This window comes from Myzus persicae, unplaced genomic scaffold (genome assembly GCF_001856785.1).
Source record: "Myzus persicae strain clone G006 unplaced genomic scaffold, MPER_G0061.0, whole genome shotgun sequence".
In the NCBI taxonomy this organism is placed as follows: Eukaryota; Metazoa; Arthropoda; class Insecta; order Hemiptera; family Aphididae; genus Myzus; species Myzus persicae.
In genome coordinates, this window is record NW_019104056.1 from 1 (window position 1) to 68,592 (window position 68,592).

Below are 68,592 nucleotides of genomic sequence, written 5' to 3' on the forward strand. Positions count from 1 at the left end.
ATTCCACAATAATTATGATCCAGATTTATTAAGATCCACAAAATAGTTGTTCCAAGCGATTTTGTTCCACAAAATATTTGTCCCGTCATACTTTTGTTCCGTAAAACACTTGTTCCAGTGGACTTTTGTTCCACAAATTCCTTATTCCACGTTTGGAAAAAGTATTTTGTGGAACAAAAGTCCACTGGAACAAGTGTTTTGTGGAACAATAATAAATGTCCCATTCAGAATCTGAAAGAACTTCTTATTTTACTTTTTTGGTGAAGTGGAATTTATCGGTTTATTATTGAATTTTAGTGAGGAGGGGAAATCCATTTTATTTAGGGAATAGTTCACTTATGCAGTCTTTTCATCATTGATTTTTATTTTCCAAATGTTGGCCCAAGAATCTATTTTATTTATATGTATTTGTTGATGTTGATTTTTGAGCCGCGTTATCAGAAATATTATTTGACGTGAGTATTGCTAGTCGTGTTGAGTATCGTCGGCAAATGCGACAAGAAGAGTTTACTAAATGTTTACAAAAAAAATTATTAAATTCATAAATCATAATATTATGTTAAAGTTCCCGATCACAGGGCTAACTGGCTGATGTATAGTTAAAATATAGCTGGCGAGGTAGATATTTTTAAATTTTTTTTGTTTTGCTTATTTGATATTGAAGCGGCTTTTATCACGTAAATTGCGTCTAGTGTGAAACCAGCTTTAAAGCTTTTCGTTTAAAACACAATAACACTGCGTAAGACCAAGACAGCGACCCCCTCCTGCCCTATTCGTGTTGAGTGTTCTGTGGTGAAATTGTTTGTTATGAATTGAATTGTTAATCGTACCAACGATTTAAAATAATATACCCATTTATTTTAAAATCAATGATCTACCTTAGACAATCCATAATATATCCACTGATTCAGTATATTATTTATATTTGTGGACATAATATCTTAAATCGCGACCGCACCACAGTCCACAGAATAGATTAAATTCCACTTATTCTGTGATCGTAGGTAGGTACTACGGATTATAGCAAGTTTTACTACAATATTACAGTTGTTGTTGTACACTTTTATGGATTACTTTTACATTTACATGCCTCTAGCCTCTATTACCTGCATACGTTGCAACTCGCCAGCCGGTTCAAGGTTATCATTTTAAAAGTGGTTACGGTATATAATATATATACCAGCCTATCTGTCATCATTATCTTTTACGGATTTACGGCCAAACCGACAATATTTACCTCGGTGATTGGTGATGATATATTATTTATATATCAGCTAGCGAGTGCCGAATAGTGTCTACTGTCTACTGTTTTATTTCGAGACGAGAGTTGGGATAACTCACTGAACGCAATACGAAGTGTTCCGTGTCCGACGTCCGGGTTTTTCAGCGAATAGACTGGCCGCCGGGTCTTAAACTGTAATTATTATTTTGACATACTTTTTTGATTTAACATATTTTTTTTTCAATTCAGTGATTTCGTTTAGTTTTACACTGGTATAATAAACTGTAAAGATTTAGTTTTATAAATAAGCAGGTTACGTCGAATAGCAGCCTAGTGTTTTGGTACTTAAATACAGTTAATAATACATTTTACTCACCCAATATATATTTAGCTTTGTGTTAGGTTTTAATTTTTGAAATCGCAAACTCTTCGTTTTTCTGAAGAACTTACCATCTTCATATCAAGTTATTAAGTATAACTTAGGTAGTTATTAGCTATTCTTTGTGTAGTTATTCAAAATAAATAAGGTTTATTAACAATAGTAGGTAAATGTGAAATTTATTTTATGAATATTTTCTTTTAACAGTGTTCTGATTTAAGTAATTTTATACCTACTATGAATAATTGTCTGTACTTTCCTTTTTTCAGTATCAATTTAATCCAAGATTTTAATATGGCGGCTCAACTTGATTCAGCTAAATCAGCCATCAAAGATTCATTATACGATGAATCCAAGCCTTGGTGTAAATTTTTCAGTTGGGCTGAAGCACAAACAGGAGTCAATAGACTGAACTTATTTATTGGTAAGAAATTCAAAATTAACAATAGTATGCTTTTTATTATGAGTTGATTAAATTAAAAAGTTGTGTTGTTGGTTATTAATTTGCCATCTATAGGTATAGTCCGGTTTAGACATATGGTGCCTATTGGCCGTGAATAATTTGTTGCTCCTATACTACCTCTTTATGAAATTATTTTTTTGATATTTGTTCTTACATGTTTCTTCTGTAACTTTAAATTGTACAATCAATTATTTGCAATATAATAATTAGATTAATTTTTTGTTTATATAATTTATCACTGTTTTGTATATTTAAGTTCTACCATTGCTTAATGTGCAAAAAGTTGCCTATTTAAGCTTTAGTAAATAAATAATAATATACAAAAACCCTTAATTATTCAATTTGAATAAATAATGAAATAATATTTTTAACTTATTGAACTTAACAAAAAGTAAAACAATAAATACAAAGTAATAAACATAATGTTAATTTTATTTTAAATACATAATTAATACCTATATTTAAAACTGTATTTCCCACTATAAGTTGGTAAACTGAAAACAATTTCAATTAAAACATATTTTGACACCTTCACAATTGTATGTATTGATACAATTAAACTATCAATATAAATGAACAATAAACTCTTCAACTCTTCAACAAATAATTTGTATTTTGTATCAATAAGAATATGCTGGATGGTGCTTGGAAATTTGTGGCCAATTAATTCAATTACCGTTTTTTTTACCGCTTCATTTATTATTACAAATAAAAATATTAAGCATTTATTGTACCTTTTACAAATACAATGTTTACCTACGTTCTATCCTTTGCTTAAATAAATAATTGTAGTATAATGTAGGTATTTACAAACATGTATGGCATTATAATTTGTTTAAGATGTCTAATCAAATACAAAGCAAGAAATATATATTAGTTTAATTTGAATATTGAATCATAATCTTTATTAAATAAAATAGGACCAAGTACAGATTTTGTTATTCAGTGAATATTAATCACTAATAATTTATTATATTGATGTTCATACTATTTAAAATTTAGATCATACTTATTTTTGCTGTATTGATAATAAATTATTTCTTAATTCAGGTATAGTCCAAATAGTTAAAATTATCTAATGTAAATAGTAATAACTAACCATAAGTAGGTAGTATACTTTAAACTTCTAATTTTTAAATTCATTCTTTCCACCAACTAATAATGTTCTAATAACCCCTCTTGTTTGACTCAGCGTTTTATGATACTAAACAATAATTATAGGTATATTAAGTCTCAGGTTACAAACCATATTATCTATCTGTTTATATATTGTATTTAAAATTATGCACATTTGCTCACAAAAATAAATTTTTTTTTGTTCATGCATAAACACTTGCTATTGGTTACAGGAATACAATGCTTAAAAAAAATTGGTACAAACTAGGCTACCCGCATTGCTGTGAGATTTTTTTAAATTAAGAAAATAATTTTGAATTTACTGTTCGTTATTCAAATGTATATCAAAAGCCAATGTATGTATGCTAGTAGCTGATAGATTCATAAATCACTCGACTGATTTCGACTAAAATGTCAAAGATTGTTTTAAGAAAAATCAGGAAAGGTTAAAGGGTAGTATGAACCTGTACATCCTATATACGTAGTGGTATATCTAATCTATTGATGTATGCAGATTCTAATCTTAGTCGAATTAGTTTACGAAGCGAGAATACAATACTAAGGTACACCAATGCTGATTTACCCATAAATTAAATTATACTAAAACACCAAAATACACCTATTTAGCAAAGTATAGTAAATTTGTTCATTCTTTTTGTGGGCAAAGTTTGGTTGTATAGCTAATTTTAAATAAATACAATAATTGATGCTTATATCTCTGAACTTAAAACAGTTTTCAAATGTACCTATTATAGTTAATTAGTCTTGATTTATGTGTAAAGTATTTCTTATATTCTATACTAATATTGAGTCATTCTCTATTTATATTTATGAAATATTAGGTAATGATTATATCACTGATTAATTTATTGATATGTGCATCATAGGTACTTAATATAATATTCTTTAGTTTTTTAAAGTCTGGTTGATGAAACCTTAATGTTTCATTAAATATGTTACATATTTTGTGGAATCTATTTAATTTTGACATAAAATATGTATGATGTTAAACTAAGTTTACATCAACTCAACAAACATTTCTTTTAAAAACTATTGAATATCCGTTAAAACTCTTCTATTTGTGTTTATTGGATGAAATAATAAAAAATACTTTTAAGTAGGTATAAGTGTTTAACTTTTTTATTTGTTGATAAATTGATAAACAATTAATTAATGTTTTTATAAATAATAATAGCAATTATATTAGCTATAAAGTAACATTTTGCAACATTGCCATTTAAAATTGTAAATTAATAGATTTTTTAATTGCACAATATTATATTTATAAAATATTTAGCTATTCATCACAATTCATCATTTTTACTTTAAGTAATTTTAGGTTAGAAAATAAAACATTATAATATACTTGTTGGATGTTTGCTATTTTAAATGATTTAAATTAGACTCACTAAAAAATTTACTAAAAAGAGAAATGGTTATTTAATAAATTAATAAATTTTTCAAATGTATCTTTGTTTTTATTTAAAAAAAATTTAGGTTTGGCGGTGTTCCTTATATTTTACTTATTAATTGGATATGGAACCTTATTGTTAAGTAATTTGATCGGCTTTTTATACCCGGCATATGCATCAATTAAAGCGGTTGAATCTAGTGGAAAAGATGATGACACAAAATGGTTGACATATTGGGTGGTATTTTCATTTATTACACTTATTGAATTGCCAGCTGCAATTTTACTTAGCTGGATTCCATTTTACTCTTTAATCAAAGTAAGTTTTTGTAATTATAAATAAATATAGGTAATAAGAAATTTAAATTTATAATAATGCTTATTGTTATGAATGTATAGAATTCATTTTAATTTAATGTACAGTAGTACAGTACAATAATATGCATTCAACTGTATAAATTATTTACTATTGCTTCTTGAACATATTAATAGTTAGAAACAAAATAGGTTAAGTATATTATAATTGTGTGTAATTTTGTTTTCAGACAATCTTTTTTGTGTGGTGTTTTATACCAATCAGCAATAATGGTTCTGTGGTTGTGTACAATAGATTTATACGTCCATACTTTTTAAAACATCAAGGAGATATTGATCAAGCAGTAAATGATCTGTCCAAAAAAGGTAAAGAGACATGAGTTTACTAACACTTAAACAAAGTATTCAATAAATTGCTTAACCAATTTTAAATTACTTTTATTTTATTAATTTATACTATTTAAAAAATAATAATAGGTTATTATTTTATGAATTATATACTCATTTTTTCTAGTTAGTAACTTATTCAGCTTTTGATAAGCATAGTATATTTTTATTTTTATGCAAAATGTGCTTAAAATATTAATGAATTTTAAATTGTTAGGTAGGGTGACATCTAATATCCCCTTCAGTCTTAAGTTTATAATTATTTTTAGGATACCTCACCTACATGTATGCATTACATTATTGAATAACTTCTATAAAATATTCTTAAATAAATATGATATTATTTTTTTTTTTTTAAGCATTCAGAAATCTATAATTATATAATATGGCTTTATTTATTAAAATTACTTATTAATCTTACCTAATGCTCATATTATAACTCTTATATGGATTAGAATAGAACATACTTTAATGGTGAACCATTCTTTACCCCTATATGTATCTAATAAACATCATGGTAGAATACATCATTTTCATAGCTGTTAAGGAGTATTATCTACTCCATTTTTACTGAAAAACTAATTTATCATTATTATTTTACTATATTTCCATGTGTTTGATGAATGACATATTAAACAATATTCAATAATTTATTATTGCTTCATACTAAATTGAATTTTTTTTTTAGCTTCTGATGTTGCATTTGAGAAGTTAGTTACTGCAAAAGTCAATTAAATAATACAACTAGTTTTGGGGTAAATTTTGTTGAACATCCATTATACATGTTTTCATCAATAAAATTGAAAAGGGTAAGTTTCTGTAATAGAAAATATTAAAATAAAAAATATTTTGCTTTTAGTGGTAACTGATAAGTATTAAATAAGTTATTGGTGCTTAGTTTTTTAAGTATAAACCTATTTTATGTATTATGCCATAGTATTGGTATGTAGAATTTTTAATAGTCTGAATCACTTCAGAATATTGTATAATAGATGATAGTTTTGATTCACTTCAATCAAAATTGTTGATGTTTTTGTACTTAATGCATAGAGTTATGTAAGTATAGTTTAAGATTATTAGTTAATTAACATTTTTAAAAGTTAAAATGCTTGGACAAAATAATAATGTAATAATTAGAGAATTTTATACATCACTAAACTATTAATATAATTAGCAAAAGTAAATTACAATTTTTTTAAAAATAATATAAATATATGTGCATTTATATATATATTGGTACAATAGAACATTTTAAGTATTAATCTTCTGTATATTATGTATTGATGTATTGTGCATTGTCGCCATATTTGGACACAATGTTTGTATCTTTGCATTTTATTTTATTTTTTTATAATTTTAATTACATTTAATTAAAAATACATTTTTGATTGTACTATATACATAAAAAAAATCCTACATTTAATTAATACTTTTGACTTTACAATTTTTATTTTATTACTTTTTAAACAAATAAAATATTTATATGTTATTCTTTCATCACATTCTTACACCAACCAAAATAATATTAAAATAAGTGGAGCAAAATGTATCTTACGACAAACAGCCGTGATGGTTTTAGCTAAGTAGAATTTGAATGTTGTTAAAATGTCCATACTCAATTAAAATTAACTATTTTGTGTTGTAGTTAGTAATTGTTTTAACTTGTGATTAGTAAATTAGAATTTTTTCAATGTTTCGATTTCTAATTAATTTGATATTAATGAGAACTATTTATCCGAATGTCAGATATTGCTTACACTGTAGAGTGTAAACATTACATATTATGTTATGTGATTAATCATTAACACAATCCTATAATTTTTCTTTCCATTTGCCCTTTTAAAACACATTTTGAATAGTATACAATAAGTGTTCATTTAGAGGTACCACTAAGTATTTTTAGTTGGATAATCTTGGATTGAATTGAGTTTTTAAGAGGTGAAGGGGAGTAAAAAAAAACTAGTAGGGATGGCTGATACCATTTTTTACCCATACCAATAATCACATTTTAGTACCATTCATTATCCAACCATATTTATTGTATTATATCTATTTACATTATTATTGTATGCACAATTTAATCTCGTTATGTTAAAGGTACTATTGCTATCGTGCAAAATATTTATAAATTATTATGTAATATTGTTCGCATATATGTATGTCTTATGTAATTGTCAAGCTGTATTAGTCTAGTACTGGAAACTATATAAAAAATAACTATATACATTTTCAAAAATTAAATATTTATAAATTTATTTTGTTCTTAAAATTATTATAATTTGTTGAGTTATCTAACTAGTATCTTTTAAAATTTAAATAAAATTTTAAAACAACTGCATGAAGCAAATTTTTTTAACCAATTTTTGTATTTAAATTAATAAATAATCTGTTTTAAAATTTTAAACTTATTCATTATATCCCTAATGTTATTATTACTATTTGTACACGCTACAAAGTAAATAAACAAATATATTCATTTTTATAATTTTCATTACAATAAATTATTTTTTATCTTGCAAATATATATTGTTATCAAACAAATTATTAGATTATTCTTAAATTTTAAGTTACGCTAACATTGTCAATAGTTTTATAATAAGATAAAAAACTTAAAACATACTAATCATTCATTCAAATCTGAAAAAAAAAATGGTATTGATATTTAAAATAAAGTGAGTTGTATAGAGAATTCCAAAAGCGCATAAATGTTTTCACCTTCCAGAAACCCATTTATATTCAATATCATCTAGCAGAAATATCTAGTGGCACTCCTTAGTATAAACATACCCAGTGGTCGAAGGGGGGGGGGAGATATACAATAGGATGGCATCCCTCCACTTTTCATAATTCATATTTTCCATCCCTCCACTTATAGCCACTTCGACCATTCAACATACTATATAGTGTATATACTAATTATTAATTAACCTCTTGTTATGTTCAATCTAACATTACTTTTGTTGTTATTTAGAACTTTAATTTCATATCATTACAATAACAGTGAATAACATTGTTGTATATACTATGTCTCAATAATCAAATTATTTTTATTTTCAGGTACAAACAAGAACTAATATTGTTTTACAAGTAAATTTATTTTTCGGTATTTTATCGTCAGTTATTTATTAGAATATTACAACAAAAACTGTTTAAATCATCAATGAAAAGTGTATCATTATATTATATTTTAAATTTCATTAAGTTTTCTATTACTGTAAAATATAATTTTAAAGTGTTAATATAATATTTTTAAATCTTACATGTTTTTGTTTCTTTTTTTTAAGTAAAATGTATTATAATAAATATATTGGTTCATTGAATTTATTAGGTTTTTGGTGTCAAGATTAATTTAATGATTAATTTAAAATAAATAAATAAAAAAAAACAGGTAAGTGGATGTCGTTCTGCAGTACAGTTAGTTACAAGTAGGGCAATGTAATGGATGGAATTAAATTTGAATTCAATAATATAAAATCATTATATACGAAAAACAATTCTGAGCGAAGACAGTCTATCAGTCTATAGTATTACTCAGCAATTTAGTATATTTGATGATATTATTGTGATTAAAGTATGAGTAATTTATGTATAAGTAAGAATTAGTACTATGCAGTAGATTAAATTCATTTTTGTCAAAAAAAAAAAATACATTTGAAAAGTCATTACTTGTATAAAATATAATATACTTTAAATGTTTAAAATACCCACGAATAATATTTTTAATTTACGACAAAATAACATAAATAATTATTCTTGGTTATTTAAAGTGTAATTTCGTCCACATTTAAACAAAAAAAACTAAAAAAAATATAATTGTATATGTTTAGATTTTTTGGTTATAGAATAACATTCTTAGTTTTGTTTTAAATTTTCAACTCTTTCCTTTAAAAGTTGAAAATGTTAAACTAGGGCCCTGTAAAGAGGCCCTCTACAGTTCCTTAGTTAAACTATACAATTATTTGTACATTTTAAATGATATGAATATTATCAAAATTTGAACTTTAAATGCTAATAAAAAAAAACTGTGCCAATGTATTTTTGATGTTTTTCAACTGATATTGTAAATATATATCAGGAGTCTTGATTTACATTTTCAAGCTTTTGACCAAGAAAATAAAATTATAGAAAAGATTTAAAATTGAAAATTCCCGGAAAGAGCTCAAAACGAGTCAAAATATTTTGAAAATTTTATCAAGTATAAGAATTGATAATATAAACATAATGACAATTTCAAATATCTACAGTTATTCGTTTTTGAATTACAACGAAATAAGAAAATTGCTAATGAGATATGGAGTGAATATTCAATGTTGTAAAAATGTAAATTTCAAACTCTCATAAAAACTTAATTTGACTTCCAAGAAGAATTGTTTTTTTTTTTAATAAAGGTATACAAACTTATAAGAAATCTTGTATTAAATGTTTAAATCTTAGATATAGAAATAAAATATTTGTGAGTTTCTAATTTAAAATAATTTGCAAATTTAAGTGATTTTTAAAATGTGACTATAAAATATAATAATATATTAATATACTCTAGAAGGTTTGAGTAACCACTTATAATATTCCTAAGCTACAAAAAATTACAAAAATCGTTATTATTAGTTTTAATCATAGGTTTTAATATTATGTAGCTTTGTTCACATTGAAACTTAGAATCAAGATTTTCAAGAAGAAAGATTCGATACGTATCGATACACTCATAATAAAATCTTGAATGACTGTACAACAGAGAATATGCAATAGGGTTGTTTCTATGCACTATGAACAGGAATAAAAAAAAAATTGTGTCGATGAACCAAGGCGGATATTATATATGCCTTGCGATGAACATAAAACAAAATTTTGTTCAATGATAACTTATATAAAATATAAATTAAGAAAAGTGATAACATTATCATAAATTGTTAATCTTATTTTAAGGGTTATGTAATTATTATGTTGTGGTATTTAAATTTTAAGTTGATATTTCTTTTTGAAGTTTGAATTGTTTGTGATTTTTATATTTTATATTGGGTTTTTGAGTTTCATGCAGCATACATTCTTGTCTATGAGCATACACTCAAGTCATAAAATACTTATAATTCATAGATATTTAAATATATGGTTGAAAATAATTTTCAACTAATATTAAATTATTTAAATAAGAGTTTAAAATGTTCATATCGAGGTGTGGATTTCGAATAGTAAGTAAGTTGGGATATCGTACTAAAAGTTTAGTTGAAGGATCAAAATGCTCATCTTCATTAAAGCTGTGTGCACCGGTAACTAGTGCAAGTCGGTATTATTGTATTAAACCAGAAAATCCTTTGGATACATTAAATTACGAACCAAATACACCAAAACCCTTCGATGATATAGATTATGATTCAATTACTGGTGGTGATGAAGAAACATTGTCAAAATTAAAGCGTTTGATCTTGGAGATTGATTTACTGTATGAGAGTGGTGAACAAATACCAAGCCACCTCAGAGTAGATCAATGGCAAAGCTTATTACAACTAAGTAGCCGGTCATCGCGAATGAAACATTTAAGATATTTGTTTTTAATTGAAAAAAAAAAAGAAAATCGTGTTGTACGCAAATTAGAAAAAAGAGCTGAACGCATAGAACGATATGAAAATGAACCAAAAAATAATCACATTGAGTATGGATTAATGAGAAACAGTATGTTTCATAGAATTTATGAAAAGCAAATGAATTCTCTGTATAACTACCGTTTATGTGAAGCTATGTTGTATGGACAAGACATATTAATTGATTGTAGTTATGACGGACACATGTCTTTGAAAGAACAAACAAACTGTGCAAAACAATTATTGTTAATGTGGTCTTACAATCGTACCCACAAGGATCCTTTTAATATTATATTTTGTAATGTTGATAGAGAAGGTACAGTATTCAAAAGTTTATCAAAAACGATACCAACTATTGATGACCCAACATTCCCTTTAAATTATACAAAAAAAAATTACTTAGATCTTTATCCAAGAGAGAAGCTTGTGTATTTGTCCCCTCATTGTAATGTAGAACTTAAAGAATACAATCATGATGATGTATATATCATTGGTAAGGTTTACAACAATAAAGTTAATATTTTTATAAATAAATTATAATAATATAACTATGCCAATATTTTAAGGTGCAATGGTTGATAAGATGAAAGTTGAGCCTTTATCGTTAGCGAAGGGGAAACGAGATAAAATAAGAATGGCCAAATTACCACTTGATTTATATTTAGACTGGAAACAAGGAACTAAGAATTTAACCATTAATCAAGTATGTTAACTACTAACTATCTAACTATCCCATGTTAAGATTTATTAACTATAATTTTGAATGGTATTTAGACTTAGTGAAAGATTCAATAAAAATTCATCATTTGTCTATAAGCATTTAAATAATATCCATATTAATTTTAAAATATTAAATTTAAACCATGTAAAATGTTATTTATAGTACATATTTTGTTTTTGTCAGATAATTGAATACTTAGATTTTTATAATGTTATATTTATGAATATTTACTGTTCTTAGATGATTATGATTATGGCAGACTTAAAAGTTGATAATAATTGGGCAAACGCTTTAAGACATATACCAAGAAGAAAACTTCTAGAAGTTGATGCTTACCAAAGAGGACTTGTTGGAAGTAATCATAAAATATCAGCAAAGCGAATTAGAGAAGATTTCAGAAGAAATTCTGTGTACAATTTATTAATTAAAAAGTAGTTATACATAGTACATTTATAGATATGTTTTGAAATTATTAAATTAATATACAATGGATCAATTTAAAACCTGACCCACTCAATATTTGTTTGGAAAATACTGTATTTATGATTAAGAAATAAATTGATGATGGTACAATGATGTTATAATGTAGAATTGCAATGGTTACAATTTTTTCAAATACTCACTAAATTCAAGAAATAATTTGTGGTTAAAGACTTCTATAAATTTTAAAAAACATAGGTACTAACTAAGGTGGTTCATTAAAAATATTTATTGTAAATCTATTATTATTTTCTGTATTTATAAATCTAATTAACACAAATAAACTTAATCTGTCTTGAGTCTGTTATCCAAATAATCTAAGTGAAAATTAACCTTTTGGTTGTTATTTATTGTTTTAAAATATGTGATATAAGAACATATTGAAAATAAAAAATTTTAATTGTTATAATAAACACACTTTAATATTCCCATGCTTAAAAAGTATCATTATACAATGCAAGTTTCCAGAAAACTAATATTATCAATTAGATAAATCATGAACTACCTATAGTACATACCATTTTTACAATTTCACTATTTTGGATTGGGAGGATGTATCCAGTTCTAAATATATAATAAACAGTTAAATTTTAACAAATAAACATGTGTATTATAAACAAATACTTAAAATTTAAATACATAATACATTAACTAATATGGTATTACATAATAATTTCAGATGAGGTAACTGTATACAATATTTATGGTAACTAAAATAATAATATGACGAAAACATAACAAACAATTTAACAAATATTAATACACTGAGTAAAAAATACAACTATTACAGAATAGAATAAGATAAAGCTTTAGTTTTTAAATGTATAAAGAATAATTATGCATAGACGTATAGTTATGGGCAATTTTATCATTTGTTAAAAACATATTTGAAAGTAGGTATACAAAATTGTTATTACCGGGTAACTTAAGTTTTTCAAACTTTTTTTTTATGAATTACTTAATCTATATGAGTTGTATTATAGTTAATATTTATCTACGCAGAACTAAATTTTATTAAGAATTACATGTCACAGTTCAGGCAATTGTTCTAAAAGTAGGTTGCATTTAATAATTAAAAATAATCAATTATAGATTTAGAACCATTGCCCAAATATTGTACTATCTATTCAAATTTGTCACATTTTACTTTTTTTTATACTTTTCTCTTTGAAAATTAAGCTATTGAGCATTAATTGTTTTGTATAATTCTCAACCATCAATATAATATATAATATATTTATATTGCATGTAAGTGCTTAGGTTTTTATAAAAATTCATATTGAACTAATAAACAATGTTTAAAATAAAATGTAATGTGTTGAATTAATGTCATTTTAATATTATTTCTAGATTCAACTTGATGACTTTAAAATATATATAAAACAATTAAATAGTCTCTAGTTCAATTTAATCAGAGTTAAGATATTTCACTAATATATTCAGAACAATACACTGTTCAGTAATAATGACTAGATGTGTAAAGAAAGGCACTATAATTATGTGAGCTTAAACTAATTTTTATTTTGATTAAACAACAGCATTGATCACCGCTTTGAGTCTTTTAGTAATATGACCCTGGACATGTTTTTGTAAATGATCACGGCGGTAAAATGCTTTTCCACACTCTACACAGACATGTGCTTTTTCTCCAGAATGTACAATATAATGTCGAGCTAAATGTTCATTACGCTTGAAGGTCTTTGGACATGCAGCACAGGTATATGGTCTCTGGTCACTATGACTTAATTGATGTCTATCTAAGTGCTCTTTTCGTTTTAATCCAGCTCCACATTCCATACATATAAATCTACGCTCTACCTAAACTTAAAATAATAATTAAAACACATTAAAATGAAATTTGAAAAGTCTATTTTATCTTTATACCTTGTGGTTGGCTAAATGATGTTCCAAAACTGTTTTATCCGTATACGCCATTAAGCATTCAGAACAACAATATAGCCGAGATCCATCGGGTGATGTAACTATCCTAACATCACCCAATCCTTGTCTTCTTTTTCCTTCTTGTGGAGGAGATAACTATTAAAAATTATGAAAGCTTTGAATGAAATATCTGGCTTCTAAACAAGAGATTAAAATCTATTTATCTATATTACCTTAAGAAATTCTCTCAAACTAGTCAAGTATTCAGCAACTTTGTTTCCAGACTGTACAGCAGCAAAACCTTCCCATTGACCGAGCCTTTCTTGTTCTTCTAATGTTAAAGGATCGGTCATAGTAGATACATCTACTGATATTCTTGCTTTAACTTCAAGAACCTGTGAGCGGCTAGAATTTTTATAAGAATTTTGTTTTGAAGGTAACTGAGTTTCCACATATCTATAATTGTCATAGAACTCATTCTTGTCGTGATTTTTAAAAAAATCCACATTGCCATTGAAATGAGAATCTAATTTCAATGTGTTTTGTAGATCTAAATGTCTAGGGTCAAATATGTTACTTGATTGGTACCTACAATACAATGTAATATACTTTAATATGCAGAACATTCGTAGGCAAATATTAAGAATTCATTCATCATTACCTGACATCATTAACCATTTGTGGAAAAACAATACGGTCAACAATAGTTGGAGTTGTTTGGTGGTGAAAACGAGGTGAACAATTTTTATTTGTAGGATTAGAAAAATGATTTTGATGCATTGCGTTTAGTGAAGGGATTTTATATTGATTCAAATAATTCATAATTGTTAGGAGTCATTACGTTTTACAGATTAAGCTAATGTAAATTGTTAAAATTCACAAAAACATAAAACTAACGACTAAGGAAATGTTGATTCTAATTACGAATTTGTTTTTCATATCGTTATTATAAAAGCCTTAAGATATTAAACGATAAATAAATATCATTAAAAAGTAAAAACTAGTAGCAAAATACAGCAATTAAGAATTAACAATAACAAATCACAAATGATTGAAAACAAATCATAATATAATGATGTTAAGTAATTTTAGACACAATTTTATTATTTTTTATGTTATTATATTTAAAAATACAAATTATATTTATCTGGTAAAAATTATTAAAAACGATAATAGTTTAACACTGATGTTAGCAGTAATATATTGATAAGAGAACATCAGTAATGGCGGTAGATGGTGTGTGTTAAGTTACCGATATCATACCCCTCAACATGCAATGGTTTATGGTTTTTATTTTAAATTTGGAAGAAATTATTTTCCAAAATCAAAAATTGTGTAACTAGTAAACTACTAACCGTCTAATGTTTTGAAATTAGCAATAATTAACAATATACTATTGTTTTCAGTTCCATATTGAATTATAATATACGTTCGATAGTCACTTTCAACATGAATCTAATAGTTGTTGTTTTTTTATATATTTTTTTTTATGGCACTCGCTAATTTCAACAGATCCTTCTTTCTCACCCTTTTCGTTTTTTATAGGTGAAAAGTGTATTACACTAGTATTTTTTACCATTGTAATGCACCAACGCCAAACGAAAGGTTCACATAAGTGACAAGTGTTGGTAAACGGTAGGTGGTAGTAAATTGTGAAGCAATAACTATAAGTAATAACTAATAACTAACTTTTTCGTTTTTTGAAACTCCACAATCATTTCATCTATATTTATTTATTTCATTAGAGATCTCTCGGAAATGGTATAGCGACGAGGTGGAATTATTATTGCTAGATGTATATAGAAAATAAGTCGATTATAATATATTCTTATTCCACGGATCGATTACAAAGCATAATCAAATTTATAATATACCTAAAGTAGGTTTTGACATATAAACATAGCTCTGGTTTAAATATTTATAATCCTTTTCCAACATTCAGAATTTAAAATTTTGATTTTATTAGAAACCTTCGATAAACATTTAAACCTTTTCAAAAGTAATTTGCTTGTATAAAATATAATAATTTACTCTAAAAGTTTCAAGTATCTACCCACGGGCCACAAATAATATTTAAATTAAAAATAATTTGCAAATTTCCTTAAATTTGATGAATTTTTCTATTGAATTTTAACCTTTAAATGAGTATACCAAAACTGAGTACACGAATCTTTATTATTTTTAAATTGCAATTATAATAACAACGCATAAGAAAGTTTGTAGTTCAAAAAGAACCAAAAGATTTTGAAAATGTTATCATGTATAGAAAATTATAAAATAAACATTTGGTGAAAATGTTAAGTATTAACGGCTATTCGTTTTTGAACTCGACAAAATAAGACAATTTGAAGAGAAATGGTGAATTTACGACCTTACGGTTGAAAAAAACCATGCGGTACCTAATGTCATAAAAATTTGAACTTTAAACACTCATACAAAATTAATATTGATATGTCGCTCTTCGGTAATTTTTTTTTCATTTCATAAAGGTAGAACAATAACGAGAGTCGAGAAATATTGTAATTTGTAGGTATTGCCTAAATGTAAAAACCCTAGATATAAAAATATTTTTTTTACAATAATTTCTTACTAAAAATGATCTATACATTTTCGTGATATTGACGAGTATTGTCACCTTGAGACACTCATAAAAAGTAACAGTCGATTTACACTCATCGTTTTTATTAAGTTACACTAATAACAAGTGATAAAAAACCTTATACCTATTTGAATTTTTGTTTTTTGACTGAATGAAAAATTATTATCAACAATGATTTGCCTAATAAGAATCTAGGAAAAAAAGAACACGGAAAAAAAGAACAAGTAAAAAGAACACGGAAAAAAAGAACAAGTAAAAAAGAACACGGAAAAAAAGAACAAAGGAAAAAAAGAACATGGCAAAAAAGAACAATTTTTAGAAATTTTAAACAGTGTCCCACTAATCAATATTTTTTTTTTAAAAAATTTAATATAATGCAATTTTAATATATAGACACGTATTATGCTATATTTTTGGTATTATTTATCATAAAAAAAATACGAAACATAAATACAATAAAGGTTAGTATAATAATATAGAGTAAGATGCATTTTCATTACTGGAAAAGCCCTAAGTAATCCTAGTGCCCTTATAGTTGACTATAGGTGACCTTTTCATACTTTATCATAAAATATAACTATAGTGGTAAAATATAAAACAACATTTTATTACTGGATATTTCCCATGTAGACTTTTCATACTTTAGAGCTATAATTTGAGTGAACATATTTTAGTCTATTGACAGTCATTGAAGTGTTCAAGTGTTTTCATTACATTTTTATACTTCAATTTTTTAAATACATTTGAAATGGAAATTTTTAGATCTAATAAAGGAGGTGAAAAGTAGCTTTTGAAGAATATACTTATATCACAAAGCACAAAGGTAAAAACTATTTTACATGGAAATGTTCGACTAAAAATACGACAAATTGTGCTGGAATACTAAGGACTAGTATTTTGAAAACCTATCGTGACAATAGAACACAATCATCCTGTGAACCAATACGAAGTAAATGTTATGAAAGCAGACAGCAGTATCAAAAATGAAATTAATGGCTAAGACATCCTGTACAAATCCAGTCGAGATTTATGCTCGATGTGTCTCCGAGTTCGATGAACGTTCTAAATCAAAAATTTATGTTTCGTATTTTTTTGATAATAAATAATAATAATAATAATAAATAATACCAAAAATATAGCAGTGTCTATGCATTATATTACAATTTTTTTTTTTAAAATATTGATTAGTGGGACAATTTAAAATTTTTAAAAATTGTTCTTTTTTTCCGTGTTCTTTTTTATCGATTACCGCCTAATAAATATCCCCAGAAAAAATAACCCCGGAAAAAATAACCCCGAAAAAAAAAACCCCAAAAAATAACCCAGCGAAAAAATAACCACGGACAAATACAATGCAATTTCAATAATATAATAATAATTTAAAACAAATTTTCAATTTTTTCAGTCACGGTAAATAATAATATTAAAAAAAATATATAATATATATAATATTTATATCTATTTTATATTCATTTTCTCAAATTAAAGGATATTTTTTTCAAAAACATGTCTACTTCAATTTCGTTTGAATTTAACTGTTCACACAAGGTTTTTAATCTCTTTTGAGTGGTTTTTGATTTAGAACATTTAGTTTTGGACTCACCTACAGTTTGCAATGCAAGTTTTGCACGGTCAGCCGACAGTTCATTTTTTATTTTATTGATTAATGTCCAAATCGATGGATGTTTTACTCCGACTAAATGACTAAATCTATAGTTCCATGACTCGCAAACATTATTGGTACGTTGATTACTTTGTAGAGTTGTTTGGTGGACATTCCAAGTTTCCTAAGGAAATATTGCTGGAAAACGTCGAACGGTTAAACTTGAAACATTTTGTTTATTAACTCGACGTACGTTCCACTCACGTACGTTTCATCAAAGTAATTAAATAAATCTTCCACATCAAGAGGTATATTTAATTTTAAATAGTCAATACCTTCGTTTAATCTAGTTAGTGGCAAAAAAGCCAAACCATCTAACATACCACAAAAGTTATTAAATTATCATCATCTTGATACCTTTTTTTAACCCTAACTCCGCTAATTTCCTGTGAGTGCTCTGACAAAGATGCTAGAAACATCCATTTATTGTTAAATGTTCCCCTAATACATTTTTTGCAGCATTTATTAGTGCTTTTTCAAAATCAACTTTCAGGTATAGTCGTGGATCTGGAAAAAAATTGTTCTTTTCACAAACTGAAAGAATAGCATGGAACATTATTTCGTAAATGCTTTGAGTTTTTTTTCGAGTAGGCAGAAAAGAACCGTATAAAATTCATTATATTTTTCAATTCTTATAACGTATAATTGCAAAAAAAATTTCGGGCCCAATCCAAAGTTACCATCTGCATACCAGGTATTTGAACTTGCTAAGAGCTTCAAGTTACTTCTAGATCCAAAAATGATGACCCTTTCATATTCTTCACTATGGTTATCAAATAATAAAAACGTTTCATTTTCATAAATACTCCATTCACCTACAATACAATTATGATTATATTAATAATTAATATATTATGTTGATAATATAATTAAATTTTTTAATTATTTTTTTTATATTTTTATATTTTTAGTTTCTGAGCTGAGCGATTATTCGAAATTATTAATTGCAGTATCAATTATTTTTTAATATGTATTGATTTTCGTACACATATCAAATGTTAATACATTTTACTATATTATTATTATTATTATTGATAATTACTTATAATATAATAATAATATAATGGAACAGCGTGTTTTGTGCCTGTTAGACCGAGTTTTGCTCCGTATATTAATAATAAATAAATAAATAATATTGTATTAATTGTCAATATTCATAGTAAGTAGCTTCTATTTTTAAATCTGTTAGATTTTCAAGTACTATTGGAAAACTCTGAGTCCTTTGATTTTGAATTGTTTTTTTAATAGATTTTTCTTTCGGAAGTTCTTCAAGAATACTTTCCGAAACACCCGTCATAGTTTCTGAAAATAACTGTGCTGGCGTAGACTTCGTTATTTTAGACCGTGTTTTAATTTGCACTTTAATTTTTCAATCAATTTCATTTTGACATGAAAGATGATTATGTTCAAGATCAATTTTAATTAAACGTTTTTTATCCAGGGAAGTTTTTAAAATACATGGACATTTGTGGCTATTTTTTTTGCAGCATTTCCGCCTTATAAAATGTAAACACTCTTTGTGTACAACATACATATACTTTTTAAATGCCAACTTTTCTTTGCCCTTCTGGCTCTAGAAAATATCTAGAGTATCCATAACACTATTCGAATAGAAATTACAACAAAGCACAGAGAAACATACAATACACGAAAGCACACTATAGCCTGTAAGACACTGTAACACACTCAGGACTTGGCAAATTTTATAAATTACCACTTCTATCAGAACATTAAGGATAAAGGAACCTTTCTTATCCATTATAATATGTTCACATGGTCGCTGACTTACCTTGTTATTATATATCTGATCAATATGGCCGTGCTCTGAATCGTTTTTATCGTAGGTAATCAATAATTTATCATTGAATCTAAAATTAACGTTATTTGTTGGAATATAACAATTGTACGTAGGTAATAGGTATGTTATACATTTTGTCTCATAATCTCATATGGGGTTTTTTTCCCGTGGTTATTTTTTCACGGGGTTTTTTTTCGGGGTCTAAATTTTCGGGGTTATTTTTTCGCGGTACCGGAGTCCCGGTCCCGGTACCATCAACAATATATGGATAAAAAAATGAAAAAAATTCTCATGCTTGTAAATTAATGAAAAAAAAAAAATGAAAACATTTTGAATAGAAAATGTTCACAAAAACACTTGATGAAAATGTATTCAGTTATCTAGCATCTACGGTTATACGTTTTTGAGTAACTATAAACAAGTAAACATTAAATAAATAACATTTTGTCTTGTATAAATATTCCCACTATTTGTGATGCAATTTTTCCACCAATTTAATGAGCTGCAGCATGCAGGTAAATTTTCAAAGAAAGTTACTAATTAGAACAAGTAATGAACCAGCAGATGTCCAGATTCATTACACCTATACATTTTAAATTTATAACTCTAAATCTTACACACATTACATCTTTCTATTCATCAAATTATCAATACCTATATTGTTAGTTGTTAGAGTCAGACAAAAGTCAAAGTGAAATTTATTTGAATTTAACAGTACCTGCCTACAAAAAAAAAACATACAAACAATTTTTGAAAGAAACAAGAAAAATTAAAGTTTATGAAGCAAGCAAAGGTGGTTGGTTGATAGGTATTCGGATAAAAATAGAAAAAAATTAAATTAAAGTTATTAATTATTAGAGGGTAATATTATCAATAGGACCATAGTTTTGTGCCAAAAGAATGTAAATCGCAGTTTTTTTTATATATTATCTAATAAGTAGGTAGGTATACGAAGTTTTGAAAAAAAGTTTCGACAAATAATTACTATGGCAACCAACCATAAACAAATTATAGTCATGAATTATGATCTATGATTTATGAGTAGGTTTCCAAAAAAAGAATTAACGTAAATATCAATTTTTCAAACAAAATGTTTGTATTAGTTATTTTGTAAATTTTAAGATGGGTAGAAAGAGGCTTAAGTTAGCAGATGAACAGCGTGAGTCACAAAAAGAAGAACAATATCAAAAAAATAAGAAAAAAATCAGAAAAAAGGATAAACAAAAACGCAAAGTGTATGTTTGTATAATTTTTCATTTTATTTTTCATAAAAAATATTACGAATTTATTTAGGTAATTCGTTGTGAATGTAGATATTACTATAAGTAAACATTAATGACAATGGATCGAACAAGTAATAGATTCATCGCTTCTCTAAGAGCTCTAAATTATCTAAAATAATAATCACTAATGAATGTACCATCATAATATTATTATGCTATATTGCTATGATGTAATAATAAGCCAAATTACACTTTCTCAGTTTCTTATCAAAATATCAAATATCAATTATATGAATTATTTTTTTCCAAACTATAAAATGAACATAGTAACGATTTTAATAATAGTAAATAATAAATTTACCTTATCGCTCTTGATTCTCGATCTTGATCTTTCCATTGTGGCTTGTAGAATAAAAAAATATTGTAGATGATAATATGATTGACGAAATGACGTTTGTTTTTCCACCAGTTAATAAATAATAATATTGTAATATTGCATTAATTATTATATTCTTATAATTTACGAAATTTCTAAACAAAGTTTTTATAATATTGTTATTTGATGATGCTGTATGGTTATTTACATTGCTATATGAAAGTTATTATAAATTAAGTTTCTTAATACTTTGCGATTTTATACTTATAAACAGAGTAAGTGTATGTCAATACCTATTATTATTAATATCGTACAAGTTTATTAGGTCATTTACATAGTCAATTTAAACTTTCACTATATATTACTTGTAAATTATTTAAGTATTCATTTTATAATACAAGTAAAATTAATCAAAAAAATTGTATAAGTACTTATCTATTATTATTTTGATATTTGTTTATGTAAATGATCAATTTAAATTAATATATATAACTGTTCATTAAGTGTGAAAACCTAATTAGTTATATGTTTTAATTAAAGAGTGTTACTTTTTTAAGTATAAAAAAAATTCTCATTCAGTATTTTTTAAATATATAATTCTTAGGACGACAAATTTAAAAATTGATATCATGGAAAATAGTTTATTGGAAGCAATTAAGTCTGGCAATATGGGATGCCATTCAGAATTGACCATCATACCTATATCACAGAGCTCAAAATCCAACAGCCAGTATGCAGTGTCTTCTACTTCCCCACAAAGTACAGTATCATTATCATTAGTACCGAATACTAGCAGTGGAAAGTCAAAAAATAAGCACTCACTGCCGTCAAATGCTCAGGGAGGTGCACCCCGCAAGCGTGGGAAATCTAGTATGCCTCAATTAAACCAAATGGTGAATGATATGAATAGTTACAATCCACTCTTGGACCTGACAATGAATCGCAAACATCATAGCTATCCTAATTATAGTGCTCAATATGAACAACAATGGCCATTTAATTTGCCGTTTAACTATCCTGAATTACTGATGAATTTTAGTCAAGTTAATAAAAGGAAATCATATGCATATGAACAACCTAAAGAAAAGACTGCAGTGAATTACAACAAAGAAAACACACAAAACAAAACTAAACATTATAAACACGAACATATGCCTCCACCTTCTACTACTGCAGACCGAATATCTGGCCAATTAGAAAATGTTGAAAAAACTTTTGATATTGATTCTTTAAGTAGTGAGGATGGTTGGGCTAAATATAGAGAGTTGTTAACGGTTATTGAAGAAATGTCTGGGTCCATCAGACCAATTTATACAGGTTGTAAGAACTCTACTGAAAGATTGAAAAAGTCCATTCATAAAGCTAAAGCATTAGTAAGCGAATGTTTAAAAGAAGTCGAAAAAGTATCTAGACAACTTTAAGTAATATTATATTACTTGATAGAGAATTACTACGAATAATCAAATAGTTTAAAGCAATTATTGGTTTATTTCTTTTTATCTGAAGACAGTAGAAATTAAACTAATTATTTTCAAAATCAGTATAATAGATCAAAAAATTATACCTAACACTTATTTATTTTTAGTATCATTGGTTTTAGCTAACAAAATATAAATAGATATCATATAAGATAAATAATTTAAATATTTTTATAAGAAGAATTGTTTTTACTTTAGGGAATTTAGTTTTTTATTTTTCAAACTATAAATTAATTATTTTCCATTTATTTTATAGAAGAACACTAGAAAATTTTAAGTAATAGTATTTTCACCAAAATTGGAATATGTATACTTGCACCTAAAAAATATATTGAAAAACAATTTTATTTAACAAGATCTTATTAATTTAATGACTGACAGTAATAAAATAAAGGGTAGTAATACTAGTATTTTTCAAATTATGTTTTCAAAACATTTTATTGGTAAAAAAGTGATAATGGTGTTTTCTGAGGCCTTTAAATTTTAAATTGCATATTTATTTTACCAGGGTATCTATTCAATTTTCATTATTTTTGTTAGATTATCTATGTTTAAGAATCAAATGTTATACAAATATTTTTTAAGATTTTAGTTACTACATTGATTTGTATTATTTTTTTAAACTTTTATGCATATTTTACAAAATATTCTATTTAACTGTACATAAGTTCATACTAAACGGGTATTATATTAATTATTTTGTAATAATCATGCACTATTTTAATTATAGTTTTAGGTATACAACCGGTATTTTATTATTTTTTGATTTAATTGAGGGTAGGTTAAGTTCAACTTCTATTAGCTTAAGTTAACAGTATGAGTCTTGGATTATTTCATTTTTAACAAATTAAAACAAATGATAGTATACAATTTTTTTCAGTTGTAAAATTTACGATAAGTATTTATATTCAAACCTTATATTTAAAAAAAATTTTAACTGTGTACAATTTATTACTTACAAATTACAATATGATACAAGATTTAGTTGAATTCTTCAATAAATTAAGAATGTTATGTTTGAGTGTGGTAAATGTCTCTGCCTTAGCATAAAAATATGATGTTTGAAAATAGTATTTATAGTTTATTTAGATACTGTATATCACAGGGTTTACCATGCTTTAAATTTTAATAATATGTCAAAAGACAATTTTGAATTAAAACATAATCAATTAATTTTATAAATGTACTATAATTTGTTGTTTGTTGTATAAGAAATTTAAGTAAATAATATTTATAATCACTTGTTCCGTTTAGAACCAAAAAAAGAGTAACTAATGTACAAAATTAATTTTGTATTTTTCAGTATTAATTATTAATATTATATGACATACAATTATTTATAGCCAATATGTTTTTACACAATTAATTACAGGTATTAATTAATAAATAAATTATTTTCACTATATTTAATTTGTTAATCACTTAATTGTATTATATTAATATATGAACATGGTTTAAAATTCGGAGTTTACCCGGAAAACTATATTGACCTTATTTATATTGTTTTGTTTTCTTTAATTTTATATTTCCTCCTATATTCAATCCTTTGCAGAGTATAATTCTGCCTTATTCATATGCCTAATCAATAAATCAGTTTCATGTTAATGTAAAATATAAAAACAAGAAATTACGAAGTAACTTCTTATTATAATTAAAAAATTATCGATGTTTGGTATTTTGGTTTTTAAGAGGTTTAAACACAGATGTATGATAGTAGTTAATATATTAGGTACCTATCTGTGGATTAAGACATTTAAATAATATTTTTTTAAAACCCCTCGACATTGTGTAAATGTATAAATAAGGATTTTGATTTAAATAAAAGCAATTACTCTAATGTCCATTGTATTAGAAGTTAATTATATACCTATACCAATGATTAAATGTAACGTATATTTAAGCAATGTGTTTACTTTTAAATTATTTTAAAAGTATATATTTTTTTCGTTCTTTATACCTATTATAGGTAAAGAGCAGCAGTTTAATGTAATATATAATTATCATCAGTTAATCTATGTTTTTATTCAAAGTTAAAATTGCATTACTAAGACAGGAATGCATTGCTCTATTTCGAGTTTCTGAGCATGGAACTTAGTAGTTTGGTTCGTAATTTCAAATTTCGATATTTCATATCAAATATGTTAACAGTTCACAATAGATCAGTACTCACTACTCAGTAGTCACAAACTGATAAAATTTTTGCTGGTGTAAATGTGGACATGGTTAACTCGTTCGTATTTCAGTTAAAATTCAGTTTAATTTTTCAAGTGCATGACGTTATTAACAATCAACATTTTCATTGTTTGACATTTGAGTTATATGAAACCATTTGAATTTTTTAAATCATAATCCAGTTACATTTTAATCTGCAGGTAATGAGCCGATGAGATAATAAATTAATATTTTTAAATTTATATCACGTAGATAGGTTCTGTGTCTGTATTTCAGTCTTATAATATAAAAACCATGGACTGTGTCATTAAATTCGTCAATGGCAAGGGCCAATATAGATCTTAGTCCATAGTCAATGGTAAAATCGAGCGACGTATTTATTATGAAAACTAAAAAGTACAAGCTAAACGCAGTTTGAAAGATCGCAACCAACATCCATTTTGTCACGTATAATAATTTAAACATAACGAATTACGACACTTTTAAGTTGTACGTTACAATATACCCACATAGTATAGTACAATAGTACATCATAATACACAAAGTGCATTAGGTAAATACTGATTTGAGAGATTGCATTATGGTTATAACTTATGGTCTATAATAATTCATAGATATTTAAGTGAATTAGGATTTATAGTGATTGATCCTGTAATATTTGTAATTAGTTTGATTGACAACATTATCGTTAATTTGTAATTACTCTAAAAAATTTAGTTTTTCATTTTTCTATTATGATTTATTTATTTTTGTGTTTACTGTATACAAAATTACAAAACTCAGCCCACCTTGTCTACATAATCGGTAATAAAATGGTTTGATAAATGATTACTTGTTGCTAACTTCCAATCAAGTAATAATAACAATGTTTCCCGCCATTTACCATTAGGTACAACTATCAAGTGCTTTGTGTAGGAACTTAGGATATACTATATAGTAATAACTAATAGCCGACAGTCGCATTATACTGAATAGTGAATGGTATTCACTCTTCGGTGTTCTTACTTTTTTGCTAATGTTTGTACTCAATAGTCAATAGTGCATATACCATACTATTATTTTAAATTTCAGTTTGTCAGTGCTGTACTTAATATTTATTTTGACTATTTATCGTTTAAATTAATTTTTTTATTTCAATATTTTTTTACGGGGTAAATTGTGAAGTTTTTTTAAACATTTTATCGTGGTGTTATTAAAATTGTTGAAACATAATTAAAAAAATATGGAGGGTTTTGATACACCTGGTATATTTTTCTCTGATACATTCGGTGACGATGACAATTTGGCATCATCATTGATGAACGCAAGAACAACTAAAAAATCGTTCAAAGAATTCTTGAAAACATACAACGAAGAAAATTTTAATTATAAGTATAGAGATACATTAAAACGAAATTGTAACTTGGGTCAATTTTGTTTGGAAATAAATGTTGAGGATTTAGCTGGGTTTGATGAAAATCTTGCAGATAAGTTGTACAAACAGCCAGTGGAACATTTGCCGGCATTTGAAGAAGCTGCTACAGAGTTAGCAAAAGAATTGCTTGCTTCTGACAACTTAGAAGATATTGAGCATGTTCAAATATTACTGGCAACTAATTCATTGGCTTCTTCTTTGCGTTCTATTAAATCTGAGTCGGTTTCTCGACTTGTCAAAATTCCTGGTATTATAGTATCCGCTTCAAGTATTCGGGCTAAGGCTACACAGATAACATTGCAATGTCGATCTTGTCGAAATGTAGTGCCACATTTACCTGTGAAACCTGGTATGGACAGTTATATTTTGCCAAGAAAATGTACCACTGAACAAGCTGGCCGCCCACAATGCCCTTTGGATCCTTATTTTATTATACCGGACAAATGCAAATGCGTTGATTCCCAAATTTTAAAATTACAAGAATTAAGTGACTCGACACCTCAAGGAGAAATGCCACGACATGTACAATTATATTGTGATCGCTACTTGTGTGAACGTGTAGTTCCAGGGAACCGTGTAATGGTTGTTGGTGTTTATTCTATAAAAAAGGTAAACATTATTTAACAAATATGATTTGATTTTTGATATATTTTTTAGTTTGAAATTAATATGTTTTCAGGTTAAGACTGCAAAAAAACAAAAAATTACCGAAAATTCTCGTACTGTGGTTGGTGTGCGTGCTCCCTATTTAAGAGTTTTAGGATTCCAAATGGATGATCAGGTTGGAGGTTCTACTTTTACTATTCCCACTTCTGTTGAAGATGAGGAACTATTCAGAAAATTGTCATCATCTCCTGATATTTATGACCGTATTGCCAAGTCTATTGCACCTTCTATTTTTGGATTTAGTGATATAAAAAAAGCAATAGCTTGTCTGCTGTTTGGAGGTTCTCGAAAAAGACTTCCAGATGGTTTAACTCGGCGTGGAGACATAAATTTATTGCTTTTGGGAGATCCCGGTACAGCCAAATCACAACTTTTAAAGTTTGTGCAACAAGTTTCTCCAATTGGTGTGTACACATCTGGTAAAGGTTCTTCAGCTGCTGGACTCACAGCTTCCGTAACTCGTGATCCAACATCTCATAATTTTGTGGTGGAAGGTGGAGCAATGGTTTTGGCTGATAGTGGTGTCGTTTGTATTGATGAATTTGACAAGATGAGAGAAGGTGATAGAGTTGCGATTCATGAAGCTATGGAACAGCAAACTATATCAATAGCTAAGGCGGGCATAACAACTACTCTTAATAGCCGTTGTTCAGTGATGGCTGCTGCAAATTCGGTATTTGGTCGATGGGATGATAGTAAGGGAGAAGATAATATTGATTTCATGCCTACAATCTTATCTAGGTAATATACATTATAATATTATGTACATATTATTAGGTTTGAGAATTTAATGAAAAACAAATACATTTTTTTTCAGGTTTGATATGATATTTATTATTAAAGATGAACATGATCAAAACAGAGATATGACATTGGCGAAGCATATCATGAATGTACATTTAATGAATGGTCAAACCAAGCAAGAAGTTGAAGGTGAATTACCTTTGGCAACAATCAAAAAGTTAATAAATTACTGTCGTCAACGTTGTGGACCTCGATTATCTGAAGAAGCTGGAGAGAAGCTTAAAAGTCGTTATGTTATTATGAGGACTGGATGTCATGAATTGGAATCTGAGAAAAAACTTGCCATTCCTATTACTGTCAGACAACTAGAAGCTATCATTCGTATTGCAGAATCATTAGCTAAAATGCAATTGCAACCTTTTGCTACTGACAGCCATGTAGATGAAGCTTTAAGATTGTTTCAAGTATCTACTCTTAGTGCAGCTACATCAGGCTGTTTGTCCGGAGTAGAAGGTTTTTCAACTGAAGAAGATACAGAAACATTACAGAGAATTGAGAAGCAGTTGAAACGTCGATTTCCAATTGGATCTCAAGTGTCTGAATTCAGTATTATTCAAGATTTTTTGAGACAAAAATATCCACAAAGGGCCATAGACAAAGTTATATATTTGATGATCAGGAGAGGTGAAATACAACACATTATGCAACGTAAAATGTTAATTAGATTAAAATAATAATTAAAACATTACAAGTAATAAAATATTTTCATTTAAAATGTAATGTACCAATTAAAAATGTATTTCATATTATGTTCAAATTTATAAAAGATAATAGTAAATAATCTAACTTTTTTGTTAACCTTAGTTGTTTATTTTAATATAAATAATGAAATTAAAATGTAATATAATTAGCCTTTGAACTACAAACAAAGTACATATCTGTAAACTAATTGTCAGGGGCATAGAGGAAGGATTGTTTTAAAATTTTCATTGTTTTTATGTTTCTATAACTCCATTGACTTATTCCTATAATTAATATTATATTTTTATATTTTGTAATTTATTTTACCATAATTTGTAATATTATCATTTATCATATTGCTATAAATGTTTAAGCCATATTAAATATTGAAAACGATCCAACCTCCACCATCTATTATATTAAAATAATGTAATCAAATAATTTCTTGAGTCAATCCAGGAAGAAATTTAAAAATATTTTACTCATTTTTTCAAACTATAAACTTTTAATAAATCGACTTCTTAAACTGATGTTTTCTTTTTTTGTTATTTTATTTATTGAGTGAGTTTTGTTGCCTCTGGGCTGGATGGCAAATTCCAAAATATTTTGGTGCTGCCTGCAATAGTGTAAGGCAGCGGTTCTCAGCCTTTTTAAATTCGCGACCCCCTATAATGTCACTAAGATGTCCAACGACCCATTTATAATGTATGCATTAAAAAATTTAACCAACTGTTATTATTGTATTTATTTGTGTTTATACTTTACAAAAATAGGTATATTATGTACACTCCAATGAACGTTTTTATCGACTATCGGACTATCCAAAAAAAAATATATATATTATAACACTTACTATTAATTATAAGATTCTAAGTGAAACAATTTTTTTCCCATATGGATTGACAACCTTAAAATAATTGTAGGCGACGACCCCCCGGTTGGGAATCGCTGGTGTAAGGTACTCGGGAGGCTGAAGCACCCCTACCTCCATTGCAGTATTATTATTGAACAAAAAATTTACAGAAATTGAAGTTTCATTTACAATAATTTGTAATTTTAGTAAGAACTAAGAAGGCACTTTGTTTTTCAAGCCCTCTCTCCTATATAAAAATCCTACAACTGCAGTTGCATATGTTACATTTTTCTAGAGACCAGATACCAAACAACTCATGGGTGACATAGCTATGCCATAATTGATATTAATTAATAACCATTAATTAAATAACTTGTTTTAATCAATAGTTTTCCATTTTTTTTTGTTATACATAATTTATTACTTTTGCACTACTCACACATAATATAAAATTTTTTATTTTTTTCAAATTGTTGATTTTGTATTATTTTTTTAAAAACAAATTATTAAGTAGGTATAAGAGACTAGGAATTTGATTTTTCAACTAATAAATAATTAGTTTTATATAAAAACAACCACACAAATTTTAGATAAATATTAATATTATATTATAATGTAGCTCATAGTTTTTTTAAAAATTTTCTTATGGGTTTATAAAATTTAAAATTTATATTTTATTTTCCACCTTAACTCTAATACTTTCTCACAAATCTACAACTGCTCAGTACTTATTTAGAGGAAGGGGGGATAGTAAGTTATATTATATTAACGAAATATGACTTCTCATGGAAGCTCTCAGGCCTTGGATAATTGTTGTTTTTTTATTCCAAAGAAGAAGACTTACTTCAATGGACTCCAATTTTTTATTTTACTTCAAATGGTATACGATAATTTGAAAAAAAGCTTAAAATTGTCTTTAGTTTATAGACCTATTATAAAATTTGAGATTAAAATATTGTAAAACAAAGTTCAATCCAGGTTGTAGGATATTTCCCTCAATCTATTAAAAAAGTAATTAAATTTGGTTGATTCTACAGACCAGAATAATTATTTGTGACTCCTGTTGTATATTTTTGAAGAAAAAATTATGTTAGCATCAAATGCCTTAAGGAATTGTGTTATAAGTGTTATAACCACAGGCATGACTAGACCTCATCCCCAGCAGCAGCCTAGCTTATAACCGGGCCTACCTTAATAAACCAAAAAAAGCACTATGTACAAAGGTCGTATTTTTTTAAAGTCCTCCCATTCCTTCTGGCTTACCGATGAAATATATATATATATAATTTAAAAAAAATTCTGAATTATCTATTTACAATTAATAATCTACAGTATTTGCAGTACTTACCTTTTAGAGATTAAATTCAAGTCTAAAAATATTATTAACTACAGTCCTGCAGGATTACATCACCTAGCTACAAATCAAAAAAATAACACAACAATAATATAATATCCAATAGTAGATGATGCGAATCATATCGTTGTATGTCTCAAGTCTATAGTATAGGTTTTTCTAAAAAAATAAATCTTTTTAGCTAAATAGTAATTATAGCAATACATAAGACATTTTTTTTTAAATAAAAGTAACCCATCTGCAGACTTACAACTCGGTTGATTGGCGGCTTTTGAAAATGGCAGGGGCAGCCCCATTGTTATACACAATTTTTGGAAAACTATCATTTTTTATATTATGAAAGATTTTGTAACTATAAGACATTGTTAAAAGCAGTGCTTGATTTAAGGGATAAATTTCCTCTTCTTAAAAAAAAAATATTTGTCTGTACCTAACAAATAATATATTTTTCTAATTATATTCTAATCAATTTAAAGACATTTAAATATTCAGGTATGCACATTTTTTTTTAGACTTTTGCAATCCCCTACAATTTTTTCCCCTCATCTTGCACTGCTAGTAAGAATAACCATCATCGGGTAAATTTAAAATTGAATTTTCCATTTTATGATATTTTTTACAGGTGTCTAAAGCATGGAACTTTTTGCATCATATGATACTATTTATCCAGCAGATACTGTAGAATGGTGTCCGATACCAGAACACAGCAATGTATTTGTGTGTGGAACTTATAAGCTTGACGAGGCATCCAAAACAAAAACTGGCACTATCAATTTATTTTCTTTAAACAATCAAAACCAAATCAAATTGGTCCAGAGTGTTCCCGAAGATGCTGTGTTGGATTTAAAATGGAATTCTTTTATTGTTTCTGGACAAATATTACTAGCGGCTGCATTGTCTGGCAAGCATGTTAGTGTATATCGCTTGGGTGAGGTTTCAATAGTTAATAATCAAAACACAAGTGACAATACATCAATGTTAGGTTTTATTAATTGTTTTGTCTTAGATGAAAATGGATCTGACTTGTCTTTAAGTTTGTTCACTAGTTTTGACCTTCCAAAAACTGATGGTGCATCTAATATGAGTTTATCAATAGCTTGGTCATGCCCTTATGAAAATGGATCACAAAGTATTGCATTTAGCGACTCATGTGGTTACATTACTTTAGTAAATTTAAATGATCAACTCATACGCAGTTTCAAAGCTCATGATTTTGAATCATGGATAGTAACTTATAATTATTGGGAACCAAACATTTTATACACTGGTACATTTATTATTACTTATTAGTATAAGTGTACAACACACCTATTTTTTTAATTTAGTTTTCGAGTATATAACTAATTTCTATTTTAGTAGGTATCTAAATAATATTTCAAATTTTAGGTGGAGACGATTGTAAATTTAAGTGTTATGACCAGCGTTTACAATTTGAAAAACCTGTGTTTGAAAATAAAGAGCACGAACAAGGAGTAACAACTTGCTCATCCAATAAAATTAGAGAAAATATAATTGCCACAGGAAGGCAAGTTTTGTTTTGTAAACAAATATCAATAATATATTAATTTAATTTATCAAATTTTTAGTTATGATGAAAATATAAGGCTGTGGGATTTACGTAACACCAAGCATAGTTATAATAGCGCAAAAGTTGATGGTGGAGTTTGGAGATTAAAATGGGAACCTAATAAAGAAGAATATCTTTTAAGTGCTTCAATGTTTAATGCTGCACATATAATAGACACATCATTAAATGCAGCTAATATTTTTCAATCATTTGGTGAAAAAAACAATAGGCTTTACTATGGAGCAGATTGGTGTTACCATAATGATACCCAATTTGAACAAGCTACTAAATCAAAAAACAAAAAAATAATTGCTACATGTTCATTTTATGACCATAGGTTAGATTTATTCTTTGTCAATATGAAATTATAAAAATATATATTATTCTAAATAAAGTGATTGATAAACAATAATGTATCCATTTTATTATTTTCTAATGAATTACAGAATAAGAAGTTTATTATAATCTTTATGCATATAGTTTAGTATATGGAATATTTTACTTATATTTAAAAATGAATACATACAATCTTCATTAAACATAACATAAGATAAGAATTTAGAATTATTTTTACAAAATTCATCTACAAAAATTCATCACACCACGCTTTTAAGCAAGCATGACAATCTTTTGATTGTTTTGAGTTGGCTTTTATGGTATCTTTTAACCAGTCACAGAATAACTCTTGATCCATCTCCAAAAGAAGAAATTGACCTAATACATTGTAAGCCTAGAACAAAATAAATAATAATAATTACTCAGTTGGTAAAGAAAAAAATTAATAACATTTTTTTTTTATTTCACATTATTGTAAACCGTACATAGTGTAATATAAATCACTAAAATATAAATGTTTTACCGATACAGCTATTATTTATAAAATATAACAGTTGATATTATTATTTGGGTAAATTAAAAAAGGTCTTGGATATACTTACTTTGTTGAATCCTTGTTCTTTCAGTCTGGTTGCTAGTACAGCTCCAATACCAGCTAGATCTTCAACTGGTTTGTCTCTCATAGGCTCCCCAGAAAACGCTTTGTGTTTTTGGCTGGTTGTGGATGAAGGCGTCGTCATAATTATGGTTTATTTAGCGATCTGAGAAAAAATTATCATCCAAATAATGGTCTAAGGCTATATGTGTATCAAGCTGCAAATTATATGAGTGAAAGAAAAAAATGATTTTGAATACAATGCGAAGTCCAGTTCTAAAGTTTCATAGAAAAGAGATTAAGTAGTATGATAAGATAATAAACAAATATGTATTATATTTGCAAGCAATGTGAACATAAAACGTATTTCCATGGGCTCAAATTAAAAACATTATTTTCATTATTACGTAGTTTCACCCGTTTCGTAATTGGGTTGCAAATCGTTTTTTTTTTTAAATCGATGACTGGTCAACTGTCACAAACAACGTAAAACCAGTATATGAAATTATTTAAATCAAATTCAAAACGTATATTCGTATACACAAATGAATGTCTGTTGTTTATGAGTGTGTGCATGAAATTATAAATTGTAATACGCAGTACTATAAAAAAAAATACTTACATATATAAAAAATAAGTATAGACGTAAAGTAAAAAAGGAAAATTTAAATTGGTTATTCCGATTTCCTACAAAAAGAATCGTTCAGTTCGTTGAATAAATTAACGATAATACAGTATTTAATAGTTAATACGTTTATCACAGATCTGCCAATTTTTTATAATCATTGACAACAGGGACATCTGGTATATACGTTGTATGTCGTAATATTACTCGTTGTATACATCTTGTATCGTGTGTTAAAGTCATCTCGTAATTATTAATTATTTTAATATTATAATATTTAAATGTATAATATTGTTTAATGATGACATTATAACTTGTTATTTTAACATATTCGGTACGAGGGGTGAGTTTTGTGTACCAGACTGTTGAGAGTTTCAGGGATTCAGAATTTTGGAGTTTGTCGCTTGCCGGTTGGATGTAATACACGCCTGGTGCAAACAAGTGGTTCACCATAGTTATGAAAGAATTTCAAAGACGTTCTAAACTAGTGTATCTTGACTTTTTATATATTTTATGAAATTATGAAATGTCCTTTGAATTGTTCAAAGCACCTAACCTACAAATTCCGAGACAAGAAATATTGCTATATTCAAAAAAATTCTTTTTGGAGATTTTCGAATTGCTTGAGGTCCTGGTGGCTGGTAGTGCTTAATTAACATTATTGTGCGTTCGATTTACATTTAGTCCGTTATTTAACAATTCGAGGGTAAGTACAATTTGTCAATATTATTAATGTAACGACTAATACAAATCTGTGTTAACTTAACTCAAGTTAATACAAATATAGGTCTTAACTTAAATCAGTATGTTTTACATGGGTAAAATTTTATTTTTTTCAAAGTCTAAATATATTTGTTATTTCAGATTATGCGCATATAACTTTGATTGTGAATATTGTACGTTATAAATATACCTGCATATATAATGAAAGACAAAGAGAGACCACCTATATTAAATGTTCAACATCGTACGGTTGAAACTGTTGGACCATGGATATTAAGATATTTGTCGGGTTCCACTGTTCAAGATAAATGTTTAACTAATGGTGAAGAAGTAGAAGATACAAACGAATCATTCATTGATGAAGAAACTGAATCAGATACCATTTATCTAAAAACTCTAGATCCCAAGGAATGGAAAGATCAAGATCATTATCAGTAATTATACATATATATATATAAATATATTTAGTAGTAAATAATCATAATCTTTACAAATTTGGATAATACCATAGAGTAATACTACTATACTACTCAATAGATGATACAATGAACCATTACATCCATTATGAATAATTAGGACATCAATATTAAAAATATATAGATATTATAGTAAAGAGTGATGAACCAATCCGTTTTATGTTTCATTATACAACATTTTGAATATCATACTATTGTATTCCTACAATTTCTGATTTCTGATTGTAACCTAACTATGGTTTTGCTGTACCCAATAGTGATGAAAAAAACAACTTAATTATTTAAATAATTAAATTTTATTTACCTAAAACTAATTTTACTATTACTTTAACTAATATGAAAACCAATTTATTCTGCTATGCTTCTAAAGTACAAAATGTTTTTTTTATAAGTACAGTACAAAGATAAATTTATGAATTTTGATTCTCCACAAGAGTGCCTACCGTACTTATACCCATTTACGACACTGTAGATCATATTAACTGTTAAAAGTGATTTTCAATTTTGCTAATAGCAATCTATAAATGTAATATAAAAGTAGACACCTATACAACTTTTGCAGGGCATCAAAATTACATCCACACTCCCTACTACTATATTTAGTTACTTTTGGCATGTATCCAATTTTGTTCATGAACAGATTTTAAAAAATTGGTATCCTCATGTTTTTGATAAATCTTAAACTTTATATCTGAAATGTTTGAAATCAAATCTGACCAATAAATGTTCTAAATATTGTACCAATTTGTTGAAGTATGTAAAATTTTAAAAATTAGTGGAAAAACCCGTTTAGGTAGTTCAAATTAAATTTGCCAATTTTGTGCAGTATTTTTTTGTAATTTAATAATTAACTTTTTTTTAATACATTTTAGGGTTTTAGGATTATCAAAATTGAGATATAAAGCCACTGAAGCACAAATCAAAACTGCTTATAGACGTAGAGTTCTTAACCATCATCCGGATAAAAGAAAAAAGCTTGGCGAAAAAGTTCAAGGAGATGATGATTATTTTACATGTATCACCAAAGCTTGGGAAACTCTAGGGAATAAAACTAAAAGGCGTGCCTATGATTCAATTGATCCTAAATTTGACAACAGTATTCCTTCCAAGGAAACGGCAAAAAAATCTGACTTCTTTGAATTATTTGGTCCGGTGTTTGTTCGTAATAGTATGTGGTCAGAACAAAGTTCTATACCACTTTTAGGAGATATAGATAGTAGCCGTGATCATGTTGATCGTTTCTACAATTCTTGGTATGGTTTCAATTCATGGAGAGAATTTTCATATCTTGATGAAGAAGATCGTGAACAGGCTTCAGATCGTGAAGAACGAAGATGGATTGAAAAACAAAATCGTGCAAATCGTACTAAGCTGAAGAAAGAAGAGAGTACTCGTATTCGACAGTTAGTTGATCTAGCATATGCTAATGATCCAAGACTTTTAAAATTTAAAAAAGAGGAACAAGAAAGGAAAGCAGCTGTGAAACAAGCCAAAAAAGATGCAATAAGACAAAAACAAGAAGAAGAAATTAGACTAAGAGAAGAAGAAGAAGCCAAAGTACAAAAAGAAAAAGATGAACGCGAAGCTGCAGAAAAGGCACAACGAAATGCACTTAAGGCAGAAAAAGAAAGTCAAAAGAAAGCTTTGAAGAAGGAACGTAAACATATAAGGGATTTATGTAAAACACATAATTACTATATTCAACATGGTGATAATGTTATTGAAATAATGTCAGGTGTTGAAAAAATTTGTGATCAACTTTCTGCCATACAACTTAAACAATTATCCAGTGCCCTCCAAATAGAAGGTCGCAAAGCATTAATAGAAAAACTTAAACAAATGGAATGCAGAGTTGAAATGAATAATGTTATTAAAAATGATATCAAAATTGTTGAAAAAAATAATAATGATTGGGAAACAGATGATGTTCAATTATTGATTAAAGCGGTAAATTTGTTTCCAGCTGGTACAAGCCAACGTTGGGAAGCTGTTGCAAATTTTATCAACCAACATAGTAAAAATGGTGACCGAAATGCCAAACAAGTATTAGCAAAAGCTAAATCTCTTCAAAATACTAACTTCACAGACAATGCTTTAAAATCTGAAATGAACGCCAATGCCTATGATCAATTTGAAAAGGAAAAAAAGTGTGAATCACAAATACCTGAAGTAGTTTCAGAACGCCCAGTTGGATGGTCGGCAGATGAGCAAAAATTATTGGAACAAGCTCTTAAAACATATCCAAATGCAGTTAAAGAACGTTGGGATAGAATAGCAGAATGTGTTCCAACAAGAACGAAAAAGGAATGTATGAAAAGATATAAAGAAATTGTTGAAATAGTTAAAGCCAAGAAAGCTGCTCAAGTGTAAAAGTTTATCAACTATTCTGAATACATGTTAACAAAACTTAATGTTTTTATTTAAATTTTTTTTGTTTTGTTAATATTTTTGAACAAAATTAAATTTTTAACTCAATATAGTTTTAATGACCATTAATCATTTGACACAATGTAGGCAGCAACTTGTAAAATGTATTCATTTTTATGAGGTGTACCAATTTGTAATAACATTTAAAAATCAAAAATTCTGTTTCCCTATTTTTTACAGAAAAGATGTTGATTATTAATTACTAAATCAGTTCAAAAAATGTATATAATTAATATACATTATGAAGTATAAATATTATTTTTGTATTACTTATGTTCATATTCTTATGATCCAAAATAAATAAAGTTGAACATTTTGTGGAGTGGGAAGAAGTTTGTCAATAAAGCAACTATCTGTTAATGTTTGAATGACATTTTTTTATTAATGATTTCAAATAAAATACTTAGAATTCCTACATACCTTAAAAAATAAAAATACACATGTCATTAATAATAATTAAAACAGAAGTTATTCATCATGTGAAAAAAAGTATAAATTATTGAAAAACTTAAATACTACGAATAGTGGTTCTTCCCGTAACCATTATTTGCCCTAGATCTTGTACTTCCTTAAGAGCATCATCTAACATTTCTCTGGTTACTTGAAATTGGAAAGCTGATTTAGTTTCACTTAATAACTTTTGATAGTTAAATATAGTAGATTTTGGTTGGCTTGATATCACTTTTGACAAATATTCTGCAAGGTCATGTCGTCTTTGTCTTGCAGCTGAACTCAATCCTGTAGTAAGTATTCCAACATCTATTTTGCCTGAAAGAGGATCAGTAGCACTTTGCTTAAGTGCTTCTCGGTATAATCTCCAAGCTTCATCAACATCAGTCATTTCCACGATGTTTGAATACCTCATTTTTGCATGAGCTTCGGATAACCTTATCAAAGATTCTAACTGTCTTGGATATGCAGACACTTGTCCTCTACCACTTCCAATAGTCCTCATGTTTACATAATATTGAATAAGTTTCTGTCTGCTTTCTTCATTCAAAATAGGTTGAAATGTTTCTCGGCCATAAGTTATATAATCTTGAAGTAATGTAGTATCCATTTGCTCTTCACGCTCATAGTGCTCACTTTGGTAATACAAAGATACCAAGTGATTGGCCAATCTTCTATCATACTGTTCGTTTTGAGGGTCCAACATTAAAAATATTAAATCAAATCTGGATAACAGTGTGTGTGGGAGTTTTATATTTTCTATAATGGTCTTGTTTTTATTCCACTGTGATTCACATGGATTTGCAGCAGCTAAAATAGAAGTTCTAGCATTCAATTGACAAATAATACCTGCTTTGGCAATACTTAAAGTTTGTTGTTCCATAACTTCATGCAATACACTCCTGGCCGACTCGCTCATTTTATCGAATTCATCAATGCAACAAACTCCATTATCAGCCAAAACTAAAGCTCCGGTCTGTAAAACCAGTTGTCTGGTTTCAGGATCTCTAATTACATAAGCCGTCATACCGACAGCTGAAGACCCTTTACCACTAGTATACTGACTTCTGGGTACAATATCATAAACATAAGACAAAAACTGTGATTTACTTGTACCTGGATCACCACATAATAGTATATTTATTTCAGACCTCAAATGATTTTTCTTTTTAGAAGTTTTTCGGGTCCCTCCAAAGAGTTGCATTAGTATACCTTTTTTTATATCGCAATTTTCATATATAGATGGAGCCAAGGCATTTGACAATCTATCATAAATATCTTCTGTTTTAGATAATTGTCGCAATACTTCAATTCGCTCCTCACTTATTTTATTTTTCTCTTCAACCGCAAATGATATACGGCTATCATTACTTTTCAAAAAGTGTAAAATGTCAATGTGAGTCCTGTATACACTACGGAAGTTTCTCATTCTAGGATTTATTTGCATTGGAACGGCTCGATAAATACCTGTTACAGATACACGGTCACCAGCTTGTACAGTTTCAATAAGTTCATTATAAGAGTATAAGTTTACAGTATGTGGAGTCTGACCAGCTGGCATTTCATCAGGGGATTCTTGAAGTTTAGTCAATTGTTTATCAGTAAAATTAGATTGATTATGTACTAATTCAAAACAATGATTAGTATTACAATGGGGACATAAAGTCGGCTCAGCAATATTACCACGATCAATTTCTACAATAGTTGTATAAGAACATACAATACAACGAAAAAATGCATCACGCATCTCAGGAATTATGTCACTACATCGAATAACCATTCCTGAAACAGTTATTAGCTGATCCATATCTTCAGGATTAAGGAATCGCATATTCTTGGTTTTTTGTACATTAAAAGGTCGCACTTGAAGAGCTTTAGTGACATGTGTCAAATCAGCTGCTGGATATTTAGTGAAAAATACTTCATTAACAACTGTATCGAATACTGGGATAACTTCTTGAGGGTAGCATATTAATTGATCATAAAGTTCAGAATCAAATTGATGCAAGTGAGCACAATTAATATCTACATATGGGATTTCCATTTCCAAGACATTACTCAATTTAGTCATATAATGAGGCAATTCAGATTCATTGACACAATATGTTTCAATAAAATTTTGGAATCTTAATCGACATTTATCAACTACTACATCTGTACCCCAAATGACTAAATTGGGAGCAACATCCTGGTTTTCAGGATCAGGACGAGGAGCACCATTTTCATAGTTTGCAGTATCCACTTGCCTTTGCCGACGATTAACCGATAAGTTATTTCTTTGAACTGAACCACCACTACGCATTGTGAAACCTGTAGCCCGAGAATCTACGGAACTTAAAGGGGAGCCGTAGTTTATCGGAGAACTAAGGTCTACTTCACTGGTACGCAAACCTTGCAGAGGGCTTGTCATAAAACGACGACTGGAAACAGAACCAGGTGTTCTGGTATGAGGTGAGCGGCCATTAGCTCTTGGTGTAATGTTATTTCTAGAAGGTGTCCTTCCTTCCCTTGGAGTAGTAGTACCATTTCTGGTGGGAGTCCTTCCTTCCCTTGGAGTGGTAGTACCATTTCTGGCGGGAGTTCTGCCTCCTCTTGGAGTAGTGGAATTATTTCGAGAAGGAGTTTGTCTTCCCCTCGGCGTTGTGGCACTATTCCGAGGAGTACGGTCTCCTCTTGGCGGAGTGTTACCATTTCCTTGAGGTGTGCGACCAGACATATCTTAAATCACAATACAATATAAATTATACTTGATCAGCTTCAACCAAATATAGTTATGAAGTTGTATTTACCTGAGTCCCTTAGAAAAATAAATACAATGAAATGTGAGATTTAATACAACTATGATTAAAAAACAAATAGTTAGTCTAGTTACTATTAATAAAATTTATTACACAAAATATAAAACAATAAAAATCCTAAGATCAGAATTTCGAGTCCTCACATCAAGACTTCAACAATTCACTAATGGAGAGTTAGTACTCTGGCGAGCACTGAGTAGTGGAGTGAAGACAATACAATAAAAATAAATGTATCAACAAAATTGGCGGCAAAATATAAATAAATGACAATGATCATAAATGATTTTTAAAGGTTAATACTTCTAATCAGTATAGCCATTTCTCATAACACAAATTACATTATCAAATTTAGAAGATATACTTAGGACATACTGACAGACAATAGAAATTAAATTTGTTATCTGATAAACATGATATGACAAAGTGGCGCGTAGTTTTTTACTTTTTACTTTTTAGACCTAGGCGATTAAATACTAAACAATAAAACAGGAATTTTAATTTTATCTGTTATAGAATAGTTTATAAATGAACCTGTGAATTGTAATAAAAACTGCTAAACAACGATTTCTGTGTATCGACTATAGACTCTTTAGAGTTCAAATATTGAAATACATGAAACATTTCAGTTATAATACTGTGAATTATACTCTGTTCTTCAATTTAATTTTTGAAACCCGATTTTAATGTAAGTAAAATTATTGCATATATACAACAGTTTTATGTTTTAACCAAATTTATCAAGTTATTTGGTTATACGATATTAGGCAGTTTTATTATCAATGAATACATTTAGTTTACTGCATTTTTGCTTATACTATTGTTGGAAAATATAAATATATTAAATATTATTATTTATATTATATTTATATTTTAAATATATATAAATACAGACAGGGAATAAATAATCTTGGTTAGCAGTTGCGCAGATCATTTTATAACTGGAAAATTCTAAAAACCTATAAATGTAATAGCCTTCACCTACTGATCATCATTAATTACTTTGAATTTTATGAATTAATCAGTAGGTACAATATTACACTTACAATATAGTTATTAATGATATTACCTTTACCAGCTACTAAGATCCACCATATAAGTGGACACAAACCTACCACAAAATTATTAAATATTTTTCTGGGGGGAGCGGGGGCATGTGCCTCCGTCCTTACACATCTGGGCATTTGTGCTACTGTATATGTAATAAGATATTCTATGATTATTGTTTGTACTGTAATTAGCAATGTATTATGTTTTTTGAGATGATTTTAGTTTGTTTCTATCTTCTCTTAATAATTTACCCCAGAATATGTCCTTCTACATTGTTGTGATTGTTACATTTAATTAATTTTCAATTACTAATGATATCTACCTATTTAAAAGACAGGTAGCAAGAACTTACAACAAAACAAAAGTTATATAGATGGTTTCACAGTATGTAGATAATACATTTTACCAGCCCTAGTGGTTGTGTACATTCTAAATGATGTAGGTATTATGTTCCCAATAACGTTTGGCAAAATTTAAGTTTTTTATCAAATTTCCAAATAGTTTTAAATTAGAATGATATTAGTGATGGTTGTTTTAAATAATTAAATTCAGACATAATGTATAATTTATATTGAATTCTAAGCTATATGTTTGTATTTTTGTTTTTTTGACAGATTGTGTAAGTAAATATCGAGGTAAATATATTAAAATTAAAATATATATTTATAAAATACCTACCTATATCAACAAACAGAATGGCATCAAAATTAAAAACTACAGATACAGACAAATTAAATATGGGAATGAAATCAATAGTAAATGAATTTAAAATCAGTTGCGATAAAGTCAAACAATTGAAAGACAACAAAGAGTTATTCAATCAAATGGAATTTACTGTCAAAACTTTATCAATTGAAGGTGAAAACGATGACTATGCTACACAATTTTCAAATTTCAAAGAAGCTGTGAAAAATGAACAATCGTTTTACTTTAATAAAACTGGAATTACTCACAATTTTTTATCAAAAAATGAACAGTTAGAATCTGCCGCAAACATCCTACAAGAAACCGGCATTGATGATTATAATGCTAGTAGCATATTCACTAAATATTTGTCAATGATTGAAAAATGTAATAAGCAAAAAGAGTTTATTGATGACATTGATGAACATTTAAATAAATTAAAAATAGTAATTGAACAACAGAATGATCTTAAATGTGAATTATCAAATATAAATTACTCACCTGTAGGATATACAGCTGAACCTATCAATATTAAACCAATTAAAAGTATACAAACCGTAGATGACTGTGATGAAATTGTGAAGTTGGTCAAAAAAATAACGGACATTGAAAAGAAACAAGAAGAAATCTATTCAGCAACTTCTGAATTAAAATCTGAACAGAAAAAAATGTACCATGGATTACCACCAAATATGGATCAAGCAATGATGACAGTACAAATAGCAGAGCAAGCAATGAAGGCTATATCTAAAAAATTAATGGAAAAACTTTAGAAAATGTAATTTTATAACTGATCAAAATGAATTATATTTTTATTACTTACTATTATTGTAAAAATTGATTTATAAACTGGATTTTTGTAAAACTGGATTTTATAACATATTTTATGATGAATCTATTAAAATTTATACAATTTTTTTGTACTTTTATTATTTTTAGTAGGATTTTTAGTAGTACAATTAATATATATTTTCTAATAAAAACTGTGTATATACTTTTAAGTAAAAATATCAAATCATTTTCCCGTTGAATTGGTCAAAATATTTTACCATAAATTATTTTTATTTTCTATCCAACGACAAATTGAAAAAAATATTGCAATAAAATGTATTGAAATTATCATTTTTAATATTTTTTTTTAGTAAATAATTCATTATGAATGATGAAAAAACAACAATGGAATACTTATTTCAAGTAGAAAGACAAGCAGAAAAAATACTTCTTAATAAAAGTGAAATGGTTGCCTTGGATAAAAGTAGAAATAGTAATCGTATGGCCATTAGAGCATTAACAAACTGTAAAACACCAGAAGACAAGATATGGATGGCAGTTGGATTATCCTTGGTAAAAGTTTCTGTTGAAAAAGCTAAAAATATGCTACAAGCAGGTACACCTATATTTATGTCATTAATTTATTTTCATTGTATATTAAAATACATAAATAATTTTCAGATCAAGTTACTTTAAATAATCGTATGAACATTCTTCGAAGCGACATTAAAGTAGATGTGAATAAATTGAATGATATGGAATATAAAGAACCAGTGAAAGGATTATTTTTAAATCCACTCACAAAGAAAGAAATGAAAGCAATGAACCAAGTACTCGGCATAGTTGAATAAGAACAAAGTGTCTTATTATTAATACATTAATTTAAATGAAAATAAAATTATTGACTTAGAATATTATGCATTTTTTGTGAGTATGTTTATACTTTAAGTACTGTCAGGTAATTTTTTTCTATATAACTATAAATGCATTATATTATACAGTTGTAAAAGGTCGTAACTTTGGGGGAGTTTCAAAATTGTTAAAAGTAAAACAAGAGATTTTATATGTAAAAATGATAAGTGTCCAGTATCCATATCAAAAAATTATGGACACCCAACATTTTTTTCTCAGTTACGGCCTTGCAGTTTTAATTATTTTTTCAAAAAACACTGATAATTTCATAACTAAAGACTTTTTAAACATTTTTTAAGATTTAAACATTTTAAGATGTTACAAACCATAGTTTTTTAAAAGAATTATTTTTTATTATTTAATATTGCCTTATTGGTTTCACTTTTAGGTTTTTACTGTTAAGTTTGTGTGTGATAACTATATATAAGTATAATATTATTCGGATTATTTTTGATTTATAAAAATCATATCGCATTCTCTGATTATGATTTATAAATATACAGTACAATAAAAATCTATACTTCAATAATATTTACATATAATTCAAATTATTTAACACAATTTACTTTAATTGATCATTAAAAAGGCGTACACCATCGTATAAACTTTTTCTTCAACATAAATATATAATAAACATAATATGTACTTAAAACTAACTTTTATTCTTCCTCTTTTATACATTTTTCAACTACATCTCTTAAACTTGGATTTTCCATCGCAGCTGCCACACGTTCCTTATCGTTTATTTGTTTGTTAACTGTAAATGTAATGAGTTAGTATATTGATAGTTCAAAATTAATAATAATCCATAAAATTATAATTACTTTCTTCTTCAGTTGTGTGAGCACCCTCTTTAATGTATATATCCAATTTAACATTCTCCAAAATAGTTCTTATAACTTTTATCCTTATGCTAAGGCCAATTAAAGTAGCTAAACTGCAATGTGGTACTGTAGGATTAAATTCAATTCTGACAGTATATAGTTTCAAGTTTCTTTGATTAATTACCTGCAATTATTATTATCAAAGTTGCCTTTTTAGTAATTTCCCGTGCAGCAAGTGACATAAATATATTATGATTCTGGCACGTGAAAATAACCATAAAATATCAATCTGGCAAGTATCTGTGTAAAAGGTGATGAATGTATAACAATTATTATTTGAATAGATTACTCCTTATATTATTTTAAAATAGGTACCCATTAATTCACATGCAAAGTAGAATATCAGCGTACAAGGTACAACCGAATACATATTTTTACGTTGACACATAGTGATATTGATAGAAATCATCACAGTAAAAACTTTTCAAATAACTCATTTAATTGAATTTTGTTTATATTATATGGTAAGTGTGAAGGTAGAACAATTGAATTGTATAAAAAAATTAACTTAATAATTAATTATACATGCAATCCTCATGCCTGTATGATTCAGAAATATTTGATAAATATTTTTTATAGACTCATGGAAACTATACTCTGGCTCAAAAGAGAATAATTAGCCGGGCCAACTGAATTATACCAGTGCTGCACATCTCCCACTAACATGTCAATGTTAACGTGATCAGGGGGTTCTTGACATGCAAATTTCATTATTGACGATGCACATAAAGTGATTGTTCTTTTTTGAGGCAAAAGATAGTCTGGTATTTTAGAATATAAACAAAAGTAATGGTTTGTTTAATGAACAGTGATGAAGAGTAATAATAAATAGTTATTTTAAAATGGATTTTTTTCTTTTCTGTTATGCATTGCATAATGTGACCAATAGTATAAAAAATTGTAAATGTAAATAAAATATGTACATGCATGCACAAAGGTGGCTGACCCTAAAAAATATGGGAATGAAGCTCACGGGAAAATAAGAAAATAAGTGTACACAAGTATAAGTATAATTTTTATGAAAGAATATATTATGATACCTATTTGTCTACCAATTAATAAAATTCATTATTTTGAATACTGACCTCTACTCCATTTTCATACACGACACTAAGGTCTTCCAGGGTAGCTGGTTTCTCTGGATCCTTAATTGTTCTAATAATATCTGTTTGTTCAAAAATAATTTTAAAACCAATTAATTATGTTGTGTAAATATAAGACTGATGATACCTACCATAGATTTGGTCCTTCAATTCTTGTGTTTTCTCATCGATTTGTTCGTCTGTAGCCTCAATTGCAATTGTATTTGTTGTCGCATTTCCACTGTCATTTTTTAAATACTTCTCTTGAATAATTTTTTTTGTTTGTTGCATGAGATTAGCAAACATCATCAACAAACTACTTATAGTCAAAATCATGAGCAAATTTTTTTCTTTGTACTTCGGTTTCGATAAAAAATATAAATTTCATGCACAAAATTGGTTTTATGAGTATAAATTTAAATTTTTTCGTTTTACACATATGCAGTTACTATATGGTTAGTCTTACTGATTACACATTACAATACAAATGAGTATGTTTATTATTATTATTTATTAAAAAACAACCACCAAGTAACAACAACAACAACAACAGAGGCTGATAATTTATAAATGATAACCGTGTCCCTGATATAATATTTATTTTGAGCTCTATAGATCCACTTAAAAACATTAATAATTGTTCCATAAAAGTTTGGATTACAAGCCACAGCCCACAGATTATTATAATCTTAATTCTATGATTTACTTCACGATTTAAGATTGGTACCTAATAAAATTCTTAATTCGTGAATAATTTATTACAGACTACACTGACCTACTCAATGACAAAGTACAGTTTTTTTCATGTGGTATCATGACTGAGGTGGGAGAATCATAACCACTGATTATATAACAGTTATTTCTATCATGTTTTATATAATCTGTGTCATAACAACTATTGTGAACTAGAGAGCCTTTAATAATATTTTATTTTATTAAGGCTCTCTACCGTGAACTATAATAAATTACTTTAAAATTAATCTATTCTGTATCAGTCGTGAAATAATAATATATCACTTTTGTTATGGATTCCCGCGACGATCACGAAATAAGATACCTACCTATACCTATATGGCTATGTAATATATCTTAATTCGTGGCGACGAATAATTATAATCATTTATGAGTAGTCCACACCACGGTTATCCGCAATACGCCGGGCATAGGCATAATAATATCGCTGAAAATAAACCCTAAAAAATAATCACACCACGGAAAAAAATTTAAATATAAATATGAAAACATGTAGACATAGTACATATTTTGTGTTTTAAGTTATAATGATTTATTATTATAAATTGTTTTGTTTTGAGCCGATGAGCTATTAGGTGATTAATGGTATTATAAAGAACCAATAGTCAAAAAAACATTAGTCTTAGGTTTATACTATACCTGCATTTATACAAAAATTAAGCTAAATTGAGCTAAATTTTTATAAAGGCTAAAAAAAAAAATGGAAAAATATATTTCCATTCTTTTTTTCTACAGGTTGACCCAACAAGTATCCTCACCCCCTTTTTTTCTTTAATAATGAAGTTTTTCAAAATCTGATTTTTGGAAATATTTTTATATTTTTGTATATTTTTTTTTTTATATTTTTATATTTTTGGTAATATTTTTATATTTTAAAGACAATATTCTTGAAATTTTTTGTGCCACTTAAGGAGTGTCCTGTGGTGATCCGAACCTTTGTTTTTCAAATGAGAACCCCACTTTTTGTCTTTAAATTATTTAGCGGGCTATTTTTTTTGTATTGATTTCAATGCATAAAAATTCTCAAAAAAAAAATATCCACTAAATAATTTACAGTAAAAAAGTGGGGTTCTTTAAGTTGGATTCCTAAGATTCATTTGAAAAACGTAAGTCTGTATCGCCACAGGACACTCCTTAAGTGGTACAAAAAAATCTCAAGAAGATTCCAGAAATCAGATTTTGAAAAACTTCATTATTAAAGAAAAAAAAGGGGGTGAGAATACTTGTTGTGTCATCCTGTATTAGGTGACATTGTCAAATATAATACTATAAAATTTCAATTGTTTTACTTTTAATAACAACTATTGAAAGAAAATAATATCGATCATTTATCGTAATAAAGACTGTAAAGAATAAAGCATTTAAAATTTTTTTTTTTTAATAGCGTTTATTGAAAATGTACAATCTATACAAGTTATGTACAATGAGTAAATTTGAGGGAGGGATGACAATGATGGGACAGTGAAGGGAAGCTCACAGTTGAGCTACCTTTTAATGAGTCTTAAATCTAGTTAAATAAATATAATAGTATTTTAGATAAGGTCTCTGGACCAATTTCTGTCAAGTCGGCGGGTTTAAAATTTAAAATTTAAATAAAGGTATTTGATTTTCAGACACAAATTCATATTGGACGGTATTTATATTTTAAAAAATACATTCACTCAATTATAAGATTGCTTTTTTTTTGGTCAACTTTTTATGGGCCATCACATGAGCTTGGACAGTGGAGCCCATTATTCTGTTGAAATAAATAAAAACGAAAATACACTCTTAATACGTAAGAAAAGATACAATATTTTGTTGTTATGGATAATTTTTGTTTCATTAAGTAAAAAAAAAAAATGTAAAAATATATTAAATCACATTAAATATAATTAATATTTTTGGGTGCAAATATGCACCCATATACAAATTACAAGTACAATAATTTAACAATAAATACCCGAAAATTACCAAAATATACAGTCATAAGACTATGCATTTTGGAAAAAAATTTGAACGAAAATTATGGCTCGAAGTGGCCTAACAATTTGATAAATATGAAAAAAATAGGGAAATAAAAATAAAAAACATTAGACAAGAAACAATAAGCAGGGGGGAGTGGTACGTGATGGCGAGGTGTGAGTTTAAAGCATAGGCTACTGGCCAGTGGCCACCTCCATACGTTCTCGCGTCAAATCCCATGGTCGGAGTGCAGTTGCCGGCGCGTTTGCTCGAGGGAGACGACCATCCTGACGGCGTGCAAAGGGCGACCGCCACGGCCACTGTAGCGACGAGACGGTTGACGCTGGTGAGCGGATGTTGTTCGCGTCGACGATGCTTGCTAATACAGAAGACGACTGATGTGACAACGGTGACGGTGACCAAAAAACACAGAACGACCTAACATGGTCATCGCAGGTGCTGCGGAATCGGCGGGATTGCCACTGGGCGGAAAATTGAGAGTCGGGCGGATGCAACGCACCGCGGTCCCGATACTCCATGATTTCCGCCCTGGCGTCCTGCTGGCAGCCGCTGTCTGCGTTCACGGTGGCCGTCCAGGAGTCTCGCACCGCCGTACCCCGCGGTACCGAAACGCTATCAGTTTCCGCCGGTCCAGCAATGATGACATCCGTGTTCTTGGCTTAGCTATCTATCGCTCACCGGTCGTGCACGCAGTCATCGTCGTATAGTACCGTCGGGACCGACTCGTTGCCCGTACCGGTACCGGTAGAACCGCTGTGTCGGTCATCGCTTCAAGGGCGGCCGAAGCAGCCAGACGGTGTTGGTGTTTTTCAGCTGGAGGAGAGGGATTAGGGGACTGCGGATCTCATTCTTCGGCAGCAACCGGACAGTAATAGGCGTTTCACACCTCTCCAAGCCGCGACGAAGGTGCGTATCGGCCGACCGCGCGAAGATTGGCTGGTTAGTGGTTACTGGGGTTGTCGGCGGATCCTTCGGCCTGTCCAGCTCCGTATCTTCCATCTCTGCTCCTTGTTTTCCCTCGGCCGGTACGTCTTCCTCGTCAACCACGTCAGCACGGGATCCTGTCCGGTGGTCCCAGACGTCACGGAGTGCGCCAGCATTGATTCGGTGTCAACACCCTCCAGCGTGCTGCGAACTGCGTATACAATCTCTGCCATAATCACGTCAATCACGTCTGCGTCTTCGGTGTTTGGATTCAATGGTTTCTCTTCGGGAGGAAGAAATTCTTCACATCATCTTCTTAATCATCATCCAATTATCCACGAAGCTTAAGACATTTGATTCTAGTGTCACAATGATAACCTATATCGTGGTGAATGGTAGCCATTTTTTTCTGGGTAAGATGTGTGTTGGCCAAACTCTAAAATATGACAAGTGAGCTCGAAGCGAAATTCAAAAGTTTATTAAAAAAATTCAACATCTCCCTGACTACGGGCACACACATAGATAAAAGATAAAACGACGGGTACACAACGACGTTTATTACAAGTGTTACAAGCTATATTACGGTAGTCATCAAAAATAGAATAACCGGCGTAAGGATTTTGGGCTCGTTTTTTTTTATCCAAAAACCATTGTTATCGATATATTCGCGTACTTATAATATAATATCATGCTATAATATTTAAAGGAGTATTTGTATTTCGATTTTTACTATGTACTGCAGTGTTTGTCTTATACTTCCAGGAGAAATCTTTTTTAGATTCAGAGCGAACGACCAATGTATTGATTGTACAATGGCGTGTGTTTTTTTTGTGTATCTTTTACAAGTTGTACAGCAAAAAAATTATTCTTAAACATTTAAGGAGATTTCTGATGTCAAATTGGATTTAGTTGGTTCAATATTGAAAATTCTTTGAAATCATTGTGTTTTTTTTTTAACAGAGAACCTTCACCTTACCTGATCTGAAATTAGGACTTGGAATAGGTGGCTCAATAATTTCATGATGTATTTATTCTTTATATTTTATATAAGTCTATGACCAAATTAATTAGTTTTTAGGTTTCAGTTTATTTTTTTCTTCATATCATAGTGAAGTCAGTCAGTCAGTTATGAAAAAAATTACTTAGCCTGCTTGCATATAATATAATTATAAATTTCTGAAAAATATTTTAAAGCTTTTTTGAATAGAGCAGGGGTCTGGAAATGTATGTCTAACAGGATGATTTGAAAAAAAAAAAATGTTGAGGTCCGGAAAAACGTTTTTTCATTTTTATTTTATGCACAAGAGAGCTGATAAACTTTTTTTTATAACTGATTGACCAAAATGTTATAATTATCATTATTTAGATTTATTTTATGATTATAATTATTATTTTGTTTTAAGTATTTAATCATTCATTAAAACAAACCATTAAACTAATTTAATCATCGCTTTTATGCAACCGGGTACTATATTATGAAACGTTTCATAGCATTCTATGTTCATCATCAAGATGAAGAACTAGATCCCTGGTTCCCAACCTTTTTGACACATCATGAACTATTTTAGACCTTATTTTTCTTATAAACAAGAATCAATTTTTTTAAACCTTTTTAGAATTTAAATTATGAATGAACAAAAAACAATGTAATTCTTAAGAGGCTTCTAATAATGTTTATAATTGATCAATTTTAGACTCTAGATGTATGAATGTTTGTCCTAGAGGCGCTTGACTAAGTATCCCAAAAGAAGAATTAATTCACAATTGATTAAAAAAAAATTGTGTTGGAATATACAACTGAATAAATATTTTTTTTCGTTACAATCAAGAATTGAATTCAAACAAGAAAATGTATTTTTAGTTTCTTTACCCATCAATTATTACTACTTATATATATATATATATATAAATTTTAGCGTGTTTCATTTTGTATGATAATCATTCATATATAAGCACAATATTAACAGTCAACACTAAGTTTTGACTTATGATAAAATATTATTATATTAGGTTTTACTTAGGAAAATTATTTGAACACATCTATATCCTTATATGAATATAGATATTAAAAACAATATAGTATGTATTTAATAAAACAATTTTATATAATTATAAGAATAAAAAGCAAGAAAACTATTTTCGAAAAGAAAAATAATTTTAAAGACAGTTGTAAATTTTAAACAAAAATAATACAGAACAAACATTTTTCACATGATCAATATTTTTTCCCTTCTTTCATGTACAATAAACACATATTATTCATTGTTTGTCACAAAAAATACAATTTAATTTTTTTTGTAAATACTATTATTTACTAATTAAAAGGTGAATGCATAATTGCATACAATATAATTATTTTTAGTTCTAATAAATGTATACATTAAAAAAAAAATGATGGACCTTGTTTTATTGATTAGTATAATTTCTACAATTTTCTATGTTCCAGAAAAAAATAATGTCATACATCTACACCATTCCAGAAAAAAATAATGTGTTACAATTGAACAAATTTTGTGACAAAAAAAAAAAATTATAAATATATATATAGACATGTGGTGAAAAAGTAAATGTATTTTTAGAAACGCAACAAAGACCTAATATTAAGAAATATTGAATTACTTAATGCTAATGAAAAAAAATGACAATCATTACCACAAACTAATGCTCTTTTTTACGAGATACGACATATTCACCAACTTTACCCTTAATCTGATACCATTTAAACAGCCATTTTAATAACACTGTGATCTTTCTTTAATTAACTGCTTTTTCTCATGGCAAGTAATTATGGTATTTTTTAAATTTTTATTATTAATAATATTATTGTTTTTTTTTTTTTTTTTTATATATTTTATTGGTAATTTATAAATGACAAACACACTGCTAACCCCACTGTGTAGTTTTGTTCATAAAACTCATTTAGGTTTTGCGCGGTCAATGATTCAATTTGTCGTAGTAAAAGTATTTAATATTTCAATCCCAAAAGACACCATCAAGTGCCTTTAACGTTGGTTATTCACACCCACGGTGTCCAGCCTTCATACAGCAGTGCCAAATTGTCTGGATTCGTGGCTTCATTTATCACCCAATTAACCTAATAAATGAAAACAAATGTACAATAATTTATTTAATCATTGAATAATATTTTAAATATAAATATCAAAGTTTTGATGATTAAGAACTAATTGAACTAATTCAAACCACATTTTTTAATACTTTTTCTTGATAGATATATTAAAAACCAATACTATTGTTTAACAATTTGATTAAGACATCATGTCACATGTGTTGCAAAAGTTGTTTTGATGAAAAACAATAGGGTTTGCCATCCCCCTTATAGACACAATGTATAAAGTTTTAATAGAATTTGAAATTAAAAAAAAAAATAAGTTTTCAAATACTATTGCTCAGATTATTCAATTTTTATTACCTGTTCAGTAACAGTTGATCTTCTACCGGGATCTGGGTCTCTGCCTTCAAGTTTCATTCTTACACGTCGCCAAACACTTACAGCGTATGCATTACATTTTTGAACCGCTAGAAAAACATTGTTTAAGTATAATTTATCAATTATTAAACCAATTACATTGCTTAAAATTGTAATACCTTTTCCTGTATGAGGATCTCTTGGTAACCCTTTTCTTGGTGACAAACAAATGCTATCCTGACGTACCAAGGGTGGACGTTTATGCTGTTTTATAAGTAATCCCTTTTCACCCAAGATTGTTAATAAATCATCATAAATTTGTGCTAAATAACATAAAAATTATTTTAAAATTTGTTTTATCTAGACCATGGCATTTATTTACGTGTTTTTTTGTGAAGTGATTGTATTGATTCGAGTAAAACATTCACTTGTTGAATAGTTGGTTCATTAATTGCTGATAATTGTTCAATTAAAGACATTAAATGGTCTAAGTAAAAACAATATTTTGTTAAGTAGTTTATACTAGCTGTACCTACATTATCAATCTGAAAAATAAACCATTTAATCAATTGTATATTATTACTATTATTTAATGTTATTTAAATAATTTCGTATTAAAATACATTTTTTATAGTAGATAGCAATAATTGAGACAAATTACCATTTCTCAAAATTGTATATAATTTATATAATTAACAGTAAAATATATAATACTGTTCATTAAATATTTAAACATACTTTTGTCAATGACTTTAATAATAACCGGACGTCAGATATTATTTTATTATGTGATGTCAAAGTGGATTTAAGAACATTCAATTGTTCTTTGATCAATATTTGAATACAAGCAATTTCTGATCTGAGTGGTTCTTGTGCAGCCATTAATTTTTGAACATTGTCTAAACACAAAATAAATATTAAGTACACAAATACAATACACATTGAACTGACAAATAATATTTTATTGAGAAATCACAATGATAACATTATCAGAAATTAAATAATGAAAATATGATTTACCAGAAATAATGTGAACTGTGTTGTTTAACCAAGTCCACTCAATAGGTCCCTGAGGTATAGGGACTACTTTAATAAGGGTTTCTTCTTCTGGCGTTATTGATATACCAATATTTGTAGCCATGTAACATGCTTTCTGATAATCTTCGACCAACTATTAAAAATAATATATATATTAAGTATTTATTTTACACACACATTGGCATTTTAAATATAATATAATGTATGATTATTAGAATAACTAGTCACTACAACTTGATAGTATTTTAAAGTGTAAAAAAAATCATCATTGTATGATATAAATACCTGTAAAAATGAAATGTCAGCAGAAATCGCTTCTGAAGTACGGGTGAATAATGATTCTGTTTGCAACAGAGAACTGACAACTGTCAATATAGAACTGCATAAGTTTTGGTTTGTGTCTATCATTAATTTTTCATGTTTCATTCTGTTTCCAAAATTATTAGCCATCTAAAATGTTAACATTTTACAGTATAAGATGAATCACATAATATTATAATAAATAATTTATGGAATGCTTTATTCTTATATTATTAAACTATGGAACCATGTTCTTAGAATATTATACCTCTACAACAGTCGGGTTTGCCCCTGAAGCCCATTTTAAACGTTGATCAACACTTGATGTTAACGAACTTCTATGTTCCATGTGTTCAATAATTTGAGATTGCATTACTGCCAATGGCGATAATATATTGTTCAATTCCATCAAAATGGTACCCCGATCTTAAAAATCAATGAAATTTTTTTAAAATTAATTCAACGTTTAAATTATCTATGTACTCACCAGGAATGAGCAAGTTATCCAAATGTCCAGCAGCTGGGATAGCATGAAGCCAACAATGGGCCGCATATTGAATGGCCAATCTCTGAGCACCAATGTCTGATTGATGAGCTCTGATTGTCAAATGAGTGTGACGTTCAATTTTTCTCCAAACTTCTTCTAATTTTGTCAAAGAAGATGATAAATCTATCGATTGCCCACGACTGAATTTACCAACTTTAATTCCTTCTTCCATACACTTTTTGCAGAGTTCCTCTAATGGAACTTTACTATCTGCTCCAATATCTCGTTTTTCTAATTCAGCTATAGAACAAAAAATGAAATATATGAAGCATAAAAAGTTATATCCTTCATACTTTTCAAATTGATAATAAATCATTTTCATAATACAATATTAAATAAGTGTAATAGTATTATTACTATATAATGGGTACTAGGTGCAATATTTGAGATACTAAACTTGTTCCAATTTTTTTCAAACATATAATAGATTATAATATTCATGATCATAGCAAATTTATAATAGATATTGTAAGCCTAGACAATATATATCGTGGCTTGGCATGGCGCGTTGGCTGCTGCCAATCGCGTAATGCGACTGGGAGTAAATAATGGCCACAACTACTAGCTCCCGGATGGGTGACCACCCGAGTTCATAGTAGTTAAAAACCTTGCCACACAAACACGTGTTTGCTACCTACCGTAACAACCGTAACAATTGTAAAAAACAATCTACCGTACCAACCTTACCCTTAACACAGTTTATAACCTCTACAACAGCTAATGGCCTTAGTTGCCGGGCGTAAGTTCAATTAAAAATAAATATATACGTATATCCATTATAAAAGTCTGTGTTTGCATTTTAACTTGTGAGTGTAGTTCAAAATATAATTATATTAAGTTCCATATAACATTAGTAAGCGTTGTAATTGATTTTCCATTATTTCATTTTACTTAATTTGAAATTTTTTTAAAATTATATTTTAATAGTTTTCATTTTTGTATAAGCCTATAATATATTTTATTATTATTTATTAATATTTAGTTCTGAATATTCCATAGGCTCTTGTACATTATCTAACGGTAAAAAGCTAAATTAATATTTTAAAGCCTTTAATAATGTTTTTCTACACTTAAATTATTATCGTATATTATTTAGGCTGTAAGTACATAATATTAGAATTGATTGGTGTCTTAACTGGTATTTATATTGAGAATTTTTACCTGGTAATTTTTCCGCAATTCAAAAAAAGTGTATAACCTAACCTAAGTTTTAACAGAACAAATTATCTTACCGTTGATATTGAAACCAGTATGTTGCAATAAAAAGCAAATATTAACAGCAACTGTGTGTGAAAAGAGTCCTAATAATCGTTTAGTTAAATAATCAGCAACAAAACATCTCACGGGCTTGGATATTATATCTTCATTATAGCGAGAACCACTAAGACATTGTGTATTTCTACCTCCAAAGTTAATTGCTACTTCAGCACACATGTTGAAAACCTCTTTCATAGTAAGAAGAGACTTTAAAAACATTATATCATCTAATATGCTGCAAGGGCCTTCATCCATAACAGCTCCCTGTGAATTTATTAAAGTAAATTATAAATATTTTATCTAAAGTATCAACTGGTACACCTACAAGTAATGATTTTGCTTCTCTAATTTGATCAACAGTTTTCCAAGCTGTAGAAACTTTAAGCTTAGATGTCATTTTAATGACATTTTCATTAGCTAAAGATACATCTTCAAAAAGACCATTAAATCCAATTAAAAGCATTTCTCCTTGGGATAATGCTACATTTTCTGGTTTTTTTATCAATTCAGTGAATTTAGTTCGTATTTGTTGTACAACTGTTCGGCAATCTTCATTTGGAGACTGAAATTAAACAAAGAATTTTATATTTAAATTGAATCCTCCATATTTATAGTTTTTTCATAAAAAAAATATTTTATTGAAAAAAAAAATGATAGAAAAGTTAAAGCCAATTCATATGTATAGGCTTGTCCGTGTTATAATTTGAACTGCAGTACCACCGGAGGTATCTTATATATATTTATACTAACTATTGACGTTAAAAAAATATGAATAGCGACTAAATGAGAACAATAATAGAAATAAATAGGTATGTTGTCCAAAAACTGTTAATTATTTTACTTTTAAATTACTCAAAAAACATAAATAAAATGATTTTGTGTGAATGTATTTGGTTTATGTTACGCCTGGGCTAAAGAAAGAAAATAAACAATTGGCAGACATACACTTAATAACATTTCAGAAGAACAAAAAAACGTAAATTACCTTCATTCCCATGATCACATGCCTAAGATGAACATTGAGTTGCTCTATCAGATCATTGAAGTTCAATGAACAATTATTTATTATATTATTTAACTCAGTGATAATAGTTATTGTACTTGGTTCTTCCACACATAACTTCTTAATGGTTTCTGGCATTATGATATCCAAAAAATTGTAGTTCATTTTCTATAATTATAAAATCAATAGGCTTTAAGTAATTGTAATTCTATGTAATAGACTAACTAGTTAAAGTATTCAGCAAGTGTAATTGAATTTTTCAGGAGAATGGAGTACTTAAAAGTTTTAATCAGTTAGAAATGTAATCAAAATTCTTATTAAAATAATGAGAAACAGATTTGAATGTATTAAAATATTGTATAATTATGAACATTACATTTGTCATAAATATGTTAGTAATGTAGTATAATATATCATATCATAATTATACCTGTAGGCTAGAATAAAGGTTTTGTATTGCGCGTAAACAGTTGAAGGCAAAGGCTAAATCAGTATCAAATTCAACATTATCATTATCAGTTAATACTGAAGAGACCATTTTAACTGCAATAGTAGTAGTCATATACATGTCAACCAACACCCATTCTCCATCTTTTGAAGTCATATCTAATAGCTGTGTCCCTGCATCTAAATATTCAAATTATTGTTATTTATTTGTTATACATTTTTTTTTTATAAACTTACTTGATGTAGAAGTCTCCATCATTAAGAATTTTTTATTTATTGCGCATAAACCAGTAGCAATTACAAATTCTAGGCCTTCATTTGAGTTTTCATTTATTTTAATGATAGAATTTTCATTATTTAACAATGAACAAGTTATTTCATTTTCAGTGTCAATAATTCTAATCTGTTCTACAATTTTAGCAGTTCTGCGACTTGCTTCTAGAGCAGCTTGCTGTAATTGCATGTTATAAGCAACTGCCTGCGGTGTCGGGGGTTCAGCATTAGGAACACCTAAATATAGCATTTTATGTTCTTCTTTAATTTGATCACACATTGATGTGGTTGGACAATCCATTAACAATTGTAACCATTGTCTATAGTATGTTAGTCGATGATTACGAACATGCGATTTAGGAAACAGATTCAATAAACATTGTACATCATAAAGCAACCTTAAACACAATGTGAGCAATTTGCTTCTTTGATGACATAAAAGTGTTAAATCATCATTTGACTGTATACACTGAAAAAAAATTTAATTACAAATCATGTACATAAAAAAAAATTATTAGTTTATGTTAATATGAAATATTACTTGTTCGATTAAAATAGGTTGGCCAGCGTTTTGTAAAAACTCTTTCAAATAATCAAATAAGAGGTTGTTAAATAATTGAACTGACCTCGATTCTTCTTGATCAATTAATATACGAATTTGTCTACTTCCAAGAAAATGCACGGCCATCTCATACTGTGACAACCGTGAATCACAGTCTTCAACTTTTTGTCTTAGTGACATTGTAGCGCCAATCATCATATTCTGGGTTTGTTGTAATGCGAAGTATCGTTCTGGCAATTTATACAGTGGATGCTGACCAGCTGGTGATGCTTCAGCTTCTTTAACCAATGCCATAAGCTGATGACTTTCGGCTAAACCTTCTTCCATCTTTTGCAATTTTTCTCTTTCCGTCAAAAATGTATTTAAGCTTTCCATAATATTAGTCATTGATTTCAACATATTATCTCTAAAATAATTTAGTTTTAGTTAATTTTTTTCTTTTTAGATTCTAACCTTTGAATGTGTGTTGATCATACAATGGTATTTTTAAAATTTTATTTTTGTATTATGGCACATTTTATAGAACAAAAATGATCTTATCTTCAACTTTCAGTGAAGTTTTTGATAGATGGTTGGACCTAGTTTGTATTTGTAAAACTTTTCAAAATAATCAATAAAAAAAATGACGAATAAATGGGACTATTTGCTCATAACTAGTTTTTAACATTTTGTTTTGTTGCAATGAAAAAATATATAACAGTAGACATACTAAAATTTAAAATCTATTTGACTGTTTTTTAATTATTTATAGAAAATTTAGAATCTTAGTTTTTTTAAAGTAAACTGAAGTTTGATACAATTTTTGTTTGCTAGTAAAAGTGATTAGTAATCACTGATTACATTTGTAGTACAAGGTTCCTCACAACTTTTTTTCAAGAGCATTTTAATTTGAAATTTAGAAAATATTTTGTAGACATTATAGGCAGAGAAAACGTCTATACTCAGAATCATTTTCATTGTACACAATAATTAACATATGCATTACTGTAACCTAGGAGTAAAACATGATATACAAAAGAACACATTTTTATAATAATATTTGTTTTATAATTACCTATTATTTAACCAATCAAATTTGGCTTCTGTAATGCGCACATTAAGCATAGCCAATGTAATTTCTTTTTCTAACTGTCGTCTGTTTAATCGATTTTCCATTACAATTGATCGACCTCCACCATATACAGCACCTGTGTATCCAGTTTCATTGCCGGGGGTCCAGTCAATAAGAGGATCATAAACAAATGCTTCTAACAATGTTAGTAAAGTTTCTTTGTTTTTTCTCAATACTTTCATCACTTGTTCACACGTTAAACGGAATTTACCCTGATCAAAAAATGTTTGTTTTTTGTTAATTAAAAAATTGATTAATAATTTGTGAGTAGATTACCTCAATTCCTGTAACTCCAAGAGCTTCTTTTAAGTTTGGTGTTAACCTAAAAGGTACTTTTTCTGGCACACGTAATGTTTTACCTTTCTCAAAACATACATTATAATCGATGTGTACTACCTGTAAATACCATAATAATTTAATTAAAAATTTATAATACGATAAAGAAATAGTTATTTAAGACACGCATGGCTGTTTTAATTTCATTAAAATGTAGAAAGTAAAGTATTGAAAAATCAAAAAAATATTATATTCATAGTATGTATGTACAAAAATGATACATAATACATTTATTGATAATCACATTATACATTTAATCAAGGTTATTTACTAGGAATTATTTTTATTTTTTGGGTATCTTTTAAGTTATTTACAACACATATCACATAATTTTTATAAATTAAAAAATAATGAAACCTTATGCATGAATAAATAAAGTAAAATTAGATTTGTATGTGAGTAGCAATTATGTTGATAGTTGAAATAATTTTATATAAATCATGTGTGTGTTAATAATCTGATTCAATGTAGGGTTAAAATTTGGCATTTTTTTTAAAAGTAACTTATTTAGTAAGCTTGTGCAAACAAGTAAACATGATCAAAATATAATATTATTATTATTATTATTTTTAAATTAAGATACTTAAAGAAAAGATCTATCATGGTTAAACTTAAACTTAAATTAAGAAAAAATAAAAAATACACAAACCTCTCCAGTTTGTAAATTAACAAGTACATTATCTAAATGTCTATCACCCAAGCCTATAATGTATCCAATTACAGACATAACAGCCAACGATGTTGCATATAATGATGTAGATTGCCACCAAGAACCAGAATCAACACTTTGTGTCCATAGTTCACTAAAAGAAAAAAATAAATAGATTATACGTACATATTTAAATAAACACAAATACTTAGATTGGGAAAACAAGTTCTAACATAATTAGGTTACTAATCTCAAAACTGTTGTATTATTTATTATAAACATATCACTTGCAATCGCTACCAAATTATTAATCCAAAATTTTAAAATCATACTAGTTTTCTAGTTTTGTTAAGATTACATTCAATTAGTAGGGCATTATTGTGAAAGTGGTAGGGTTGAGTACGGTAGGTTTATTAACACATAGGTATTGGTATTTTGGCAGAATTTTAATTGGCACTTGTAGGTTTCTACCATGCCCGGTCGCTGGTGGCCTCTCCAAACAGATGTCTGCCCGGAGAAAAGTGCCAAGCTTCAAACCGACGACAGTGCATGTTGCAACTGACGCCTTAGTCTGCTTGGCGACTCTGTTCCCCGTTTATCAAAACAATTATATATATAATAAAGCTTATATTTCCTATAAGTTATATTTTATATTTATAACAGTTATACATACTTTGAAAGCAAATTTTTTGGTGTTTCATTCATTAAAGTTACTAACACATCCTTTAGGATACTTAATGGCCATTCTTTTCTATTTTCCATATTGACAATTCCTTTTTCTTTCAACAATGGTGTTAATTTGGAGTTAAATAATTCTGATGGACGCATATTCACACCTATGATAAAATAAACATATAAAATAGTAAATTCAACTCCAAGATTTTTATTAAGATTATTATTTATTACCATCATTGTTAGAAACCTGCCTTTGTTGCCATCTCTTATACAACATAAATATAGGTACAACACCATCTACCCAAGATATTAAACCAGATCTTGGTCCCAGTGGTATGACTGGATAATGGTGAGCTCTATAATGATCAGAAGAACCACTAAGCAATGTATTAGTAATACATAAAAGTTGCATTATTCGTTCATCTAAGTGTAGATCTTCTAAACCTTTAAACAAGTATGTATAAACTTTGCCATCAGATCCATAGAATATTAATTTCTTTGGTTTAGTAAATGTAGGTAAAATTGCCACATTATTATGAATGGAAGCAACTGTAACAACTCGTTCAACGCCTGGCATAGCAATTTTTGTATCTTTAAGATTGGCAAGGACAGGGCTAATCGTTTCCATTTTCAAAGAATAAGACCCTCTTTTGCTTATGCGAGACTGAAGATTACTTTGCAAATTTTTTATAGACTTCCATACTTCTTGTACATTTATGTTAACCGAATCTGTTGGTCTCCGTAATTTATCCAACATGTGAGTAATATATGACCCTAAAAATATAAATTTATTCTCAAATTAATAATTTTTATTATTACATATAATTGTGTAATATATTACCGAATTTATCTTGAAACCATTCTTCATGAGGCGTTTCAGCTTTAACAGAAGTAATTGCATGTAGTTGTTCAAATATAAAAAGAATCTATAAAATTTAGTATTGTTTAATAAAACTGTTAAAAATTATGAAAATTATAAAATTAAATGTATTACTGGTTTAAGTAACATGGTATATTTTTCAACAGAAATATGTTCTTTTTCTATATCTGTAAGATGTGGATGATTTTCAGTTTTGTTCAGTTCTGCTTCTAGTTGACTAATACGCCTACTTATATCAGTTTGACGTTGAACTAATGTTCCTAACCATAATTCATCCCACAATAATGTAATTCTCCTCAATTCAGACACTAAAACTCGTACTTCAGAAATCATTTCACCGGCCTAAATATACAATTAAATATTTATTATTTAAGGTATTAAATAAACTATTTCTTGTACACAGTTTTAAAAATATTGATACATTTATGTATATTAGTAATTCACTATTAATATAGTTTGTTGTAAAGTATGAATTAATTATTTTAAATACCTGTTTTGATAGTGTATTGACCATTGAATGAAAACAGTCTTCCAACACCATAGCCTGTTCATCTTGTCCAATTTTTAAGTCCTCGTCATCTTCTTCATTGCTATCAAATTCTTCATGTACTGAATTTGTTTCATCTCCAACCTCTTTACTAGATTTCAACAAACTTGAAGAAGGTATTTCATTTATAGTACTGAGACCAGTATCGGACCCAACAACTGCAGGGAATGTAATCAAATGGGGCACATCAATGGCTAAACGACAAAGTAATTCAGACACTGTACGTCTAACATAAGGTTCGGGGTGAGAAAGCCTTGAAAATAATTGAGGTATTATGGAACGCCATGGTTGTGTTGGAGTATTGCTTAGACCTTCTTCTAATGAACCTTGAAGTTCAAGAGCATGTTTAACAGTAAGACGCAATAATCTCAATGTTGCTGCAATAGACTCCTCCTAAATAATAATATTATAATAGTTAATAAGAATTACAAATCATTGAATACATTTAAACTATAATTTCCTCAATATAAAGCCAACAAATGTCATAAATTAAATAAAAATAACATGATATTTTATAAATAAACCACGTATCTTGAAACAAACTAAATTAATTTCATGGCGAGCTAGTGGTGGTTTTGGTAGTATTTTTTTGGTGAGGCCACTTATATATCATACCAAAAATTAAACTTTACAATAAATGGAATTTAAAAACATAAAAATAATTATAAATGTGTATATTATACTTTATAATATACAAGTAACAATTCGAAAAAGACAGACATATAAATTAATATTACAACAGTTTAATTAGGGGTGGTGTACCGACTCCTGGCAGTAAGAATAACAACTGATTATGTGTTATGACGTCGAGCTGCGGGCTGACCAAAATACCAGACACCAGTACATACACGTCATAGGCGGTGGAAATCCAGCCTATAAATGATCATTGCGCATGCGCAATTCTACTTATTTAACAGTCTCGGGCATTCTTGTATATACATTTGTGTGTGTAATTTATGTACACAAGCAGAAACTTTGAGGCAAAGTTAGATGGTGCATATTTATCCATCGGAACATATCTGCCGGCTAAAATACTAGCATTTGTTTACATAATAATTATTTTGTGCATTTCTCATAAGTATATTGCTATAATTTTGGTAATGTTAGGTATGATATATAATATGATACACAATATAATAAATGAAAATTCATAATTCATATTATTAAACTTCGTAAAGACAAATTTTTCCTTAAATTAAATCATAAATAAGTTAAAAATTATTATTGAAATATGTTCTATTGGGGAGCTAAGAAGAAAACTTTTTGAGTATCATTTACTTCAACATTTTAGGTGAGGCGCCACCTCACTTGCCTTACCCTCAAAACCACCACTGCGTCTTAATTTAGATAGTAAGTATATATATAAGATGATTTTTTTATACAAAATAATTAATTATATACTAATTGTTTCAAAAACATTTTTTTTTTTAAATAAGTCAAAAACTTTAAGTTAAAATTGTAGTTGCATATATGCAAAGGGTATGGTATATTAGTTTATAAATGTTATATTTATTTACCTGATGATTGTCACATAACTGTAAGTATTTGAAATAAGCTTGAGCAGATAATTGATAATATCCATAAATCCTTGAATGAGATTTTCTCCACCAATCAATCAATCCAGAAAGCTCTATATCTTCAAAGTGTAGAACATTCTGTAATTGATATTCTAGTGTTTCAGTAGTATAAATATGTTCACTCTGAAAATAAAGACATTACAATTTATTAAATAAGTAAAAGATTACATCAAAAAGGTCAAAACATTTTAAAGAAGTTAAAGAAACATTAAATTAAAAAATTGTTTTAGAATAACTTAAGACTTAATAAATATGTGTATCTATTCATTAATATAAATAGTGTAAATAAACATAAGTTATTCAAAATTGTAAAACCAATTTTATTTTAAACCAAAAATATTAAATCTAAAAAAAGTTTTTAACCATAGAAGTACATATTATAAAATATATCATACACCAATATCGTCATCATCTTGTGGTGAAGATGTAACTACATTAAGAATGCTATATATTTTGTCTCGGTCTTCTCTCGTAGCATTGAAAGGAATATAAGCATCTACAGTGGCCATTTCTGAATCATTTAACAGATATGTGTTTCGTTTATACGCTTCATCCACAACTCTACGACCTAATTTATAACACCAGCCTGCTAATTCATTCCATGCTTTAGCCATTGACGGACAATATGATACTGAAATTCTTAAAAGTTGACCAATCATCAAATTTTGTTCATCCACATCACTTGATGGCGTATAATCAGATTCTGCAAAATGAATACCATTACAGAAATTATTAAGAAACATTATTTAAATTTAAATATAAATAAATATATACTTATGACTTCACGAATTAACTGGCTAGTTTTTGATAAATTTTCATTTGAAAAATTCAATAAAATATTAGATTTGTCAATAGATGATTTAATAAGTGTCTTGTCAGGAATATTATTTCCGCAATTTAACCATTTTCCTAATGTAATTAACATTCGAGAACTCTCTTCTTTAAGATTATTGTCATTCTTGAATTGTGCTTGTTCCAATAACTTAAACGCTGATTTCATGCACATTTCTATTCCCAGTTCTTGTGATACACAACTAAAAACAAAAATAATGATACAGTACATTTTTATTTTTAAGCATTAAATTTATTTGTATTACTGATGGACAAGTTTAGAGAACTGCCTCACAACTAATGCATGATTATCTGGCCATAGTGATGCATTTGTATCGTCCACAAGAAGTTCACCAATTTGTTGTAGCATACATGAAATAGATTCAGATTTGTTCCCCATTGAAGGTAGATTTATAAAATCATATGCTTTATTTGATCTTAAGTATTGAAGCATTCCTCGTGTAGCAAGATTTACATTGCCTTCTTTACGGGCTACATGCGCCAACTGCAAATTAATTGATAAAATATTTTAAGGTTTATTATGATCAATTTTAATTTAATATTAATTTGAATGTTTACCTTTAAATATAATATTGATGTGTCAGGCTTTGGTTTATTTATTTGTTGAATATTGTGTTCATAATCTGACAATTGATTTTCAAGAAGTTTACTCCATAACAATGACTGACATAGTAAATTAGATCTTATTGATTTATTACTTATATCATTAACCTGTAAAATGAAAAAGTGTATAAAATAACTAGTAAAAATGCATTTTATTCTAATTAATAACATACTAAATTAAATAGTATAGGGCTGTTTTCCAATAGAGAGTTTATTGCATAAGACAAGACAGATACTTCTTGTGTGTACTCCAAAAGACTGTCTGTTAAACTTTCTTGTAGAAGATTTTGCACTACTTCACGACAATCTTCGACAATTAATTTATTTTCACTAAAATAAAATATCCAAAATGTTTTACCAATAAAATATTAACATAAAAATATATTTATGTCACATACTTGTCTAATTTTCCTTTAGAAATATTCATTTTCAATACCACATACATCAGCCGACTTTTGATTTGGTTTATAAGATCATAGCAATTCCAGTTTGTTTTTACTATTTTGGGGTTTTCATTAATAGACCAATTAACTAAATCATCAATACAACTGTAATTTCCTTCTTCGGCATCATTAACAATTTGCAAATCATTAGCAGAGACATATCTCTAAATAAGAGATAATACAATGTTATTTATTATAAGCATTATTTTATAATAAGCATTAAATCCTTACATTTTGCCAAAAATATTTATCTTTTGCAATTGATGGTATAAGATTTTCTTCGTTTTGTGACCAATCCATTAATGGTTTCCAGTCACAAATTGACATATAACATTCTTTTAACTGAAAACAACAAGTGTTAAAACTCAATATTTTAAAAGTTCAGTAGAGTGTACAAGTAGCATATTTTGGTTTTATTTATTTCCTCGTTTTGAAAATATATAAACTTAATTTAAAAATAAATATATTATATACTTGTTCAATGATGAATTTTTGTAAGACTTCTGAAGGACCTTCAATATTACTAATTGAACCTCCTCCGCCTTTAAGGTATACTATTATTTGATCTGAGTTTGAAGTGAGCATATGCATGTATGATTCAGCTGCTTCTTCAAATCTTTAAAATGATAAACATTTAATTAAATTAATTACTTAACTAGAAAATTAATTTCCAACTTACTTTCCACTAGCTTGATCAGCAAGTATATTCAAAAATGGAAGTTTCATATGAGCAACTTCTTTAGACCACACATAAAGCCCACGGATGCAATCTGATTCTTTGAGTTTACAATAAGCCCAAGCTAATTGAATTATAGCTAAAATAAACTCTTTAACTGGAAATTCGCTCTGTTTAGTTAAATGTTGAACTAAATATTGACCGTGGCGAATAGCTGAAGAGCTAAGACCAGAATTTAAGGATACAGCAAGCATTGCACTACGTATTGTTGAATTCCATTCATAGCAAGTATTACGATTTGTATGAAAAAAATGTCTAACCGGCTATAAAATACATAAAAAAAATGTATGTAATATATTGATATATCTTATTTACCGATCACTATTTAGTTTTATATAAAATATAAATAATTATGAAACATCAAGATTTTAAAACTTGTTCAAATATTCAATAATTTAAGTGTTGACGTAAATTTGTAATTACATTTTATTATCAATTATTGTGCTAAAAACTGCAGATTGTGTAAATATCTTAAAGCAAAAAGAAAGATATTGATTTAATACATTATCTTTAAATACTTACTTTTTGTGCAGTTGGTAGAGCAGTTGCGGTACCATCAATAGCATTGCAGACAGATTTCTCTAAACATTCTATGAATGCCACTAAATTTCTAGTATATCTTAAATTATTTAGTTTGCCTTCTGTGTGTTTAACTTTTGTCTCATCATTTAATGTTGAAATTGAATCTCGCGCCCACATTTTTATTCCACCTAAAATATTAAAAATATATTTGTATTATTAGTAAATAAATTTAAATACACAAAATACATTATATAATGAAATACTATTAATAATACCTTCAATGGCTCTAAAAGTAGAATTAGGCTTTCCAAATGGTGTACGAAGACGATTTACAACACAAAAATTAGCTGCCTCCCAGTTGATCCAAAAATATAATAAAATACGACAGTGTTGAGCATGAGATAAAAGTTCAGTCTCACCACTATCAATGTCAAAAGAACAACTGTTTACTACATCTAATAACCAATGGCTGGTAGAATCACTAGAAAAATACCAACAAAGAAATTTTCAATTTAAAATGCCAATTAAAAAAAATAATTATATATTACTTATTGTTGTTATTAGGTTCAATCATTTCACACATATAATTTTTGAAATATTCAGTTTTTAATGTAACAACAGCTTTTCTTCTCATATGGGAACTCATCATTTGGTTGATTTTCTTATTAAATTTGCTTTTGTTTTTCTATTTTTGCAAAAATATTAAGTACAGATAAGTAAGATAATTACTTTCCTTAAGGTAAATACCAATTTATT

At 27.8% G+C, this 68,592-nt stretch overlaps 12 protein-coding genes across 21 annotated transcripts in view; 7 read left to right on the plus strand and 5 right to left on the minus strand.

Moving 5' to 3' along the window:
• Nucleotides 1-321: 321 nt before the first annotated feature.
• Nucleotides 322-6,105, plus strand: LOC111038143 (receptor expression-enhancing protein 5-like). Of its 6 annotated transcripts, none has more exons than XM_022321107.1 (5): nt 322-455; nt 1,871-2,025; nt 4,678-4,910; nt 5,137-5,272; nt 5,982-6,105. In XM_022321107.1, the coding sequence occupies exons 1-5, from the start codon at nt 403-405 to the stop codon at nt 6,026-6,028; spliced, it is 624 nt and encodes a 207-aa protein (XP_022176799.1). In that variant the 5' UTR covers nt 322-402; the 3' UTR covers nt 6,029-6,105. The 6 variants fall into 6 exon arrangements, with proteins under 6 accessions (XP_022176799.1, XP_022176803.1, XP_022176800.1 ...); XM_022321111.1 differs by lacking the exon at nt 322-455 and adding an exon at nt 475-618 and having other exon boundaries at nt 5,982-6,101; XM_022321108.1 differs by lacking the exon at nt 322-455 and adding an exon at nt 1,127-1,416 and having other exon boundaries at nt 5,982-6,101.
• Nucleotides 6,106-10,237: 4,132 nt separating this feature from the next.
• LOC111038154 (mitochondrial ribonuclease P protein 1 homolog) lies at nt 10,238-12,181 on the plus strand. The gene is made up of 3 exons (XM_022321128.1): nt 10,238-11,362; nt 11,436-11,572; nt 11,831-12,181. Exons 1-3 carry the CDS (start codon nt 10,450-10,452, stop codon nt 12,023-12,025), a joined length of 1,245 nt encoding a protein of 414 aa, XP_022176820.1. The 5' UTR covers nt 10,238-10,449; the 3' UTR covers nt 12,026-12,181.
• Nucleotides 12,182-12,450: 269 nt separating this feature from the next.
• LOC111038155 (zinc finger protein 120-like) lies at nt 12,451-15,054 on the minus strand. The gene is made up of 4 exons (XM_022321129.1): nt 14,613-15,054; nt 14,185-14,539; nt 13,955-14,107; nt 12,451-13,888 (listed from the first exon to the last, which is right to left on the minus strand). Exons 1-4 carry the CDS (start codon nt 14,771-14,773, stop codon nt 13,598-13,600), a joined length of 960 nt encoding a protein of 319 aa, XP_022176821.1. The 5' UTR covers nt 14,774-15,054; the 3' UTR covers nt 12,451-13,597.
• Nucleotides 15,055-21,637: 6,583 nt separating this feature from the next.
• LOC111038176 lies at nt 21,638-23,032 on the plus strand. Of its 2 annotated transcripts, none has more exons than XM_022321160.1 (2): nt 21,638-21,891; nt 22,215-23,032. In XM_022321160.1, exon 2 carries the CDS (start codon nt 22,240-22,242, stop codon nt 23,029-23,031), a length of 792 nt encoding a protein of 263 aa, XP_022176852.1. In that variant the 5' UTR covers nt 21,638-21,891; nt 22,215-22,239; the 3' UTR covers nt 23,032. The 2 variants fall into 2 exon arrangements, with proteins under 2 accessions (XP_022176852.1, XP_022176851.1); XM_022321159.1 differs by having other exon boundaries at nt 21,638-21,885.
• A 2,062-nt stretch (nt 23,033-25,094) lies between these two features.
• On the plus strand, nt 25,095-33,008 carry LOC111038124 (diphthine methyltransferase). 2 transcript variants are annotated; one of them, XM_022321069.1, is made up of 6 exons: nt 25,095-25,460; nt 25,537-25,813; nt 31,655-31,960; nt 32,039-32,299; nt 32,419-32,557; nt 32,619-33,008. In XM_022321069.1, the coding sequence occupies exons 3-6, from the start codon at nt 31,666-31,668 to the stop codon at nt 32,968-32,970; spliced, it is 1,047 nt and encodes a 348-aa protein (XP_022176761.1). In that variant the 5' UTR covers nt 25,095-25,460; nt 25,537-25,813; nt 31,655-31,665; the 3' UTR covers nt 32,971-33,008. The 2 variants fall into 2 exon arrangements, with proteins under 2 accessions (XP_022176761.1, XP_022176760.1); XM_022321068.1 differs by lacking the exon at nt 25,537-25,813 and having other exon boundaries at nt 25,099-25,460.
• LOC111038122 (DNA replication licensing factor Mcm5) lies at nt 26,387-28,896 on the plus strand. The gene is made up of 3 exons (XM_022321065.1): nt 26,387-27,283; nt 27,354-28,081; nt 28,158-28,896. The coding sequence occupies exons 1-3, from the start codon at nt 26,483-26,485 to the stop codon at nt 28,816-28,818; spliced, it is 2,190 nt and encodes a 729-aa protein (XP_022176757.1). The 5' UTR covers nt 26,387-26,482; the 3' UTR covers nt 28,819-28,896.
• Nucleotides 32,923-34,317, minus strand: LOC111038128 (barrier-to-autointegration factor). The gene is made up of 3 exons (XM_022321075.1): nt 34,153-34,317; nt 33,538-33,696; nt 32,923-33,329 (listed from the first exon to the last, which is right to left on the minus strand). Exons 2-3 carry the CDS (start codon nt 33,673-33,675, stop codon nt 33,183-33,185), a joined length of 285 nt encoding a protein of 94 aa, XP_022176767.1. The 5' UTR covers nt 33,676-33,696; nt 34,153-34,317; the 3' UTR covers nt 32,923-33,182.
• Nucleotides 34,318-34,702: 385 nt separating this feature from the next.
• Nucleotides 34,703-38,141, plus strand: LOC111038123 (dnaJ homolog subfamily C member 2). Its single transcript, XM_022321067.1, has 3 exons — nt 34,703-34,861; nt 35,020-35,312; nt 36,227-38,141. The coding sequence occupies exons 2-3, from the start codon at nt 35,080-35,082 to the stop codon at nt 37,722-37,724; spliced, it is 1,731 nt and encodes a 576-aa protein (XP_022176759.1). The 5' UTR covers nt 34,703-34,861; nt 35,020-35,079; the 3' UTR covers nt 37,725-38,141.
• A 54-nt stretch (nt 38,142-38,195) lies between these two features.
• On the minus strand, nt 38,196-41,257 carry LOC111038121 (DNA replication licensing factor MCM4). Its single transcript, XM_022321064.1, has 2 exons — nt 41,021-41,257; nt 38,196-40,949 (listed from the first exon to the last, which is right to left on the minus strand). The coding sequence occupies exon 2, from the start codon at nt 40,945-40,947 to the stop codon at nt 38,290-38,292; it is 2,658 nt and encodes an 885-aa protein (XP_022176756.1). The 5' UTR covers nt 40,948-40,949; nt 41,021-41,257; the 3' UTR covers nt 38,196-38,289.
• Nucleotides 41,258-41,454: 197 nt separating this feature from the next.
• On the plus strand, nt 41,455-44,445 carry LOC111038125. Of its 3 annotated transcripts, XM_022321072.1 has the most exons (4): nt 41,455-41,714; nt 42,691-42,711; nt 43,903-44,147; nt 44,213-44,445. In XM_022321072.1, the coding sequence occupies exons 3-4, from the start codon at nt 43,916-43,918 to the stop codon at nt 44,380-44,382; spliced, it is 402 nt and encodes a 133-aa protein (XP_022176764.1). In that variant the 5' UTR covers nt 41,455-41,714; nt 42,691-42,711; nt 43,903-43,915; the 3' UTR covers nt 44,383-44,445. The 3 variants fall into 3 exon arrangements, with proteins under 3 accessions (XP_022176764.1, XP_022176763.1, XP_022176762.1); XM_022321071.1 differs by lacking the exon at nt 42,691-42,711; XM_022321070.1 differs by lacking the exons at nt 41,455-41,714; nt 42,691-42,711; nt 44,213-44,445 and adding an exon at nt 42,718-43,538 and having other exon boundaries at nt 43,903-43,986.
• Nucleotides 44,446-44,959: 514 nt separating this feature from the next.
• LOC111038127 (MIP18 family protein CG30152) lies at nt 44,960-46,962 on the minus strand. The gene is made up of 4 exons (XM_022321073.1): nt 46,562-46,962; nt 46,413-46,492; nt 45,268-45,451; nt 44,960-45,200 (listed from the first exon to the last, which is right to left on the minus strand). The coding sequence occupies exons 1-4, from the start codon at nt 46,743-46,745 to the stop codon at nt 45,103-45,105; spliced, it is 546 nt and encodes a 181-aa protein (XP_022176765.1). The 5' UTR covers nt 46,746-46,962; the 3' UTR covers nt 44,960-45,102.
• Nucleotides 46,963-52,877: 5,915 nt separating this feature from the next.
• Nucleotides 52,878-68,592, minus strand: part of LOC111038173 (serine/threonine-protein kinase SMG1) — a 24,287-nt gene continuing 8,572 nt past the window's right edge. The window contains exons 16-51 of the mRNA XM_022321153.1: nt 68,385-68,521; nt 68,112-68,317; nt 67,837-68,024; nt 67,258-67,577; nt 67,053-67,194; nt 66,810-66,920; nt 66,534-66,742; nt 66,309-66,465; nt 66,091-66,243; nt 65,778-66,016; nt 65,455-65,714; nt 65,076-65,383; nt 64,621-64,803; nt 63,047-63,496; nt 62,671-62,898; nt 62,518-62,602; nt 61,908-62,450; nt 61,675-61,837; nt 61,002-61,155; nt 60,293-60,412; nt 59,960-60,228; nt 58,885-59,311; nt 58,308-58,812; nt 58,054-58,250; nt 57,606-57,791; nt 56,946-57,182; nt 56,596-56,884; nt 55,304-55,603; nt 55,085-55,242; nt 54,802-54,966; nt 54,499-54,649; nt 54,217-54,377; nt 53,861-54,023; nt 53,658-53,801; nt 53,482-53,588; nt 52,878-53,145 (exon numbers count right to left, since the gene is read on the minus strand). Coding sequence (XP_022176845.1) covers nt 53,068-53,145; nt 53,482-53,588; nt 53,658-53,801; nt 53,861-54,023; nt 54,217-54,377; nt 54,499-54,649; nt 54,802-54,966; nt 55,085-55,242; nt 55,304-55,603; nt 56,596-56,884; nt 56,946-57,182; nt 57,606-57,791; nt 58,054-58,250; nt 58,308-58,812; nt 58,885-59,311; nt 59,960-60,228; nt 60,293-60,412; nt 61,002-61,155; nt 61,675-61,837; nt 61,908-62,450; nt 62,518-62,602; nt 62,671-62,898; nt 63,047-63,496; nt 64,621-64,803; nt 65,076-65,383; nt 65,455-65,714; nt 65,778-66,016; nt 66,091-66,243; nt 66,309-66,465; nt 66,534-66,742; nt 66,810-66,920; nt 67,053-67,194; nt 67,258-67,577; nt 67,837-68,024; nt 68,112-68,317; nt 68,385-68,521 — 7,893 coding nt within the window. The 3' untranslated portion in view covers nt 52,878-53,067. The remainder of the gene's footprint in view (nt 53,146-53,481; nt 53,589-53,657; nt 53,802-53,860; nt 54,024-54,216; nt 54,378-54,498; nt 54,650-54,801; nt 54,967-55,084; nt 55,243-55,303; nt 55,604-56,595; nt 56,885-56,945; nt 57,183-57,605; nt 57,792-58,053; nt 58,251-58,307; nt 58,813-58,884; nt 59,312-59,959; nt 60,229-60,292; nt 60,413-61,001; nt 61,156-61,674; nt 61,838-61,907; nt 62,451-62,517; nt 62,603-62,670; nt 62,899-63,046; nt 63,497-64,620; nt 64,804-65,075; nt 65,384-65,454; nt 65,715-65,777; nt 66,017-66,090; nt 66,244-66,308; nt 66,466-66,533; nt 66,743-66,809; nt 66,921-67,052; nt 67,195-67,257; nt 67,578-67,836; nt 68,025-68,111; nt 68,318-68,384; nt 68,522-68,592) is intronic.

What these genes read in the sequence shown, in the direction of transcription:
- LOC111038143 (XM_022321107.1), top strand. Translation starts at nt 403, where the DNA reads ATGTATTTGTTGATGTTGATTTTTGAGCCGCGTTATCAGAAATATTAT. An exon ending in TATCAGAAATATTATTTGAC is followed by an intron (nt 456 to 1,870) that starts GTGAGTATTGCT and finishes TCCTTTTTTCAG; the next exon opens with TATCAATTTAATCCAAGATT. An exon ending in AAATGATCTGTCCAAAAAAG is followed by an intron (nt 5,273 to 5,981) that starts GTAAAGAGACAT and finishes TTTTTTTTTTAG; the next exon opens with CTTCTGATGTTGCATTTGAG.
- LOC111038154 (XM_022321128.1), top strand. Translation starts at nt 10,450, where the DNA reads ATGTTCATATCGAGGTGTGGATTTCGAATAGTAAGTAAGTTGGGATAT. An exon ending in TGATGATGTATATATCATTG is followed by an intron (nt 11,363 to 11,435) that starts GTAAGGTTTACA and finishes CAATATTTTAAG; the next exon opens with GTGCAATGGTTGATAAGATG. An exon ending in AGAATTTAACCATTAATCAA is followed by an intron (nt 11,573 to 11,830) that starts GTATGTTAACTA and finishes TACTGTTCTTAG; the next exon opens with ATGATTATGATTATGGCAGA.
- LOC111038155 (XM_022321129.1), bottom strand. Translation starts at nt 14,773, where the DNA reads ATGAATTATTTGAATCAATATAAAATCCCTTCACTAAACGCAATGCAT. An exon ending in GTTTGAGAGAATTTCTTAAG is followed by an intron (nt 14,108 to 14,184) that starts GTAATATAGATA and finishes AATTTTTAATAG; the next exon opens with TTATCTCCTCCACAAGAAGG. An exon ending in ATCATTTAGCCAACCACAAG is followed by an intron (nt 13,889 to 13,954) that starts GTATAAAGATAA and finishes TTTTAAGTTTAG; the next exon opens with GTAGAGCGTAGATTTATATG.
- LOC111038176 (XM_022321160.1), top strand. Translation starts at nt 22,240, where the DNA reads ATGGAAAATAGTTTATTGGAAGCAATTAAGTCTGGCAATATGGGATGC.
- LOC111038122 (XM_022321065.1), top strand. Translation starts at nt 26,483, where the DNA reads ATGGAGGGTTTTGATACACCTGGTATATTTTTCTCTGATACATTCGGT. An exon ending in GTGTTTATTCTATAAAAAAG is followed by an intron (nt 27,284 to 27,353) that starts GTAAACATTATT and finishes ATATGTTTTCAG; the next exon opens with GTTAAGACTGCAAAAAAACA. An exon ending in ATGCCTACAATCTTATCTAG is followed by an intron (nt 28,082 to 28,157) that starts GTAATATACATT and finishes ATTTTTTTTCAG; the next exon opens with GTTTGATATGATATTTATTA.
- LOC111038124 (XM_022321069.1), top strand. Translation starts at nt 31,666, where the DNA reads ATGGAACTTTTTGCATCATATGATACTATTTATCCAGCAGATACTGTA. An exon ending in TGTTAGTGTATATCGCTTGG is followed by an intron (nt 31,961 to 32,038) that starts GTGAGGTTTCAA and finishes GTTTTGTCTTAG; the next exon opens with ATGAAAATGGATCTGACTTG. An exon ending in ACCAAACATTTTATACACTG is followed by an intron (nt 32,300 to 32,418) that starts GTACATTTATTA and finishes TTCAAATTTTAG; the next exon opens with GTGGAGACGATTGTAAATTT.
- LOC111038128 (XM_022321075.1), bottom strand. Translation starts at nt 33,675, where the DNA reads ATGACGACGCCTTCATCCACAACCAGCCAAAAACACAAAGCGTTTTCT. An exon ending in AAGAACAAGGATTCAACAAA is followed by an intron (nt 33,330 to 33,537) that starts GTAAGTATATCC and finishes ATTTTGTTCTAG; the next exon opens with GCTTACAATGTATTAGGTCA.
- LOC111038123 (XM_022321067.1), top strand. Translation starts at nt 35,080, where the DNA reads ATGAAAGACAAAGAGAGACCACCTATATTAAATGTTCAACATCGTACG. An exon ending in AAAGATCAAGATCATTATCA is followed by an intron (nt 35,313 to 36,226) that starts GTAATTATACAT and finishes AATACATTTTAG; the next exon opens with GGTTTTAGGATTATCAAAAT.
- LOC111038121 (XM_022321064.1), bottom strand. Translation starts at nt 40,947, where the DNA reads ATGTCTGGTCGCACACCTCAAGGAAATGGTAACACTCCGCCAAGAGGA.
- LOC111038125 (XM_022321070.1), top strand. Translation starts at nt 42,772, where the DNA reads ATGGCATCAAAATTAAAAACTACAGATACAGACAAATTAAATATGGGA.
- LOC111038127 (XM_022321073.1), bottom strand. Translation starts at nt 46,745, where the DNA reads ATGATTTTGACTATAAGTAGTTTGTTGATGATGTTTGCTAATCTCATG. An exon ending in ATTGAAGGACCAAATCTATG is followed by an intron (nt 46,493 to 46,561) that starts GTAGGTATCATC and finishes TTGAACAAACAG; the next exon opens with ATATTATTAGAACAATTAAG. An exon ending in TGTATGAAAATGGAGTAGAG is followed by an intron (nt 45,452 to 46,412) that starts GTCAGTATTCAA and finishes TAATAATTGCAG; the next exon opens with GTAATTAATCAAAGAAACTT.